Source organism: Vicia villosa, linkage group LG3 (assembly GCF_029867415.1).
Source record: "Vicia villosa cultivar HV-30 ecotype Madison, WI linkage group LG3, Vvil1.0, whole genome shotgun sequence".
NCBI classification, from domain to species: Eukaryota; Viridiplantae; Streptophyta; class Magnoliopsida; order Fabales; family Fabaceae; genus Vicia; species Vicia villosa.
The window spans coordinates 214,184,168-214,256,256 of record NC_081182.1 but is presented as its reverse complement, the minus strand read 5'-3'; the positions used below and the strand labels follow the sequence as shown (position 1 = coordinate 214,256,256).

The window sequence follows — 72,089 nt, the reverse complement described above, 5'->3', positions numbered from 1 at the left end:
AGTATTGATGTTGGACCTCTTGTCTTAGACATTTGTCCCCTACTTTCTGTCCAGGTACTTCAAGGAATTGTTGAAATTTTCCCCAAGAATAGCAATAACATCGGACATGCTCTCCTCTTTATCATCATGATTTCTCTCCTCTTGAGTGTTGGAAAAAAAGGCTATACACTTGTTCTTCTTTTCAACCCTGTCATTAGTGGATACTCGATGGTTTGTAAGGAACCAATGATTTTATCAACCTTGATGTTGCTCAACTCCTAAGCTTCCTCGATAGCAGTCACTTTCATATCAAACCTCTTAGGCAATGATCTAAGATTTTTTTGAAAAGCTTTTCTTCAGACATCTTTTCTCCTAAGGCAAAGGAACTGTTGGCAATATCATGCAATCTGATGTGAAATTCACTAATAGATCATCTTCATTTATCCTCAAGTTCTCAAACTTGGTGGTAAGTAGTTGAGCCTTGACATACGAACTCTAGATGTGCCTTCATGTATAGTTTTGAGAATCTTTCATGCTTCTTTATCTTTTGAACATGTGTTGATCTATCTGAACATGTTCTTGTCCACAGCATTGAAAGTAGAACTCAAAGCCTTAAAATTTCCAAAAGCTTCATTATTTTCAGCATCAGTCCAATCCTTCTAAATTATGTAGACTCATACAATCAACTTGCAAACATATTCACTAAACCACTTCCTAAGGAAAAAATTTTCTTTATAAGAACATAACTTGGAATTTTAAATGAATCATGCATAAACAATTACATGTGAATCTATGTGCTTTTTACCTTTTTTGATTATGACAAAGGTGGAGAAGTATACTTTCAAAGGGCATATCTTATATCTAACTCAGGAGGAGCTTAAACCACTCAAAAAATTAATCTCTTTATTATTTTATACCACACTCCCCGTGAGATGCGCTGTCATCATCAAAAAGGGGGAGAATGTGGAGCTATGTACTTGTAGGCTTGTAGGTAATAGTCATGCTTTGATATTTTGATGACAACAACACATCAACAAATATGAATTACGCAAAAATAACTAATGTGAAGAACTTAAAGTCAACTATCAAATGAAAGCTACCAGGTCTTGTCAGTTTGTCTAAGTGAACTGAGTATGGTAAAAAAATAATTTATTAGCTTAAAAGTACCAAGGCAACTCACACACACATACACACACACTAATTTTTTTTCCTAAAAAAAACATGTGAAAAATAACTTGGAAGTTGAGCCAAATTACTTAGGAGCTTTAGAAATGACTAAAATGAAACTTTTGTCTAAATCAATTGATTAGCCTAATAGATTAATATAAATCAGACTTACGCCCCAAGACATTTATAAAGCACCCAAACGATTGGCAACAGACAAAGATCACAAACTTCCATTTTGAGAATCATAACGTTCGTAGTCATTCAATTTAATTGATTAAATAGTTAATGAGGCCCATGGATTATTTCCATTTTTGGTGGCTCCAACTACTATATAAAGGGCGGCCTCCCTCAATTGAAATTACACCACTTTCCAACGATTTCAGTTTTGTTTGGAATTTATCTCTCTAAGCTTTCTCCTTCTTTCTCTAGAAATTTTCTGTCTTTACTTTTGGTTGCCTTTGTGCTTTGGAGTAAAATATTATTTGTGGGGAGAAATTTTGTAAGGGTTATGTTGATCTTGATTAGTCTTAAGGGTACAATAATTTTGAGAAATTGATTTTTATTTTGTTGAGATCAGTTGTAGATCTTGGTTGTTGGTTTGAGAAGCTAAGTCGGTGAAAACACTTTGATATAGAAAGAAACTCGTTAATAGGTTGAGAACAAGATTGTTGGAATTCAAAAGTTAGGTTGTATTAAATCTTGTGGGCATAACCGATAAAAGCTCACAAGACAATATTAAAAAATCTCAAGAAAACTCTTTGGGATAGGACTAAGCCAACATTTGGCAAAACCTGGATAAATATCTGGTGCAATCTTTCTAGCCTTATCCTAATATTCAGCAATATATTTTATCCATTTTATTTCTGCTACGCTTTATCACTAAAAAAACATTACTAACACGGTCTTAATTGAGAAAAGGAAAATATTCACACGTTTTTCAAAAACCACAATTCACTCCCCTCTTTTGCTTGAGATCACTTGTCAAACACTAAAATGATAACTGATGAATTCTCGGCAAGTGTACCGATAATGTCAAAATAATAAAAATATCAATATATAGGGGTTGCTATTTAACAAGACAAATATTGTGCAAAGTTACTTAAATACTAAATGGGGTTTTTGAGTTTTAATGTGAAAAATAATAAAGGTTGTTCTGACAATTATACGAAAGCGGTCAGGTTTTGTTATAGAATTCCTAATTATCTACTGTTGATGTTTGATGCATTGCATAATTGATATTAGTGTTTTTATTCCACAGCAGATTAACAAGACCCCTATACCCAATCCCTTCGTGTATAGCTCACTAATCTATATTCGAAGCTTACTATCCCTAGTCCACCAATGTAAGCAAGATTAGGTAATGTAATAGAACATTAATCCATAAGCCACTACTCGAGGTCTCCTTTTCCTATTAAATTGATATTAAATTGACATAAGCACAACAATTGCCCTAGGTTCAATGCATAGACTAATGACCAGTATTCACTATGCGCCCAAAATCTAATTAAAAGAGTATCTCACATAAAAAGCATTAAGAATAAGGTGCAATTGAATAAAATAATAACTTCAATAAATTATGCAATATAAAATTAAACATGTGTTCCAACATTATTGAAAAAGGTTCATTAAAACAAAATCTAATCTATAAGAAATTAGCTACCCATAATTTAAATTACAATACCAATAAATTATATAAGATTGCATAAAAGATCTTTTGAAGAACTAGTCTCTAATGTCTCCAAATATGCCTTCCAGTGTTGTTTACTTTTTATTTATGTAATTTTTCACTAATATTAATAAATAAAAGGATCTATACTTTCTTATTATGAGTTTTAACACCTTTTATATATATATATATATATATATATATATATATATATATATATATATATATATATATATATATATATATATAAAACCTTTGATATGTTTTACTTTAAAGAAATAATTTGAAAAAATAATTATTTATTTATTTTCATTTAAATTTAATTAATATACACAATTAATATAAATATTTGTTATACTGATAATTCATATTTGTAATTTATACTTGGTGACATGGAAATCACGTCGCAATTTCACACATATCAATAAGCTTTTCATTTACTCCTACGCAAATTTAGTGACGTGATTTTCATGTCACCAAGTAGTGACATGTAAATCACGTCACTAATGAAGATGTTTTTTCTGACCAAACGCTGTTACGTCTGCTCTGACTGGAAGTGTATGAATCTCTGGTCCAAATGTCGCGACGTGATTTTAACGTCACTAAATAGTGAAGTGAAAATCACGTCACTAAAAATTGTCATCTTGCCTCCTGCGACGTAATTCATCACGTCGCAAATATTTGTTTGTGAAGTGTTTTTTCTATTTGTGGCGTGATTTTCACGTCTTTACTGAGCATTTTTTGTAGTGAATTTAATACATAACAATTAAAATATTTTTATTATTGTAATTAACTTTTTTTCTTGTTTTAGAGATTATTTTATATTACTTTTCTCCTTAATTCAGTTATGTATAATTTTAATGATTTCTTATTTGACAAGGCTATATATAATGTGTAATAACTTGTTGCTTGCCAAATACATATATGGTTGCTTGCGTGGAACGTGGATTCTTGCATGGATAATGAAGAGAATTAATGATGCCTTTGGAACTAACAAAAATATAGAGTTGAATATATATGCAAGATCTTATCATATCTATTGTCAAGAGTCATGGATCTTGCATCTTGGCAAAAGGTTATGAACAGAAGAAGCATAAAGAAAGGCTTTCTGGGTTGCTTTCTTTGGTGTTCTACGTTATGTTTAATCTTCTCTTTATTGATCTTTAGTGTTAGCTTAGATTTCCACTATTCTGATTCTCTCTTTGTTTCTAAATAATTGTGTTTAGTTTATGGCGTGCAATTTTCTTTTAATAAAAATCATATAAGAATAATATTTATATACTGGCATTGCAAAATTTTTTTACACATTCAATCAATAGCGAATCAACAATCTTTTATATCGTTAAACTTTTTTAAAAATAGAAATGGAGTATAATTTAATATATGGTTGTGATTAGTTGACAATATAAAATTATTTTTCACTGTCAGTGCTTCACATGTTTTCACAAATTCAGAGTCGTCTCAAACTTTATTGAGACTCTGTGTAAGATGTTGAAATTAAATTTATTTTAGTCATGATTTTTTTTAAGAAGACCTATTTAACTCTAAAAGATGTGTATGGGGCCCTCTTTGTCTTAATTAATCATAGAAATTCGTGAAGTCATGTGCCGTAGATCGTCTTCTACACCCTCAAAAACGGCTCAATTGAAATTATATGTTATTGTGAGACACTATAATTTAATTTATAATTTATGTCATATTAAAACCCCTTTACTAAAATCTTATTTATATTTATAGACAGAAATGTAGTGGAGTTATAAATTAATAATATTTTATTAAAAATTAATTACATCTTGAATTTTTTTATATATTTAGAATTTACACTAATTCTTAATAAGTTTATTTGTGAACTCTATATACATAGAAACACGTTGTTTTGTATTAAGAGTCATTTTATATCATCTTTAAAAAATAATGCCAAAATACTCCTCCAGCATTAACAGTAAGATGGGAATAAGTCATACCGACCTACAGGAGCCTATGGTCTAACCTATATAAAGTCATATTAGACCAGACTTATTTAACAAAAAGGTCAGGCTTAGGTTTTTTTTAAAATCTATTTAATAAAAAAGGTCAGACTTAGTCTATTAAAAAAACTATTAAAAATATGCTAAATTGATCAGCCTATATTTACATGTTTATTAGAAAAAAGACTAAATAGACAAACCTATATATACACATATATTAGAACAAAGGCTAAATAGGTTGGCCTATATATGAATAAATATGATGACTTATAAGTTTTCTTTAAATAATATAGATTAAAGATTTTTAAATAGGCTTTCAGGTCATACTCTTAAAAAGGTCATGTCAGGCCAAAAAAGAGAGTCTATTATAGTCCACAGACCAGACTCGTCAAGCCTTTCAAATTTATCATAGACCAAATTCAGACTTTATAAAACCTAGTTTAACCTAGCTTATTTCCACAACTAATTAGCAGCTAGTGAACTTAATACCGTTTGTATTTAATTGTGATAATACACACATATGCATGTTTTTACTTTTGTTGGTAACTTAGATATACCATGTTACCTTGGATGTGCACAAACCTTGTTTGCATGGGAAGTTGAAAATATATTTGTGTTTATATGGCTTAGCTATTCATAGTCACTTGTATTGTTTGTAATGTTACAACCCAATGGACTTAAAGTACATTATGTTATTTTATAGATTTTAATCAAAATTAATTAATTCCTAAAATATTTAATTTAGAAGTATTAATTTAGTTAAAAACATTATTAAATATTAAATTAATTAATTAATTAAAAAATATCTTAATCATTATTTTCAACTAATTAAAAATAATTTTTAATCTTTGGGGACCACAAAAATCCAAAAACCATCAAATTTAAAATTGCAGGTTTTGTAACAGGGACTACCATGCAATTAAGTCATTATTTTATAACAAAACAAGAAGGATTTTTGTTGAATAAGAGGACAAAAAAAAGGTTTGCCAAAACAAGATGAAAATTAACCAAATAAACTTGAAAGAGAAGGAAGGCGACCGGAAGAAACTAGAACGACATTGTCGAGAGGAACAATAGTGACAACCAACGAGATCAACCTGTAACACCCCATTTCTATCTGGCAATTATAATGCGGAAAATATCAGAGTATTTAAAAATTTCTCGACAAACAAATGAGGCGTCACATATTCATTTAACAATAAATCACATCATTGCATTTAGCGGATACATAGCACTTTCTTTGATCAATAAAATAAATACTCAGCATATAATACTCTTCAAAACAAGGTAACTTCTTTTATTAGAATATAGAGGAATCATAGTACTCAATCTTTGAATCAAATAACATCTTATTCAGCTAAGATAAAACAATAAACAACAACAATCATAACATCATAAATCATCCCCCCGAGTGCTACGTATCAGAGCGACAACCGACTCGGTTATAGACAACTAAATCTTCATACTCGAACACCTGCATGTTACCAATATAAAGGCAACGGCGAACAAGAGAAAAGGGTGAGATATCAAATCATATAAGTGAGCGCATGATAAATTGTATATTAGGATTCAGGCGTATATAGTCATCACATCGTAAGTATTAATATTGCTATACACTTCATGCTTTCACTAATTCACAAATCTCACATACTTTACATCTCATAACAAGTCACCACAAATCATATTCACATCAATTACATATAAATGTCATTCCTTTAATTTGCAAGCTAATTCACGATACATAACATATATGTCACACAATTATAGTCCCCAAAACATCACCGTATATAAGTCATACATCTAGTCACAAAACATCACATATAAGTCACACCAGGCATATTCACTTAATCGCATTCACAAATATTGATATCATCATACTATTCATAAAATCATCAATTCATATATTCACATACTTCCATCATTTAACAAGTCACGAAATACAATCACGATATAGTCACGAAATATCACAAACTACAAATCACATAAGACACATGGGACATGACTCATGTATATGCATGTGGTACCAATCGGAGCTTCAGCCCCCGTCACCAATTGCCATTTGGCCCGTCATGTTTGCCATAGTTTTCAGGCCGTCACAGAGTATGCATATGGAATGTGACTCGACAAACAAGACAACACAACATACTCATCAAAATCACATATCGTCACGAGGCATAAACCTATATCACAATCACATTACCATTTATTCGAGGTAATTCACGTCACCATAATATTTCACCTTCATTTAGTCACAAAATCATCATCACAAATATATATAATATCACGTATTACAATTCATCACAAACATCGTCATGTTTCGACACATCGGTACAATTACTCCATTTCACGAATTAACGAAATCATCACAACAAATCGACACATTAAGCTAATTCAAGGATAGTCTTATAATCCTATATAAATTAGTCTTTGGTTTAATCACTAATCTATTACAACTAACCGGGATTATTCACATAGTATCAATTAGTTTATCAGATATATTTCGCGTCGCTACCGGTTATCTAATCTTCGATTAAATCATTAATATTCACGACTTTACCAAACCTCGAGTCATATTACCAAGTCCCTAAAACATAACTTAAACCGGTTAATTCGGGCACAATTCTATTCTTTACCGGTTATCCAATTTATTCGGTTAAATACTCAAGATATCGTAATTTACCGATAAACCGAATAGTTAATCTAAGTTCAAGTTTATTCCAATTAAATAGGCTTACTAAAAATTAATTGAACTATTAATTTAATCGACCGATTAATATCACAATTTCGACAAAAGAACATCACCACGTTAATGTACTAATTAAACTTAACTACCACGTAAATTTTCATCAAATTCCGGACAACTAATTATACCGCTTAATTCAACTATTTCGATCAAACGGGACTGTTTAATATTATATAATTTCTAGTGACTAAACTTATATACCTTATAATTTCTACTGACTAAACTTATATAATTCCAAAACGTCATTCTTTGATAAAATATTGATTAACTTAATAGTATTAATTAGTACTATTTCATGGATGCTGTCAAACAAAACAAGGTTTATTTCTCTAGATCCAGCATTAACCTCCCCTTTTGATTTGACTCTTTAATGAACATAAGTTGATCGAGAAAGGAACATGCAGCTAACAAGATGTGAATATAGCTGAAAGTAAGGAATCAAGTAATCACAATAATTGAAATTTTGGATTCTTTTTCCTAAATTAATAAATTAATCGCCCTTCACGTTTTCTTTTAAATGTTTTGTCCAAATTAAAAACAAAGAAACAACGCCGCTCGTCCGTCAATGCGCAAGCACGCCGCCGGTCCGTCACTGCCGTCCGCTAGGCATTAATAGACTCTCACCACATACAACACCAACAACACATTTTCTTGTACTAGTATATCTCAATACTTGCGTTTAACATAACATCAACAAACAACAACATCAGCAATTAAAGAAAGCACTAATTCAACTACATGTTATTTATGGTGGTTATCTATTTTCCAACAACAATTAACACAACAATTGCAATAAATCTACACACCTAATCTTCAACATGCAAGATTTCAAAAATAACCTCATTATAGGAAGAGAACCGCACCTTTACCTTATCAATGGAAACAACTCAATGGGTCTCCAATTGCATCTTCAATTTGGCACCATGGATGAAAACTCTAAGTTTGTTCTTCTCCTCCAAAAACTTGTCTCTTTCTCTTCTATTTTTCTTTCTTCATTATGACAACTCTTATCTTTCTAAATCTGGGTCTGTTTGGTTCAACTGAGGGGAGGGGAGGGGAGGAGGGGAGGGGGAGAGGGAATTTAATAGAGGGGAGGGGAATGGAGGGGAAGAGAGGGGAGGGAATTTAACTAAATATATGTTTGGTTCAAAGAAGGGGAGGGGAGAGAAGGGGAGGGTTTTTTACCAACATGTATGTTTGGTTCACAAGCGGAGGGGAGAGATGTTAAAATTAAATTACCTTTTTATACTTATAAATATTGTTATTTATTCTTCGTAAAAAATTATTCTAAAAACTTGTCCGTTCATAAATCATACTATAACAGTAAACAACATCACACATTAGTTGAACTATAGATCTTTAACGCAAATCAAACAATTATCTGATCTTGATGATTCATCTAACCCAATAAAACAATTTTTATAATTAAAAATAATATTAGAATGTTAAAAAAATTGGACAAATAATATTAAACTTAAAATCTTTATTTATAACATAAACATAATACATTTGCAAATTGTTATTATTATTAATAGTATAATAAAAAAAATCTTATTACTATCATATATTATAAATAAGAACTGATATAAGGATGTTATTATTATTAAAAAAACAACATAATATCAAAAAAGAAAATTCAACAAAAGAAAAAAGAAAAAAGAAAAAATTCAGAGCAACAAGGCACAAATAGCAACCGCAATGAAACGTGAAATAACATATAAAAATCTAGTTTTTAATAATTCAATAAGAACAATCTTTGAATTAAAAAAATAATTGAGAATAAAATAGGGAAAATAATAAAATTTTGATGAATGAATCTTCCCTCCCCTCCAAATCCCCCCAATTTGGAGGGGAGCAAAAAGTGAGTCTAAGAGGGAATTTGCTCCCCTCCCCTCCCCTCATAAAAAATGAACCAAACACATTTATTTATAAATATCCCCTCCCCTCCCCTCCATCTACTTCCAACCAAACAGACCCTAAAACCCTAATATAAAACTAATTGGGCTTGGAGTTTAAACTTTCTCTTTATTTAATATCCTCCAAAATCAATTTAGGCCCAATAAAATATATAACTCAAATAATCAATTATATCACCTTTAATTAATATTCCAACAATATAATAAATTCCGACTTGTAAATAATATTATTCTTAATATTATTCTTCGACCGTCCGACTAAAATCTGACTTTTAACTTAATAAATTCAAATACGCTTCTTAAAATAACACTGACAATCCAAATTCGATCAAAATATCATATTTTCGATTTAATCTTAATTGCTCAGAAAATTCCCAAAATTTCAAATATTATTCCAATAATATTTCTAATACCGAAAATATCAAAACTCTTGATTAAATATTGATCCGCTATTCCGAACTAATACCGACTAAATCGTCTCAAAATACAAAAACTTTTTGTGACTTTAAATTTCTATTTTCTATATTGGAGTTTGGTTGCTAGCTGCGCATTTTTCTTAAAGAAATAAAATTTTGTGACAAATGCGGAAACTGAGGAATGCTTTGCTAAAATGAAGCTGAAGCTTGTTGTTGGAGAACAAGAATTAGTTATATTCCAATTACCTGGGGAAATCCAAGAAGATTATTATGACAGAGAGGTTACCAAGACTCAAACAATTATACTTTTATTTATAGTATTTTAACTTTATTACTTAGTGAATAAGCTACCATGCCCTCGAATACAATGGAATTGAAAAAGCTAAAATATTTTATTAATTCAAAATTAAAAAGAAAATTGAGAGCTACGCGGATACAATAAAATTAATTGAAATAGATTGTCCAGGTAAAATTATTTTGCACTATCTTCTGATTAGCTAATTAGAATGAATTATTGACACCTAAATATGAAATTAAAAATTTTAATAATACTTCTTTTATGTGTCTTTCTTTTCATTAGTCAAAATAATTCATTTTATTTACATGATAATGTAAAATGATTTGTCTCTTTTTCATGAGTCAAAATAATTCATATTATTTATATGATAACGTACAATGTTTTTTATATTTTAATTAATCTCTTAAACAATATATTATATTTTTCATATAAAGAATTTTTTTAAATGAAAATCTTAAACTATCTTTATTTTCAAATTATTTCTCAACTTATAAGAAAAAAAGTTTGAAGTATGGTGCCGCCTAATGTAATTGCGGATTTAGTGATGTGATTATTTTTATTATTTTAAATTGCTTATATATTATAATTATTAATAATTTAATTACTTAATTAATAATTAAATATTAAAAGATAGAAAAATTAAGATTTCTTTGAAAATATTTAATTAATCATATTAACTTTTATATTTGTTGTTTTAATATAAACTATTAAATACAAATTAAATATCTTACAAAATAATTTTCTTAATATTTAATTAAAGTTACAATAATATACATAAATTAGAAGATAAAAATAACAATACTACAAATAAATATAAATGTGTACACATTATAAATACATATTTAGATAAAAATAGCAATACTATAAATTAGATAAAAATAACAATACTGTAAATAAATTGACCAGAATGTAAATAAATAAATATATGAAAATGACACATTAAAATTTAGAAAGTAAAATTTTTTTATTCTTAGCTTAAATACACTTTTTGTCCTCGTGTTTTGATTAAGTCACGAAAATGGTCCTGTCTTTTTCAAATCCACGAATTTGATCCTTACCTCCACTTACGCCCTCCTGAAATACATATTCTATGGTTGAATCTAAGACAAGAGATTCTTGGAAGTGGTTTATTGACCTACTGTTGGTAGATCTTAACCCAATTATGCCTAGAGAATATGCATTTCTGGAGGGCGTAAGTGGAGGTAAGGACCAAATTTGTGAATTTGGAAAAAGTATGACTATTTTCGTGACTTGATCAAAATACGAGGACTAAAAGTGTATTTAAGCCTTTATTCTTTTGTAATCTCTCATCCATAACAAAGATATTATAAACAAAGAAAAGAGAACGCAGGAGAATTAGAAAAAAAAAATATGAGTATGAAGAATGAGAGATGGATGTAGTGTGTAAAAATAAAAAGTGGAAGTTGGCATTTAGAGGGTCGAAAGAAGATAGGATGATAATGTGATAATTGAATGAAGAAGGTATGATATTAATGAGATTGTTGAATGAGAAAAATATGATAATAATGTAATAACAATGTGATATTAATAAAGTGAAGTGGTTGAATGAAGAAAATGCAATAACAATGTGTGATTTCTTGAAAAAGATGTGATAACGATGTCCGATTGAATAAAAGCCAGATCACATGCTACTTCGTTAACCAAATTAAAAGTGTAGATTGCATGTGTATTAATATAATGTGTATTATTTTTTCTATTGTCAGAGTGGATAACACTAATAATTGATTATAATTGATGGAACGGAATGTACGGTGACTAGGGCTCAAACCTTGACTGCCATATAAGTTGTCCCCACAATTGAACCATTAGAGTAGACTATAACATTGAGAACACTAATATACGGAATTTGTGTTTTATAGTTATTCATCACACTACATGTCTAATGTATTTAAAATCATTCCATGTGATAGAATTTTAGTTAGAAATATCAATGTCACCAAGAACATATTTTATCATTCTTGTACACTACATTGGAAGTACTCGTAAGCAAATATGTTGCTATTTATTTTCAAAATACTAAAAGCATATCATTCATCATCTATCTAATATTCAATTTTCTTCAGTAGAATCATAGTGTAGAAAAAAGTTGCAATTGGGAAACAATTAGGCAATATCACAAAATAAATATTTATAAAAATTCAGTATGCATGATCTGGAATACTCTTAAGAGTGAAAACTCTCTAACCTACATAACACTTAATCCTTTCCCAAAAGATCAAATAACATAAGTAATACTCTTAATAGTGAAAACTCTCTAAATGCATGTACATGACGTCTAACCCACTCAAAACTATATCTAAGTGCATGTATATAATACGATTTTTCTATTAAAATAATAATAAATATAGAAAAATGGTGACTTATCACAATCCACACTTAACTTGTTGCTTGTCCTCAAGCAACCTTTAAGAGACAACAACTTATTATGCCAACTTAAATAAAGCTAAAAGTTAAAAGTATGATACCTCCGTCTGTCTGGGATCCTTTGTGATTTTAGCTTACTATGATCTTAAGCTTTGCCTGTTATGTCGACTAATCTTCGACATTTTTACTTGATGATACTGCTTCAATTATCATCTAATCGTACATTCTCACCAAATATCTCAAGTGTTTATTCGCTCAAAATTTTCAGTATACAAATTTATACCATAAACTTGAAAATATGCTAAACAGATAACATTATGCATGATACACATACAGGGCCGGCCCAAACAGTTTGGAGGCCCTGTTCTAATAGTTAAAAATTAATTTTTTAATTTAAATAATTGATAAAGCATTTCTTTCATTTTTTTCTTTTCTTCCACTTTCGTTTCCTTCTGGGCATGTAAAAACAGAGAGGAAAAAGCTAATCATAAAAGCAATTATATATGAACCTTTAAATTGTTTGCTATCCATAAAAAAATTTACTGAATAAAAAAACTCAAAAAGTGAAACTCATTATATTATTTTATAATATCATCACCTAGTTGTACTCCAATGAAAGTGCAATACATCACAAAATATTAAAAGCATGAGTAACAAACATACATAAAATAAAAACAAGTGTAAAATTATAATTATTTTTGTTATTCACAATTCTTTTAAAGCAAATTGTAGGCCAATTTAATACAGATTCAAAGCAGAAGACCAACAACTCCTTCTATCTATCTACCTATGTTTTCTCAACATTTCACACTATTAATAAAAAATAAAGTAATAGAAAAGGAATTAAAAATATATAGGCAAGTGATGGAACATTATATTGTGAGTCTTTATTCTCTTCAGTCATACAATGATTCAAATTTATAACATTTGCCTTCACAGGATCATTAATGGCTTCATGTTTTAATACATCATCTTTAATCATTTGTGTAACTTTTCTTATGCTGTCAATTTATCACAATCACTAAATGAAACTACAATTTAGCAAGCTGAATTTAGTATAAATGATCACAAATACATCCATATAACTTCTTTGTAACCTTGTTGATGATAGTTTGTGTAACTTTATTATGTAGAATGCTTGAAATCAAACTATGAAAACTTTATTAGGTCTAAGAGGTGTCCCTTTAGATAAATTTACAAATACATGTCCAACTATGCTCAAAGTTGTTCCTCTCTATCATACCATAGTATGATGCAAGAATTCTTGCACTTCCTAAACACTAAGTTCCTGCCATAAGAAAAAGTAAAGAAGCAGGAGAGGCAAAAGTGTTGAAGTTAGAGAGATAGGGGCAATGAACATTCTTCTTAAAAGCTTTAAGTCCCACATTGAATACTTAGTATATATTAAAAGAAAAGTAAGTTATAAATAAGACATCTCACAGTCTAAGTGTTTCTAAAATAGATTTAACAATATGTGGGGCCTCTACTATTAATTATGCCCTGCAAATTAATTGAAGTATGTTTTATTGATATTGTATTCCTTAGGTAAAAAGTTTCATAAGGGGCCCTTTAGATTTTGAGGCCCTGTGCTAAGGCTCTTGCTGCACTTGCACAGGGTTGGCCCTGTACACATACTTTTTGAGGTCTTTTATGGTTATAATGGGGGTTAAGGCTCGGGTAAGATATGTTTGGAAAATGATCTAATATTCGGGTAAGATATGTTTGGAAAATGATCTAATATTCAGAGTCAATAAGATCATTCTCATCATTGTGTCTAAATTAAGGGACTACTGTTGAGGTATTTTTTTCATTGAGTTTTTTTAAGTGTCATGGAGTGTTCAACTTTTGAATTTTCATTTTAATTTCTAGTTGATTTCTGAGTCCTACCTGTGAGTACTCTAATGACTTCTTTTTCATTTTTCTTTTCTCTTTATATTTATTTCTAATTAGTTGAATTTTTAAATTTTCTTTTAAATTATCATATTCACTCGTATTCGTTCATATTCCTCAGTTTCTACAAAGATACCACAAACTTAAAAGTTGTTATTCCAGCAATAACGCTAAACTTAGAATAAACACATATCCATGAACTCAACTTACTAACTCTGAACAGGGTATAGAGTGCTTGGGCCGAGGGTTATGATGTTAAGATGATAACAATAAAATGGATATAACAAGCTCAAAATGGATTAACAAGGATAAATATGATTAAATGGGATGGCTAAAAGGCTCAGGGAAAAAATAAAAAAATGTGTCTTAGTGTATGTAAACAATGCAAATGAAATCAAATAATAATATAGCAAGTTATGAATAATAAATACATATTATAATGCTCTCTCATGATGAAATAATGTGTTTGGCTTTATCTGTCCTTGCTAGGTTTGTTAGAGATGACAACCTACACAATAAACCTTGTTTGATGTGGCATTTCAATAAATTACAATACACCTTCTCATCCTTCAGTATATCTCAATTAAACCACATTAGAACATTTAGATGACTAGATGTATATAAAAATTATTTTACGAATTGACATGCACGAGGACTAAAATAGTTATGGTGGTTGATTATTAGATAGCCAATATTTTCCTACTAATTATTAGATAACCAGATGAAAGGAAACAAAATATAAAATAAACCAATAAAAACAAAACTCAGAACTTAATTTTAAATTTAAAACTATGAAATAAATAATAAAATACGAGTAACTCCCTTGGATTTCCTTCCAATAAGCACTCGTTTAACGTTATTAGCTGGACACCTCATCATCCATGTTAGGGTGGATACTTCATCTTCCAAATCTTGATGTTTTTCTTTTTCGAGACAAATTAATCATCTTTTCCAAATATAGAGTCCACTTTGTGCAACAAGTTATTTTATATTTCCATAACCTAAATTCGATGTTGCTTTTTATTTTCTCTTTGCTTTCGGAATGAGTTTTTGAGTTTTTCTACTTGGAGGTGCTAGTGGAGATGACATTATTTGAGATTTTATTCTTGAGACTTTTTTGGTGGTAGTTTTTGAATTTGGCTTTCCATGCATGTTTTGATCATGCCTGCTTGATAGAAATTTTCTTTTTCTTTTTCTTCCTTCCTGTTTTAAAGCACATTCAAGGTTATTTCATCATCATAAACTTTTAAAGTGAGTCTGCCTTTTTCTAAATTGATATTGCATCGACCTATAAGCAAGAACGATTGACCAATAATAATATTATTTTCATCTTCAGGCATGTCCATGATCATAAAATCAACTATAAAGCTAAATTTCTCTATTATAACCATCACGTCTCCCGCTACACCATATGGATGCTTTAAGGAGGGATATACAAATTTTAAATCCATCCTTGAATCTTTGACTTTACAATATCAAGCTTTTGATAGATTGACAACGGCATCAGGATCACACTAGCTCCCGAATCAATCAAAGCCTTCTTAAGAGTTCTGTCTTTTATAGTGCATGGGATTGTGACAAATCCTGGATCTTTCCATTTGATGGAGATTCTCCTACCTTGTGATATTGCACTATAATTTTCAATAAAGGTTACTGGCTCATCTCTCATTGCTCTCCTTTTAGAGATTATATCTTTCATGAATTGTTGGTACATGGGATTTGCTCAAATGCTTCAAAGAAAGTCATATTGATCTCTAACTTTCTGAACATTTCAAGAAATTTCTCAAAAATTTCTTATTTAGATCCTTCTTCTTCGCCCTTTAAGGATAAGATATCATGATCACCAGGTGTGAAGAATGTGCCCTTCTTTTCAATTTCCAGATCACTAGCGATATTTCTCTGTTCTTCTATAATTTTAAGATTTTCTTCACACCTTTCACAGGTATCCTTGTAAGACACATTCAAAATTGATATTGCATTGACCTATAAGCAAAAATGGTTGACCAATAATAATAAGAGTCTTTTCATCTTCAGGCATGTCCATGATCATAAAATCAACTAAAAAGCTAAGTTTCTCTATTGTAACCACCACGTCTTCGGTTACACCATATGTATGCTTTATGGAGGGATATACAAATTTTAAATTCATCCTTGTATCTATGACTTTCCAATATCAACCTTTTGATAGATTGACAACGACATCAGGATCACACTAGCTCCTGGAGCAATCAAAACCTTTGATAAGTGTTAAAATGTACTTATTTTGTGTATGTAAATAGGGGCACTTATCGATACTTTTGTTAATACCGTTTGAATAATTCCCCGTTTTGTGTATAAATACGTATACTTTGTGAATAGTTGTATTTTCATATACTTTTATACCCTTTGATATTTTTTCCTTTGTTTTTATAGGTATTCATGCTTATTGGAGCCTTCAGGAATAAAGTGTCAAAGGCACGGCTTCGGTTTCAACGTTTTGGTGCAAGCCCGCTTAGCCACCGTCAAGCGGACTTCCATAGGCTCAAAATAAGGATGACCAAAATCATCATTTTGGTTTCCATTCATTCATTATTGGATAGAGAATTGAATAAGATTTCCAACGCTTCGAATCGGGCGCAATTCAGAGTTACGGTTCTCAATTTATGGCGAAAACAAGATTTCACTTTTGTTGTCATCCGCTAAGCGGATCAGAGCTCGCTGAGCGACCATGACATATAGAAGCTCGTTAAATAGGGGTAAAAATAACATTTTTAGGTTATGGTTTTGGGTTATTTGTTCCCAACTCCATCAACCTTCATTTTTTGGATAGATTAGCTTAGAAAACAACTTCGGAGGTTGCATTTGGATGATTGGGGTGGATTGAGCGTTGAACGGAGCTGACAAACCGGGAGATTTTCGGTTCATTTCTCTTCTTCTTTGTGTATTTCTCTTTGGTTGGGTTTTGTATATGATTTTACTTTGAACTCATGTATATTTGTTGATCACGGCGTTATATAAAACTTGCTTTACAAATCTATGTTGATTGTTGTCTTAGATTTTTGCTCTGTGCTCGGGATTTGGGTTGCTTTAGAGATAAACTTATTGAATCCTTATCTAGGATGATAATCTGTTTTTGTGAAATCTAGAGATAGATTTAGAGTTAGCATTCACTGTGGGTATCTGTACTTAATGCTTTTGTGTTTGAGCGACGCGCGAGAGTTTGAAGACGCGAGAATACATATGTTCTCGCGACTTCGCGTTAGAGATAACCTTAGTTGTGAGATGATCTCGTTTGTGCTCCAGAGATGGACGCTTATGTGAGAGATACGTGATGACATAGACGAGTATCGTAGGTTGAGTATAATTGGTCGACAAGTTTAAGTTTGTAAGAAGTAGATCATATGCAAAGCTTGAAAAGTCTTATCTTTCTGAAGAATGAATTCTTTTCTGTTCATATATTTTACTTTTTCGTTCTTATACTTTTGCTCATTCAAAACCGAGCTCGAAACGGTAGAAACTGTTGAATGGCATCTCTCCATCTCTGAGGACGATAAATCTTGGATCAATATTTCCAAATCTTTTGTTGCTTGCCGTTATGCCTGCTTCAACAAAATGGCGCCGTTGCCGGTGATGGTTGTGGATTGCATCACAATAGTTTCCGTGGTTTGGAGCTTTGTATATAACGTATATATTTTATAGTTTCACATGTATATATTTACTTGTACATGTTTACTTGTTTATGTTCACCATATAGTTACTTGTATATGTTTTCATACAACTATACTTTTGTTGGTGAATGTTTGTAAAACACGTTGAGATCGGACCAGTTCGTTATTCAAAATCTTTACTTTTCAACTTGTAAATCCAACATTCACCAATTTTCTCTTTTTGTATGATAATAATTGTATTTGTTCCATACTTGTGCATATGTGTTTGTTTATGTATATAGTTGTATACTTTCGTTTTTATGTTCGTTTAATTGTTGTATATATTTGTACTCGTAACGTTTGTTGAGTGTTTTGGTTAGGAAACTTTTTTTAGACTTGCGGGGTAAGACGTCGCCATGGCACAACTATTAGCACCCCAAATCTTTAGGTGAAGTGGAGGAAAATTGGAACAGTTGTTTATGTTCTGATTTTTCTGGTTTTTCTGTCATCCGCTAAGCGAGCCTAGCTCCGCTAAGCAATGACAGTAAAATTTTGTTTTCCTACTCTGCACCTGTGGGGTTCCTATTCCACTTGGTTCACTCATTTTTTCCACTTTCACCAAGGCTATTTAGTAGTAGATACTAGTTTTATTTTTCTAATTCTTTTATTGGTTGTTTGTACTCGAATTTTGTTCAGTAATTCGAAGATTTTTGAGGTGATTTTCCAAAGCTTGAGTGTTTCAACCTGCGGATGTATGGTACAATATTATTTTTGAAGTTGTATCATTCAAGGTACTCATTTATCGCTTTCTATAGCATAGCATGTTTAGGAAACTTTTCATTTGTACAATTACCATGCCATTCATTCTTTTGCATTACTTGCTTGTTGATTGAATCACTTTAGTTCCCAAACCATAAATGTGAGGAAGCTTTCCATTGTTCAAATATGCTGGAGGCCACAATCTTTGTTTTAACTGGATTTTATTATGCTTAATCTTTTGTTTATGTTGATTTTATGGAAGCATGAAAAGGATCAAGGCATTTTGTTTCATTTTGAGCACAATCACCATAACCAAATAGTCAATTCACCTTGTGAGTGTGTGATCATTTGTTAATCCTTTTGATCTTTTTGTCAATGTCCATGTTGTTTTTGCTAAATTCTTATCTTTGAATGTTTAGTTTTCATTTTTGCATGGATGATTGATTCTTTTTCTTGAACCCTCAACCATGTTTTTTTGTATGAATTTTTACCTTGCCTTAGAAATTAAGGAGTATTCACATGATGGTGTGGTTGAATTCAATTTGTTGAAGATAAATGGTTGCTACTTATTTGGTTGTTGCTATGAGGTTGAAAAGAAAAGAAAAAGAAAGAAAAAAATGTGAAAAAGTTTTGAAAAACAAAAAGAAAAGAGAAGCGAATAGTTGTGCTAATAAGTATTGTGATTGGTTTGAGAAACTTGTGTTAGAACAAGATTTGTTCTGATCAATATTCTTAGTTTTGATGATAACAATGTATATGAATTTTGTATGAGATAATGTGGTACTCTAATACTACGCAATTTCCATTTCAGGAATTACATAAAGAGTATGCACAAAATCAGCACAAGAAGCACTGACTTAGAAGGTTCAACATGCAACATCAGAACATGGTCTGGCAAGACATCAGAAGATGGTCAAGCAGAATCAGAACATGGTCTATGGAAGCATCAGAAGAACTTGAGATCAGAAGCAGAAGCACTGAAGTTCTCATGGTATCACGCTAAGAAGCACTTCAAGGTCAGAAGACAAGAAGATGCTCTGCACCAAGCTGTTTGACTCTGGTGATATTCAAACGTTGTTTACACAAACATCAGATCAGAAGCAAGTACAAGATGGCAGGCTACGCTGACTGACAAAAGGAACGTTGGAGGCTATTAAAGGCAACGTCAGTAGACACAGCAAAAGCAAAGCTCGAGGTAGTTGACAAAAGAGTGAAACATTAAATGCAATGATGTATTGATTACGCAAAGCATTAAATGCTCCCAACCGTCATCTTCTCAAACGCCTATATATTGAAGTTCTGATGAGAAGCTGAATACAACATGTCGCCCTCGGTTTTTGGCCATACCTCTCGCGGAGAGATACGCGAACTGACTCTTTTTTGTTTCTGCTTTTGTATTTGAAAATCAGATAGTCGTCACCGACCTTTTATTTTATCCAATTAAGGAAAGTTTTATAAAAGAAACAGAAAAAAGACCTTTAAGAGATTTTGGGTAAGGGGGTAGGTTATACAAAGGGAAGGTGTTAGCACCCTTTGTATCCATGGTTATCCATGGGCTCTTTAATTTGCTTAGCTCACTTGTTTTCAATTGCTTTGAAATGCTCGTATGTGGTTTCAAATACCTTTGTAAATTGACTTTGTAATGATCCTTGTGCGGATGTATACAAAGTGTTTTTATCTTTCAAAAGATGCTTTGGAAAAAAGAGCGTTAACTTCGTAATGATCCTTGTTTGGATATATACAAAGTATTGTCTTTTTTGAATGTTTTGTTTTGAAAAACAATGATGTTTGTTTTGATTTGAGCAAGCAAATTAGGAGGTCTACCCTAAGTTATAAAGTCTTTATCCTATTTCCTTTAAAAATCTATCCTTTCACCGGATATAAACAAAAGTTCGATTTTTGCGTTTGAAATAATAGAATTTGACTTTGATTTTGAAAAGAATGAGAAAGGGATTACCCTAAGAGGTGCAAATGTGATTGTGTTTGGATTCAGATATTTTATCTTTGAAGTTAGTGATCTAACGATTCAATTTTATCTTTGGCATACACGCAGTTTATATGTGTTGGAATTTAAAATGCGGAAATGTAAAATGCGGAAAGTAAATCTACGCTATTACATCGATTATGCAGGAAATGTAAACTACACTATTTACATGAATTTGACAACCTATACATTTATCTAGGAATTTAAATTGCAAAAATATAAAAGAAATGTTTTTGGATTTTTTATGATTGATTTTAATTATAATTAATGCATGATTAATTAAATTAAAATGAGAAAAAAGATGGAAATAAAATTTAAACCTAAAAATTAAGTTTAAAATAAGTTCAAAATGCTTGTTAATTAATTTTAAAACAAAACTAATTTTTTTGGAATTTTTGAAATTGATTTGAAATTGATTAAGTTAATTAATACATAATTATACAAATAATTACACAAATAATTAAAACTTAAAAGGAAAATTATTCTAAATATGTACAAAATTAGTTTATAATATATAAACAATATTTAATATAAAGAACGATTTGTTTTATGATTTTTGATTGGTTGAAAATAATTAAAAGATAAATATATGCATATTATCTACTTAATTATTCAAAATATTTAAATTATGAAAAAAAAATATATATATTTTTATATCAGAAGATAAAATATTATTTTAGAAGCCTAAAAATATTTTTCTTGTATATTTTGGATATTTAAAACTATTTTTAATTAATTTTGCATAGAAATTAAAATAGAAATCGAAAATATAAAAGATATGATCATGTGTGGTAATTAAATGAGGTTCATGACATGAGGCTCATTCTGATGCGTTGGATTCATTTTTAGTGGAGATCTATGGCCCAGATGCGTGGATACATGGTACACGTGATTAGAGGTGCCACATGTGAACATGCTGAATTCAAACATTCCAAGTGGGGTCCACGCTGGTTGACCAGCGAATGGGAAGATGAGAATATGCCACACGTGCGGTCAAAAATTCAACCTCACTATTCATCATCTTCTTCCTTTTACCTGCGGAATTTCTTACAGACTTACCTGCGGATTTTCCTGCGGATTTTGCTTTCAATTCTTTAACCTTTTGAATGACCTACAAAATGAAAATGGAAAAGAACAAGGGCCACCTAGATTACCTAAATGGACCCTTCTGAACATGATAGCGTCGTTAGTTTTTTCATTTGGAGCCTCTATCATGGAGAACGAAAGCTTCACATGTTTGAAGCTCAAAAACGGTGGAGCTTCAAAACCACGTTAAAGCTTGCATGTGATCACTCAAACCTACTCTATATCATGCCATGAGTCCATGCAAATGGTTAGATTTCATTTTAGTTAAGCATGCATATGAAAACGAAAGCTATGAGTGTATGTTCATGTAAAGCTTTATACGCATATTATGACTCTCATGGGACCAAACACAAAGCTTATTCTTACTCTATATTACTTTAGGAGATGATTGGAAGTGTTTATTTGTATTGATAATGATTGGAATATGGAAAACGAAAATTTACAAAGTTATGAATTTTTTTGAGAATTTTGTGAAGTTTCTTTGCTATCTCTCTTGCTATTTTACTGTCCCCTTGTGTTGTTGATGTATTCAGCTTCATTTATAGGCCATGGAGTGCTTAGAAACTAAGCCAAGAAGTATTGATTGTCTTTGTTGAATTCTTGATTTTTAAATAGTAAAAATCTTTGAATTGTTGACCAAGTCTTGCTCCTCTTCAATTCTCTTGCCTTGTACTTCAATTTTCTGCAGAAAATTAAAGATTATTTGATGACTCATGCTTAGAAACTAAGCTATGCATTTTCCTTCCATTTTTCATTTAATCTTAAAATAGGATAAAATTAAACCAAAAATGAATAAAAATGGTGTGGGCTTTATCTTGGTCGTGGGAGGCCCATAATATCATGGAAAACATGTTTGAACTATGAAAACTTGGCCCCATTTGGAAAAAAAATACATTTTTGAGCAATGTTGGTTTTATGCATTTTCCCAAAATTTAGCCAACTTCAACAAGGTGTAAATCCCTCAATTTTTGTCATGCGAAGGAGATCTTGCACTTTTTGGAAACCTCAAAGATTCCTCTAACCAATGTCTTCGGTCTCATGTCAAAATGATTTTTGATGCTCCTTGTGTGTCCTTTTGAAAAAAGTGTCTTTTTGTTGACTTTGAAAATGACCTGTAATGTCTTGGTTCATATTTTTCAAATGGTGAACCTAATGACCATGGGACCAATTGCATTTGAAATATAATTTAATTTCCTTCAAAATGAGATTTGGTTTGAATTTTTTGGATGAAGGATGAGAGAGTTATGACCAGTCAAACTTTAGTTGACTTTTTAGGAGAAAACCCTAATTTTGAATCTTAGGGTTCTGTTGATTTTTGATCTTTCCTTGATGAATTATGATCATTCAATGATCAAATGATGAACCCTTTGACAAAATATGGATGTTGACAAAAAATTTCATTTTTGACTGTCTGTTGACTTTTTTGGTCAAACGGGTCGTCTGTTGACTGTTTGAGCTGCTGACGGTGCGTCTGAGTGAATTGAAGTTTGAAAATTTGTATGATGGTACTTTGAGATGTATGGAGGTCCATGAAATCCATTTGAGGTCTCAAAAACTTGTTTCTCCTGAAAAAACAATAAACCCTAATTAGGGACAGTTTGCGTAGGAGACAGTTAAACGTACCTGATTTTTGTGCAGTGCTGAGTCTCTGCTAATCATGTGATATTCAGAAGACTTCTAGGACAAAAATCTTGGAATTTTGAAATGCAAAAGTTTGATTTGATTGATGGTACAAAACACGGAGAATTGTACTGTCAGCAGGTTGACTGTCAACTGACTGTTCAGGTATTAATGTAGCAGTTAGAGTGAAAAATCAACAGTCAAAGTTAATTTTCTTTTTGTTGTTTTTTGTTTTATGTGAAAGATGAAAGTTTATTTACATGACTTGTTAAAAAACACAGACATAATAAATAACTAATATTTACTGTACGCGAGCAAAATTACCGATAATAACCCTGAATATCATTTAATGCACAGAAAAATAAATATTTGACTGGCAGAAAACACAAAAAATATAATCTGAATAATTAAGCAACAGTACGACAAATAGTACAACATTTAATACTGACAGTACAAATATTACATACTATAATGAACAGTACGACGAGTAAACGGTACATTTAAGAAATAGGAGATACGACAAACTTTAAGAATGACGATTAATAACCCATGCTACAAATAATAACATGTAGATGATTGGGAATGCAAGCATCCCAGCTCCACAGTTTTCAAGGCTATGTAGACAGAAGAAAGACATGATTACCACCACAACGGTGATGACCATAAGAAAACACATTTCCATCCGCTTCGCCATTTTGTCGGGGAAGAAGAAAGAATGAATATGAAGTAGAAATTTGAGAGATGAGTTAGAATTTGATGTGAGATTTTATGGAAAAAATGAGAGGTATTTATAGAATGAAAAGAAGGATAGAGACGTTGGGGAATGAAGTGATTCCGTACAAAAGAAAAAAAAATTGAGTGGAAGTAAGATTTGAAAGAAAGTGTATGATAGTGTTGGGAAAAAGAGATGTATAGAATAAAGTTAGGATTTGATTTTTTGAAAAAGAGATTTGAAAAGAGATTTTGAAAATAATGGAATATAGTACATAAGTTAGTGGGAAACCAAAATTAGTAATAATTTACTTGTTTACCAGTACAGTTTTAATCCTCGACTCTGCGCCTGTAAAAGATTTAGTTCTGTACCAATTGCGTCAGTACTATTTATCTGTAAATAAATATCAAATAAATAGCGTGTGTGAAGTAATAAACAGTAACTGGCGTTTACGTAAGAATAAATTCAACAGCGAGCCAAAATACTCTATAAGAAAAATTCTAAAAACTAAGTATTTCATATGTCAGGATATTTATGAAATAAAAATCCATGATTATATGAAACTCCTAATTTTTAGATTGGAGTTTTCTTGAAAAAAGATGCGGGCAAATTTTGGGGTATAACACAACACTTGCGCAAATATACAGAAACGCTGTCAAATTCAAAAAGCTCTCAAACTTCATCATCTTCAACCTCACTACATTGCTGCTATAATATATTAGTGAGATTAAGCTTAAACTTAAGAGAAAATCAGAATTGTGATATATAGCTTATTAAGAAGCATTGTAATTCTTAAAAGAATTTGTTTACATTAAGTTGTAAGAACTAGAGTGATCAGGTTGTTGATCAGTATACTCTAGAAATTCTTAGAGGGTATCTAAGCAGTTTATTCCTAGAGTGATCAGGTTGTGATCAGTATACTCTAGAAGACTTAGAAGTTGTCTAAGTGGAAAACCATTGTAATCTTGTGTGATTAGTGGATTAAATCCTCAGGTGAGGTAAATCACTCCAAGGGGGTGGACTGGAGTAGTTTAGTTAACAACGAACCAGGATAAAAATCATTGTGCAAATAGTTTTTATCTTACAAGTTTTAAAGCTACACTTATTCAACCCCCCCTTTCTAAGTGTTTTTCTATCCTTCAATTGGCATCAGAGCGCCGGTTATAAGGTGCAAGCACTTAACCGTGTTTAGAAAAGATTCAGGAAGAGAAAAACGCTTCAGTACCAGATGGCTGGTGAAAATCCAACAACTACATCTACATCTGGCTCTACTGAGCAACATAATGGAAATGGTAACAATGGTTATACTAGACCACCGGTATTTGATGGTGAAAACTTTGAATACTGGAAAGATAAACTTAAAAGTTACTTCCTTGGTCTAGATGGTGACTTATGGGATCTTCTGGTGGATGGTTACAAACTTCCAGTGAAAGCTATTGGTGTAAGGCTTACAAGACAAGAAATGAATGATGATCAAAAGAAGCTATTCAAAAATCATCATAAATGTAGGACTATTTTGCTGAATGCTATCTCTAATGCTGAGTATGAGAAGATATCTAATAGGGAAACTACCCATGATATATATGAGTCATTGAAAATGACCCATGAAGGAAATGCTCAAGTCAAGGAGACCAAAGCCCTTGCATTAATCCAGAAATATGAAGCCTTCAAGATGGAGGATGATGAAGATATTGAGAAGATGTTCTCAAGATTTCAAACGCTAACTGCTGGATTAAGAGTTCTGGATAAAGGCTACACCAAGGCTGATCATGTAAAGAAGATCATCAGAAGCTTGCCCAGAAGATGTGATCCAATGGTGACTACATTTAAGATAGCAAAGAATCTGAATGAAGTCTCTTTGGAAGAGCTAATCAGTGTCTTATGAAGCCACGAGATAGAGCTGGATGCAAATGAACCTCAGAAGAAAGGTAAGTCTATTGCATTAAAATCTAATTATAAAAAATGCACTAACGCTTTTCAGGATGAAGAAGAAGATTCTGAAGAATCAGAATCAGAAGAAGATGATGAATGTCCATGATCTCCAGAAGGGTTAACCAACTCTAGAAGAGCAAGCAAAGGAAGTTCAAGAACTTCAGAAGTTCAAAGAAGCCTGAAAGAGGAGAATCTTCTGGAGGTAGAAGATCTGACAAGAAGAAGGTCATCTGCTATGAGTGCAATGAGCCTGAACACTTCAAGAATGAATGTCCAAAACTTCAGAAGGAGAATCCAAAGAAGAAGTTTCATAAGAAGAAGGGTCTTATAGCAACATGGGATGATTCTGAATCAGAATCAGAATCAGACTCTGAAGGCGAGCAAGCAAACCTTGCACTGATGGCCACAGTAGATGATGGATCAGAATCTACATCAGAATCATATTCTGAAGAGGTATTTTCTGAACTATCTAGATAAGAGTTAGTTTCCAGTTTAACTGAACTTCTGGAACTCAAGGCTCATCTTAGTATCAAATACAAAAAGCTGAAAAAGCTATTTGAATCTGAAACTAAGAAGCTGGAAGTGGAAAATTCTGAACTGAAGGAAAAAGTTTTAAAATTATCCAAAGACATTCGATCTCCTTCTGAATCAGAAAAATCCATTCCTAGCCTCGATCATATTCTGAAAGAATATGACTCGAGCTTCAGAAAGTTTCTATCTAGAAGTATTGGCAGAAGTCATCTTGCTTCTATGATATATGGAGTTTCTGGAAACAAAAGGATTGGCGTTGGCTATGAGGGTGATATCCCACGTAAATTTGAACCTGTAGATGATTTGAAAATCACATACAAGCCTTTGTATGATCAGTTCAAATATGGCCACTCACATGATATTAGGCTCACTTCACATGCACAGAGCTTTCACACTACACACACCAAGAAGCATGTGACACAACCTAAGAAATATCATGCTGCCAAACCTAAAGAATATCATGTTGTTCCTCCTGTTAATTATTATGCTAAGCCCAAGTTCAATCAGAACTTGAGGAAAACTAACAAGAAAGGACCCAAGAAAGTGTCGGTACCTGAAGAGAAGATAATTTCTGTTGCAAATATCCTTGGCAGTAAAGAAGACAAAGCACAATATGGCTAATTACTTCTGGGCAGAAGCAATAAACACTACATGTTATATTCAGAATAGAATCTCTATAAGACCTATTCTAAATAAGACTCCTTATGAATTGTGGAAGAACAGAAAGCCCAACATTTCATATTTTCATCCTTTTGGATGTGTTTTGTTTTATTATGAATAATAAAGATCATCTTGGTAAGTTTGATTCTAAGGCACAAAAATGTTTCCTTCTTGGATATTCTGAACGCTCTAAAGGCTACATAGTATTCAATACTGAAACATTGGTTGTAGAAGAATCAATCAATATCAGATTTGATGATAAGCTTGGTCTTGAAAAACCAAAGCAGTTTGAGAATTTTGCAGATATAGATATTGATATATCATAAGCTGAAGAACCAAGAAGCTAAGTTTCAGAAGCTGAAAGTCTCAGAAGCAAAGGATCAGAAGAACAAGTTGCTGCATCTTTAGAGAATCTCAGAATTTCTGAAGAGCCAACAGTCAGAAGATCTTCTAGACTCACCTCAGCTCACTCAGAAGATGTGATCCTTGGAAAGAAAGATGATCCTATCAGAACAAGAGCATTCCTTAAGAACAATGCAGAATGTCAATTAGGTCTTGTTTCTCTGATCGAGTCAACTTCTGTTGATCAAGCTCTAGAAGATCCAGACTGGATAATTACCATGCAAGAAGAACTAAATCAGTTTACAAGGAATGATGTATGGGATCTGGTTCCTAGACCAAGAGGATTCAACATCATTCGTACAAAGTGGGTTTTCAGAAACAAGCTAAGTGAGAAGGGAGAAGTGGTAAGAAACAAAGCCAGAATGGTGACTCAGGGTTATAGTCAGCAAGAAGGTATTGACTATACAGAAACCTTTGCACCACTGGCCAGGTTAGAATCTATTCGTCTACTAATTTCTTTTGCCACTCAGCACAACATCACTCTTTATCAGATGGATATCAAGAGTGCCTTCTTAAATGGCTATATAGATGAGGAAGTCTATGTCCACCAACCTCCTGGTTTTGAAGACTCTAAGTCTCCAGAACATGTTTTCAAACTAAAGAAATCATTGTATGGGTTGAAACAAGCTCCTAGAGCTTGGTATGAAAGATTAAGTTCTTTCCTTCTGAACAATGGTTTCATTAGAGGACAAGTGGATACTACTCTCTTCTGTAAAACATCTAAGAAGGACATTTTAATTTGTCAAATTTATGTTGATGATATTATTTTTGGAACATCTAATGCTTCACTTGGAAAGGAGTTTGCTAAGTCTATGCAGGCTGAATTTGAAATGAGTATGATGGGAGAACTCAAGTATTTTCTTGGGATTCAAATCAATCAAACTTCTGATGGAACTTATGTTCATCAAACGAAGTATGTGAAAGAACTTATGAAGAAGTTTAATCTTTCTAAAAGCAAAGAAGCCAAAACTCCTATGCATCCAACGTGTGTTCTAGGTAAGGATGGGGTAAGTAAGAAGGTTGATCAGAAGTTGTACAGAGGTATGATTGGATCTCTTCTATATTTAACTGCTTCTAGACCTGACATTTTATTCAGTGTTTGTTTGTGTGCTAGATTCCAATCAGATCCTAGAGAATCTCACTTAACTGTTTTTAAGAGAATTCTTAGGTATCTGAAAGGTACTACTAATGTTGGTTTAGTCTACAGAAGATCTAAAGAATACAACTTAGTAGGATTTTGTGATGCTGACTATGCTGGATATAGAATTGAAAGGAAGAGTACTTCTGGAAGTTGTCAATTTCTTGGAATTCACTTGATCTCCTGGTACAGCAAGAAGCAAGCTACCATTGCCCTCTCAACAACAGAAGCAAAATATGTTGTTGTTGCTGGTTGTAGCACACAAATGCTCTGGATGAAGAGTCAGCTACAAGATTATCAAATATATGAGAGTAACATTCCTATCTTCTGTGATAATACTTCTGCCATAGGTTTATCTAAGAATCCTATCTTGCATTCCAAAGCTAAACATATTGAGATTAAACATCAATTCATTAGGGACTATGTTCAGAAGGGTGTTCTCTCTTTAAACTTTATGGATACAGACCATCAATGGGCTGATATCTTTACAAAACCCCTTGCTGAAGATAGGTTTAAGTTCATTATGAAGAATATCAGTATGGATTTATGCCCAGAATGAGAAGATGAGAAGGTCTTACGTATGGCTAAGTTCTGAAATATGTTGGGATTATGTTTTTATAAGAAGTTCTATTAATGATCAATTAGAAGTTTTGATTCTGTTATTACTAACGTTTCATTATCTAAGTTGATTCAGAATCTCTTTTAAAGTAAAACAGCTGTCACCAGTTTTCCAGAAAATGAACACGTGTTCACTATATTTGGACAAGCATGCGTGCAGTTGAGGAGACGCCGCCCTAGGTAACTGTGCAAATCATTTCATTTTGTCACTTTATCTATCCTAACGTCATATCTCATTAAATGCAAATTGATGTCATGTTTTTCTGTAATCATTCCATTTAAACCATATTGCATTTATTATTTTCTTTTATCCAACCTTTTAAATACTCATCTTCAGTTTCATTTCATCTTCTTCACTTTCCCTCTTCATTCGTCGCTCTCTTTCTTTTTGCATTCAACGCATAAACCCTAGTTTGTGTCTGCATCCTTGCATTTCACCATGAATCCTTCATCAAGTTCATCAAGCCAAGAAGAAATGTCTTTTACTCATCTGGTTCTCAGTAAGCATGGGTATGCTCCTTTGAAGACCTGTTCCATTCCTACATCTGAAATGGAAGTTCTGTGTGAATCCTCAGTGGATTTTGAAAATCTGAAATTACATGGGTTCAAACCTAAAGCAAATACAATGCCACAAGGCTGGTCTAACTACCTTGATAGATTGGTTGGACCAATTTATCCGGCTCTTGTGAAAGATTTCTGGGCACATGCAACGGTTTCTCCAACTGCAATCATCTCCTTCGTGTTAGGGCATGCCGTTGTGATAACTGAGAAGTTGATAAGGAAGCTGTACAACCTGGATGATGAAGAAGGATGTACTGGTCCACTTCCTGCCAGAGTTAGTTGGCCACAGGTTGAAAGACAAATATCTTATGCTACTGGTCTTGAATCTCATCAAACTGGTACATTGAGGGCGTTCTATCAAGTCTGGGCTGAGATTATTCTGGGATCTCTTCATCATAGAAGAAGATCGTTATCCTCCATGTACATTAGTCCTGATCATAAATACACTCTTTTCTGCATTGGAAGAAGAATTGAACTCAACATCTCCGACATTCTTTTTCAGAATTTGAAGATGTCTATTGAAGAGTCAAGAGATGAAGAAGGTGAGAAGTACCCTCACCTTCCAAGAAATGCTATTCCTTTTGCCAGAATGATTTCAGATATTCTGATAGAAAGTGATTTGGTGGACTCTCTAAGGGCTATTGGAACGTCCAAGTTCTTTGGAGCCATTCAAGGGCATGTCATCAATGCTTTTGATCTGCAAAGATTGGAACTTATCAGGGAGGTAAATTCTGTTCCTGTGATCTTCCCAGATATTCTGACCAGAAGAATTCTGGTTGAAGGCTTTGCTACCTTGTTCCAAGCTGAACTTAACAAGGCTGTCAAGCATTATTGGGAAGCTTCTGTAAGAACTCAATCTTCTGTTGATCCTGCATGGATTCGTGGAAGAGTGCTTCCTTCTCTGGCTGACCTTCAGAAGAAGGATAAGAAGAATCAAGAAGCTAGGCTAAAAAGAAAGGCTCAAGAAGAAGAAGCCAAGCAAGCCAAGAAGCAGAGGGTCACCTTTGATCCTGTCAAAGTAAATTCCAAGGAATATCGAGAGAAGCGCATCAGGGAGTCCTTCCGTGCTGAAAAAACCAACGACTTTCCCAGGCAAGTATACCATCCACCTCCTTCTGAGCCTCAAACTCCTATTCCCACTCCTAACAATATCCAACCTCCTCCTTCTGAACCTCACAACACTTTCACAATTCCAAATCCTCCCCCACCATCTCTTTCTACACCTGTCTTGAACCCTACTCCACTAAATATCTATCCCCCAACTCCTTCTGATATACCATCCTCATCAACCATCTCCACAGATATTCCATCTTCTTCAACCTCAGCAATTCCACCTTCTCTATCCCATCCCTTACATACCAGAAAATCCAACCCATATTGCCTCCTCTATCTTGACTACAAATTTACCTTCAACCCTCCTGAACCTGAACCCCGTATCTACCTGGAGTTGTTCAGACATGAAGTTGTTAGTAGGCTGGATCTCTTGAGAGATGCCTTCTTCAATGACCTTGATGATGTTTCTACTAGAAACCGTTGGAGAAGCTTTCACCAAGATTTTCAGGTGGGAGCTATGGCTGTTCAGAAGAGACTAGTGGCTGCTGCACCTTGTTATACTGGATATCTTCTAGAAGTTGATGATGAAAAATATTTTCATCCCATCAGAAACAGGAGAGTTCTTGAGGAGAAGATGTTTGTTGATGAGTTTTTGGACAATCCTTGTAGGGATATTGTGGTTTGGAGACCTAAGTATCCAGTTCTGATTGGAGACTTCAAGTCCTTGTTTGACTTTCTGAGGGAGAATCCTTCTGAGGAAGACCCCAATATCGTCATTCCAGAAGTTGCTGATCCTCCAGTAGTTGAAGGTCCTCCTGCACCAAGGAATCTTGCCGCCATTCTTCAAGCTCTTGAGAATGGAGATTCTTATCTTCCTGCTGCAGAATATATGAAGAAGATGCTTCTATGGAAGAAGCTGATGTTGAAGATCATCCTGCTGAGACTATTCCTATTGAGGAAAATCAAGTTGATGATCTCACAATGGAAGCTGCGGTTGTGAATGCTGTCCCTCTGGACAGAAGTTGTGAAGCCTCTTCTTGCGAACCCTCTCTTCTGGCGAAGACTCTAGAGGTTATTAAGAAGAACCAGGCTGAGATGGCTTCTCGAATGGACACACAAGATAACATCAATGCTGAGTTCTGCTCATTCATGGAGAGGCAGACTGAGAGCAATGTTAGGATTCATGAGATGTTGGCCAATATTATGTCTAAGCTAGGGTCGTCTTAGTCCTTTGTGTCTTAGTTTTTCTTTGTTTCTTGCATCTGTCTTCCTTGCATCTCCTTGTACCTTCTGATAATTCTCTGATTGCAATCAATGAAAATTATCCTTCTTTCTCTCAAATTGTTTGTTTTTCATCTGAATCTTTTGTGTTTTTCATGTTATGACAAAAAGGGGGAGAAACTGTGATAAATGATCTGATTTATTTTATCAGTTGTTGGGAGAAAGTCTCCACATTTCTAACAAAACTTGCAAGTTCTATGTCTTTGAGTGTTTTACAGGAATTGAAGATATTCTTAAAAGCTCAACATGAGAAGCAAAGACATGGGGAAAAGCAATTCTGTATAGAAACAAGCTCATGGAAATTGAAGCAAGCTGAGTGCTGTGAAGCTTCAAGATCAGAAGCAAGAAGGAAGAATGTTATGATATTCTGATGATAGAATATGCACTAACACATTCTTATTCCTTATATGTTCTGATGCATGTTTAGTTCTAAATATGCTCTGAAAAATTATTGTTTTTGCTCTGATACATATTATATGTTTCGATACATATTTTATGTTCTGATTCATTCATGCTCTGACTTTTTTCGTTTAGTTTGTTCTATAACATTTTAGGATGTAAAGATGCTCTGATGATGCTCTGGTACATTCAACAATGTTTTGATACAATCTAGCATGCAATGATTCAAGAAGAAATTCAAGCTCTGAAGCTGTCCTATGGAAGCAAGAAGCAGAAGCTATGAATGTTCTGAAGATCTAAGCATATGTGATCGTCTCAACTGAAATGGAAAATACTCAGGGAAGTCCTTTATTTATAAATTTCTTCCAGTATTTATTTCAGGGGAGATTATTTATCTCAGGGGGAGATTGTTAATCTCAAGGGGAGACATATTCACACACTATGTTTATATGCTTATGCTATAGCAGTGTAATTGTCTTTAGCCGTCTGATATTCTGATTGCAAATTCATATCATTTAAATATGTTTTTGTCATCATCAAAAAGGAGGAGATTGTTAGAACAAGATTTATTCTGATCAATATTCTTAGTTTTGATGATAACAATGTATATGAATTTTGTATGAGATAATGTGGTACTCTAATACTACGCAATTTCCATTTCAGGAATTACATAAAGAGTATGCACAAAATCAGCACAAGAAGCACTGACTTAGAAGGTTCAACATGCAACATCAGAACATGGTCTGGCAAGACATCAGAAGATGGTCAAGCAGAATCAGAACATGGTCTATGGAAGCATCAGAAGAACTTGAGATCAGAAGCAGAAGCACTGAAGTTCTCATGGTATCACGCTAAGAAGCACTTCAAGGTCAGAAGCCAAGAAGATGCTCTGCACCAAGCTGTTTGACTCTGATGATATTCAAACGTTGTTTACACAAACATCAGATCAGAAGCAAGTACAAGATGGCAGGCTACGCTGACTGACAAAAGGAATGTTGGAAGCTATTAAAGGCAACGTCAGTAGACACAGCGAAAACAAGGCTCGAGGTAGTTGACAAAAGAGTGAAACATTAAATGCAATGTTGTACGGATTACGAAAAACATTAAATGCTCCCAACGGTCATCTTCTCAAACGCCTATATATTGAAGTTCTGATGAGAAGCTGAATACAACACTTGCGCAAATATACAGAAACACTGTCAAATTCAAAAAGCTCTCAAACTTCATCATCTTCAACCTCACTACATTGCTGCTATAATATATTAGTGAGATTAAGCTTAAACTTAAGAGAAAATCACAGTTGTGATATATAGCTTATTAAGAAGCATTGTAATTCTTAAAAGAATTTGTTTACATTAAGTTGTAAGAACTAGAGTGATCAGGTTGTTGATCAGTATACTCTAGAAAGTCCTAGAGGGTATCTAAGCAGTTTGTTCCTAGAGTGATCAGGTTGTGATCAGTATACTCTAGAAGACTTAGAAGTTGTCTAAGTGGAAAACCATTGTAATCTTGTGTGATTAGTTGATTAAATCCTCAGGTGAGGTAAATCACTCCAAGGGGGTGGACTGGAATAGTTTAGTTAACAACGAACCAGGATAAAAATCATTGTGCAAATAGTTTTTATCTTACAAGTTTTAAAGCTACACTTATTCAATTCCCCCCTTTCTGAGTGTTTTTCTATCCTTCAACTTGTGGTTAAGGAATACGTTTAATCGAGATTTTGTTGCTTAGAATTTTGTGGATTGATCACTCCCATAGGTTTATGCAAGTTTTTGTTTCGATTAGCCTTAGGACTTATCCCTTGTTTGTTAACCAAGCCGCATTACAACCTTGAAAAGTCCTTGTGATTCTTGCTTTTGTATCTTCAATGTGATTTTCGGATGAATGCATAATTTAATGTTTGCAAGATTGTTGGATGAGTGTTAAAAGTCCTTCACCTTTGTGTGTTCTTCATCCATTGATGAATTTTTGCTAGGTGTGATTCATGATGTGAGCATGTATTGTGTTAAAATCTTTTGTATGCTTTTGGTGCTTAGGATTCGTTTCATTTATATGTTGTCGTTGTAGGATAGTGGTAAGTATTTACTTTGTTTATACGTTTTTGTATTGAGCCATACATTTGTTTTTGGTTTTCAAAACTTGTTGATTCACAATTCTTTGGTTTATAACTTTCATTTCTTTGATTTATTTGACATTGTTTGAGGACAAAAAAAGTTTTAAGATGGGGAGAGTTTGATAAGTGCCAAAATGTACTTATTTTGTGTATATAAATAATGACACTTATCGATACTTTTGTTAATATCGTTTGAATAATTCCCCGTTTTGTGTATAAATACATATACTTTGTAAATAGTTGTATTTTCATATACTTTTATACCATTTGATATTTTTCCTTTGTTTTTATAGGTATTCATGCTTATTGGAGCCTTCAGGAATAAAGTGTCAAAGGCACGACTTCGATTTCGCAGTTTTGGTGCAAGCCCGCTTAGCCACCGTCAAGCGGACTTCCATAGGCTCAAAATAAGGATGACCAAAATCATCAATTTGGTTTCCATTCATTATTTATTGGATATATCATTGAATAAGCTTTCCAACCCTTCGAACTGGGAGCAATTTGGAGTTACGGTTCTCGAGTTATGGCGAAAACAAAATCTGATTGTTAGCAGAGTCCGCTAAGCGGATTCTGTGCCGCTAAGCGGAACTGCGAATTTTCAGACTTGTTAAAAAGGGGGAAAATCACATTTTTAGGTTATGGGTTGGGTATTTTTGAGTCCCAACACCATCAACTTCCTTCTTAGAGTAGGATTGGCTTAGAAAACAATACCGGGTCATGCACTTGGAAGATCGGAGGTGGATTTCTCATCAACCGGAGCTGACAACCCGCGAGATGTTTGGTTTATCTCTTCTATTCTCTGTATATTTCTTTGTGTTGGGTTTGTTTGTATAGTTACTCGAATCTTATGTATATTTACCGATTATAATGTTATGTTTAACTTGCTTTACAAATCTGTGTTGATGTTGTTCTGGATTTTTGCTCTATGCTGGGGATTTGGGTTGCTTTAGAGATAAACTTCTTGAATCCTTATCTAGGATGATAATCTGTTGGTTCTGAAATCTAGAGATATATTTAAAGCTAGCATTCACTGTGGGTATCTGTACTTAATGCTTTCGTGTTTGAGCGGCGCGCGAGAGATCGCCGACGCGAGAATACAGATGTTTTCGCGACTATGCGTTAGAGATAACCTTAGTTGTGAGATTATCTCGTTTGTGCTCCAGAGATGGACGCTTATGTGAGAGATACGTGATGACATAGATGAGTATCGTAGGTTGAGTATAACGGGTTGGTAAGTGTATATTTGTGAAGAGTGAATATATTTACATTCCTGATAAGTTGTTTCTCTTCTAAGTATGTGTTTATTCTTCTCCTGTCTATATATTTGTTTACTTTTTGCTCATTCAATCCAAAGTTTGAAATCGTAGAAACTGTTGAATGGCATCTCTCCATCTCTGAGGACGATAATTCCCGGATCAATATTTTCAAATCTTTTTTGTTGCTTGCCGCTATGCCTGCTTCAAGAGTTATCTCTCCTATAGTGCATGGGATTGTGACAAATCTTGGATCTTTCCATTTGATAGGGATTATCATACCTTGTGATATTGCATTATACTTTTCAATAAAGGTTACTAGCTCATCTCCCATTGTTCTCTTTTTAGAGATTATATCTTTCATGAATTGTTGGTACATGGGAATTTGCTCAAATGCTTTAAAGAAAGTAATATTGATCTCTAACTTTTTGAACATTTCAAGAAATTTCTCAAAAAAAATCTTATTTAGATCCTTCTTCTTCACCCTTTAAGGATAAGATATCATGATCACCAAGGGTGAAAAATGTGTCATTCTTTTCAATTTCCATATCACTAATGATCTTTCTCTGTTCTTCTACAATTTTAATATTTTCTTCACACCTTTCACAAGTATCCTTGTAGGACTCATTCAGGTTTTTATAAAGGTCATTCTCACCACAAGATTTTATTTCATCTTCCAATCTACCACAAAGATCCATCATAAGTTTGACAGTTCCAGTAGTAGATTCATCTTCTGACTCATCCTCATCAGACCAAGATATAGTCATCCCATTTTTTAGAGTCTTGAGATATGATGGACATTTTTGTCTAATGTGACCATGTCCATCACACTTATATCATCGAATACCTTTTCTTGATTGGACTTTTCTTCAGATATGGTATCAGTCTGAGAATCATTGTTGTTCCTTATGTCAGATGAGATGTTCTTGACATCGAGTTTCCTCTTCTATCCATTTTATTCATAATTCTATAGAATTTCTTCCCAAGTAACACAATAGATTTGGACAATCCTTCCTCAATATCTAGATCAGCTTGACCTATTTAATCTTCAGTACTAGATACAAAGGCCATGCCTTTGATTTTACTCTATCTATTCTCTTCAAAATTCTATTGAATTTCTTCCCAAGTAACACAACCGTTTTGGACAGTCCTTCCTTAGTATCTAGATCATTTTGACCTATTTCATCTTCAGTGCTAGATACAAAGGCTATGCCTTTGTTTTTCTTCTTATAATTCTCATTAATATCTAACTCAAAGGTTTGAAGTGAACCAACAAGTTCATCAACCCTCCTGGTGGTGATGTCACGAGCTTCTTCAATGGCTATCACTTTCATGTCAAATTTCTTAGGTATAGACCTAAGAATTTTCCTTACAAGTTTTTCTTCTGACACTTTTTTCCCAGTGCACTGGATCCATTAGCAGTTTCAAGAATCTTCATATAATATTGCTAAATAGTTTCATCATTACTCATCTTCATATTTTTCAAATTTGGAAGTGAGAAACTAGAGCCTATACATTTTTACCTTAGATGTGTCTTCATAAGTTATCCTGAGGATTTCCCCAGCATATTTTGCAATAGTACATGTGTTGATCATCCTGAAAACATTCATGTCTACTCCGTTGAATAGAGTATTCAGAGCCTTTGAGTTTGCAAGAGAAGATTTATCATCTTCATCAGATCAATCTTCTTCAGCTTTTAAGGACACATTCCCTTTTTTTTCTTTATTAAAAGGATGTTCACAACCTTTTAAAACAACCTTCTAAACTTTGGTGTCCATAGATTTTAGGAAAGCAATCATTTTTACTTTCCACCAGTCATAGTTAGATCCATCCAGCAGAGGTGGTCTGTTGTTATATCCTCCTTCTTTATCCATAGTACTAGAAAATATTTTCCCTGAAGCACACCTAATAAATAGAACAGGGTGCCTCCTCTGATGCCAATTGAAATTCAGGCACTTACAACAGATGTCAAGACAAATGTCCTAACAACACACATTGTTAAGACATATGTTATAACATCTGCTGACTTACAACACAATTATCGAACTGAAAAACTTAATGCAGAAGGATAAAAAACACAGTAATTATTAACCCCGTTCAGTTTAAACAACACCTAATCTGGGGGCTGCCAAGCCATGAAGGAAGTTCACTATCAACAGTATTAGTTTAAAGCTAAACACCCTAGTTTACAACTTATCGCCTAATCACTACCCAGCGTTACTTCTTCCTAGAAGTCGACATCTAGACTTGAGAAATTGCCATCCCACTTCCAGACACCGCAATGATAAAACAATCACATACCCCGTGAGCAAGGGAACCCAAGTAGAAAGATTACACCTTCAAATAAAAAAAATACTAAGTTAAGCACCCTAACTAAGAACAATATTTGATCTTGCTTAAAACCTTTTATCAAGAACACCACTCAACTCTCTTGCTTAAAAGCTTCAAGAGTGAGAATGTCCACCTCAATGTATCAGAACAACAACCCTTATGCACTCACGATTTTCCTCACAAGAAAGCTTGACAAACTAGGTTTTCCAAGTTCCTTTTTATAGATATTTGCATAATGAACTTGGACTTCAATCTGAGTCCAATCTTCTCTTTTCTGAAAAACTGCTGCAAGATGATTTTACAAATTAGGAACAAATAAAATAAAATAAAATCTTATTTTTCCAAAATAAAACTCAAATATTCTTTTTCTTAAAACATATATAAAAATGCATTTGCCCTAATCATCCCTTGATTGCCTGCGTCCGTAATGACTATCTGAATATTTTTGATTCTCATATTTTTCAATCAAATATTTCAATTTTAAAAACAGTTTGAACTTTCAGAATGTTCTAGTGTAGAGTGTCACAACATCTGATAGAACATCTGACTAAACACATAATAGAAAAACCTGTTATGACAGCAGAACAAGATGTTACAACATCTTGTTCAAGATCAGTTAAGAACCATGTAAATTATAATCCTATAACTTCTTTCCACCAAAATTTCCTGCCAAATATTTTTTACCAATTCATAAAATAAAAAATTATTAATAATTAATTAATTACTATGAATCTCCCCACTTATTCAATTAATAAAATAAATAAATAATGATACTTATAAATATAATAATTATAATTATAATAATAAATTTCTATATACCCACCTCTTCAAGTAATCCCATGTTAATTCCTATAATCAATGTCATTATTTCACTTAATTAGTTTGTAACTGCTATACTAATGTACATGCCATGTCATCCCATTAAATCAATTTAAGTAGTGGACATGACACCCACTAAATCAATTTAAGCAACTAATTAAATTTTTAAAAACGTGGAGACAGTTACTTAAATTTATAAATCATATTCTTCGAAGAAGTGAAGAGTTTTCTCAAGCTATGCAGCTGTTTAAAAGTGTTAATTTTGAGGGGGATGGAAACAAGTTGCTAGGGTGGAAACCTCCTACTAGAGGAATGATTAAACTTAACACGGATGAGGCTAGTAGGAAGTCAAATGTTGCAGGTTGTGGAGGGGTGTTTAGAGATGAGTTTGGAAGATGGCAAGGTGGTTTCTCTAAATATGTTGGGTGTAGTAGTGCAATCCTGGCAGAAATGTGGGGGGTGTACGAAGGTATAAAATTGTCGAATAGGTTGGGTTATAAGCATGTGGAGATTAATATTGATTCTTTGGAAGTTGTGACAGCTTTGGAACAAGGTGTCGTGTGTAATGTGGATTGTGTGGCTATTCTTCGCCAAATTCTTCAACAGCTAAAAATGTTCGACACTGTCATCATATCGCATACTTACAGGGATGCTAATGCGTGTGCTGATGCTTTGACTAATCATGGATGCAACAACAAACGATATATATTTTTTGATAGAGCTCCGGATTTCCTTGCTGAGTTATTAGAGTTAGATTTTGTTGGAATTGTTATTCCTGCTGGTACTCTTGTGTAGTTGTTTTTCTTTCGGGCGTTAGCCCTCCCAATAATAAAAAAAAACCTTAAATAATAGGAAGTGAGCATCTTTTTTTTATGACATTGAATAGAGAAATATTTACATTCTTAATGCGTGTTGATTTGATTTCTCATCGATGTTACATGCTTTTTCATTGATGTTACATGCTAAACATAATATTCTTTTCATTGATATTAGTTTGTAACATAATATTTGCATGAAAATATACGTAGTTTATATAATAATTTTGAGGTTCATAAATACATGTAAAATATTTTATTATTGGTTTATTTTTACAATTTTTATTTTTTATCATATAATGTTATATCATTTTACTTTCTTCTAATTAATTTTATTGATGTTATTTTATAGATATAAATTTTAGAGTTAAATATGTTTTTGGTCCCTCATCTCTTTGTCTACTAAAACGTAGAAGAAAAAATTCCAGATTATTAATAATGATGATAGTGAGATTTTTTTCAAATTTTTCTTCAGTAACTTTATTTAGTAATTAAATGTTCCAGATTTATATGTTTTATTTATATTTTTTTCTGGGTTTTGTTCATTCCTATTTTAGATTTTATTTGATTTTAATTTATTATTTAGAATGAATACATTTAATATTTCTTCATGCCTTTTAGGCTTTTACTTAATTTAGATTTAGAGCATAATAATATTCTAACACATTAATTATTTTTTGATAGAAATAATATATATAAAATACTTTTTAATGAAACGAAAAATAATACTTTTTAATTATATATTTTTTTAAATTTTTAATATTAATGAAATAAATTTAATATTAATATTATTAATCATATGTATTTTCCTCATGATTAATACTATTAAATTTTTATTTTTAAAATATAAAAATAATTATAAATTAATTAATATGACATGGATATACCAAGTCATTAGTATATTAATCATTAAATTTTTATTTTTAAAATATAAAAATAATTATAAATTAATTAATATGACATGGATATACCAAGTCATTAGTATATTAATCATTAAATTTTTATTTTTAAAATATAAAATAATTATAAATTAATTAATATGACATGGATATACTAAGTCATTAGTGTATGTGCCATGTCATTAAAAATTAGACTCAAATGGTAAACGGACTAAAATCCAAAAGAAAACTTTAAAAAGGGACTAAAATACTGATTTTTATAATGAAGAGACTAAAACTCAAAAAAGAAAAGAAAATAGAGAGACCAAAGTTGTAATTAAGTCTTATTTTTAAAAGTAGAATTGTAGAATAAAATACAAATTTCATAAAAAAAAAAAACAGAAAACTGAAGTTTAGAATTGTAAAATAAAAAACGTGAAAGTTTATTAAATTGTCCTTCAAAGTTCAAAATAAGAAATGGAAAGTGATGTTGCCATATAATTCTATAAAATTGTGAAGTAGAACAGTTAAAATTTAAATAAAAAAAAACGTGAAAGTGAACAAGATGACAAGGGTAATACAGTAAGTAACACTTTCTTCTTTCTTTTTTCTCAGAGAAGAAATGAAAAGTGTATGGGCCCACATTATATTCATCTCTCTCCTTATTTTCAAACAAAGCAAGGGAAATTTAGTATTTTTCAGCAAGTTCTCTCTCATCAACTTCTCTCTTCTCTATTTCACTCCAAACAAACATGCCCTGAAAGTGAAATAAATAAACTGAAATTTCATTATGATTTTTACATTTTACTATGATAGGATGAATAAATAAAGTTAAATTTCATTATGATTTTTTACATCGTTTCTTTATTTTTTTTATTTACAGGTCAAATGGGATTTGACAGGGACTGAGATGTATGTCAACTCCTGGGATCTTCTCCCATTACCACGGGAGGATTTGTGCTTCTGAATCGGTGACATGGAATAAGTACTATATGTAGAGAAGATTTTTTGTATAGATATTGTTACAGTGAATAAATATAAAAATATTCATTTGAAATTGAAATTGAAATTTAAAACATTCCAACAAGAACAAGAACAAACCATTAAAAAAAACATAGAAACATAACAACCTCGGATCCTGAGGTTTGGTCGAGAAAATGCGCAAATTTTGTGCAAACAAAGATTTGCTCCTCCTCACCAACAACCACACACTCTGTCTTGTTCGATTATAAGCAGCTCAACCACTTCTAAAGTCCGACCAACCGACAACTAATCTGCAGTTGTCGTCGAATTTAAAAGAGCATTGAACATACAAACCCAACTCGACCTTTAGCAACCGGCTGCTATAATCCGACTCCTTTACCAGAATCAAGTTGCTGCAACTAAACCGCTTCCACAAATTCCCGGACTACTTGTCCAACAAAAGTCCACTTCTTCTTCCAGAACAAACCAAGGAAAATACATAATTCAATGTGACAGAGCTAAAGCTATTCCTCCTTAGAAATAGCCATGATATAGTAATGTAAATCATGGTCCTTATTTTACTACGCTTCAGTTTCTGTATCGGCTAGAAAGCTATTAGAAGATGCAACACCATCTGAACCAGTAGCAGGTCTGTGTAAACACATCAAAGAATAAGATGATATCATATTAAGTGTGTATGTGTATGGACTCACGGTAAGTTAGACTGAATCATGATATGCCACCGTTTTTTACAAAAGCTTCAAACAAGAACATGGTGCCAACACTATTCTTAAAACTCCCCGCGATTCCAACTATGCACTGAATTAAAACTACTAGACTACATTTGTATATGTTGTATGGTTACAATGTCATGTATGTCTAATGAATATTAAGAACTCAGTGTTGAGAGGCATGCAATTACTAATTCAATCAAATATACTAACCTAACAAATTGTTTCGAGCTTGCATCTCCATGGTTATCAAACTTATCTCTGGTTATAGATTTCAAGGTACTCGATTCTAAGGGTGGCAAAATGGATGAATTAGATGGATATGGATGGACCAAACCAATCCATCCAAAAAAAATTTAATATATTTTTTTTAATTTCATAAAAAAATAATTTAAATATTCTAAAATACTTTTTTCGTTCTTCCGAAAAAAAATCGATTTTGTGTTTTTCCAAAAAAAAAATCGATTTTTCGTTTTTCAGAAGAAAAAAAACTTGATTTTTTGTTTTTCTGAAAAAAAAACTCGATTTTTCGTTTTTCATATATATATATATATATATAAATATATGGGTCCGTATTAGGTATTATATTTTAATTGTTAACCTAATATAAAAGAAAGAAGAATTTTATTTAAATGGGCCCGTTTAGGGCCTGGGTCCGGGTAGCCCGCGGCCCAAGTAGAGCTAGGCCTGGGTAGTAAAATAATAAGAGCCCATTTAAATATGAATATTTTGGGCCCGGCTCTAAAAAGCCCGAGGTCCACATGGGTCGGGTAGCCCATATTGACACTCTATGTGAAATAAATCTATAAAGAGTAGTATATTTTTACTTCTAGTTTTAATTATTAATAATTTATTATTTTTTATTAAAGAGATATTTACAACATAGAAATAAAATAGTTTTTGGGCTAATAAATAATTATATATTTCGGTTGAGTGTTTATATAAAAAGTGTAAAGTAGTTAAAGTAATATATGGATCTTTTACTTTAAATTAAAAAAACTTGCTTAACTTATAATAATAGATAATTTATTAGTTCACCATGATACATCAATAAATATAGTTCAATATCTTAACCTTCATCTATGTATAAACACGATATCCTCATACAATTTAAATCACAATTTAAATGTGTTGATATCACAACAAGTAAATATTGTCTTTGATATAAATAATCATTAATTAGTAATGGCTGAACTCTAGGAGCTTTGGATGACTCTATCATGGGAATCAGACATGGAAATAACAACATGCTCATCATTTTCAGACATTCTTGTAATTTCTAATATCTCCATTTTCTTTTTCATTTCTTTGCTTTGACCCCAAAGTACCGCATAGAGACCGCAAATAATCACCACTGCTCCAAGCATGCTATGAAATTAATTTCCATAATATTAATTGTAAATATACTGATGGTTGAAAAACAAACTAGAAAACATGAATTGATAGAAGTTTATTAGGTGAACTGAGATTTATAATATACCTTCCCAAATATAATTTCTCGTCCAATATCAAATAAGAAGCTATAACTACAAGTAAGAGTTGAAAAGGACTGAAAAGAGACGTAAATACAGGGCCCCTCTTCTTTATGCACCAGGCCATAGCGATAACAACTAATCTAGACGCCACAATTCCCTGCATAAATAGTCACTCACATTTAAAAACTTCCTTTTACTAAATATTTACTCCCTCTGGTCCTATTTATAAACAAAAATTTACTTTCCGTATTCATTGAATAACTAATGTATTATATATATAGGGGACGTATCATATGAGAATGTCATTTTTATTTGAGAACATGAGAATGAATATGAGCCATGGTTCAGATTCATTCTCATGTTCTCACATAAAAAAGACATTCTCATATGATACGTCCTCTAAATACGTCCAAATATATTAGTTATCCAATGTATATAAATTAAAATTTTCTTACAAATAGGACCAGAGAGGTAATACTACATTACTATTAGCATACCGAAAAAACAACAGTGAGAATCCTGAGGTTGTTCTCTAGCTTCCATTGGCTCCAATCTTTTTCAGCTATGAGAGCAATAATAGTTGCTTGAATGGCTCCCATTGTGGATATTAAAGCTGCACTTGAGCGAGGACTTGAGTATTCCTCATTCAACTTAGCTTGTGACATGTAAAAGAGAATGGTAACAACAATCACATAAAACCATTGATGCATAAAGACAACTGCTTGTGTGTACATTAACGAGTGAATGAATAAACTAACCTGAATAATATACCACAAAGAATAAGAGCAACTACTTGCTATTGCACATGAAATACCCAACACTTTTTTACGAAGGTTAGTATGGTGAGATGTCGTTTGCTCATTTTGGTTGTGATGTGGATGTAAAAGGTTGATATTGGAAGACAAAATATGAATTTCTACACCTTTAAAAAATATTATCAACATTGCACCAATAAATCCCATTATTGTTCCTATCACTTTCGCCTTTCCTTCCACAACCTTCAAATTGAATTTATCCATTCTATGAAAACCAAAAAGTTAAATATGTTAATGTATTTTATTTTAAAAAATTTATTTTGCAAGACATATTTGTGGTGTATGAAAACTATGTCATTGTTGCTTGAAAAATCTAGTAATAACCAAATAATAGTGAATTATAAAAATTAAAAGAATAAGATAAGGTGGTTACCCAAAACATACAGCCATGATGAAGGTAATGGATGGAATTAGGTTAACAACGACCAACATAAATGTTGCTGACGTCAAAGCCAGGCCCTCGAGATAAAGATTTAGATACAAACTTCCCCTAAAATATTTCATATCAGTGTAAAGTTAGGCATTGATAATATAAATAATTGAAGAGATCACTTGTATAATATGTCACATACCCAAACAATCCACATAGAAATGTCTTAAAAATCACACTCAAGTAATTTCTTCCCTATTCCTCCTGCAAAAAAGGCCAAATTATTCAAGCTTAGTTGTGTTCATTTCTCTTGTTCAATTTCTAGTGAAAGCAGTTGCAAAAATGAGGCGATGTGCTGCGGCTACTCTCATGCTCATTCCATCATTTATTGCTAGCTTGTATATTATAGCCATCGCTCCAAATGCGATCTGTACAAACACCATTAACTACTTATGTCTCTCATCTTCACTATTATTGTTGTTTGTGTTTTATTGAGAACACGGTGTTGTGCAAAATGTTACTCAGAAACAATATATTTATAAGCTAATTTAACTACTATATTTTTTCATTATATATATATATATATATATATATATATATATATATATATATATATCAACACAGAAAGAGAAATCAATCCAGTCCATTAAAATCAAATCTAATGGTCGTGATTCATTGTTCTCATTTCTCATAATAACCAAGTGTTCTCACTTGAGTCGTCCCCTATATATATATATATATATATATATATATATATATATATATATATATATATATATATATATATATATATATATAAAGATCGATATATGTGAATTATATATATTTATATATTTTAATTATATATTTTAATTATATATTTTATATATAAAGATCGATATATGTGAATTTTCATATATAAAGATCAATATATGACAATTATATATATCTTTATATATAAAAATCAATATATGTGAATTATAATTCATTATATATAATGAGAGGAGGGATATTATATATATATATATATATATATATATATATATATATATATATATATATATATATATATATATATATATATATATATATATATATATATATATATATATATATATATATATATATATATAGAGGGAGTGTATCAGGTGAGAACTGATATCTTATATGAGAAATGAGAACTATTAATATCAATCGTTAGATTTAATTGACGCTTGAGATTGTAATAAATAAAACAAGTTGGAATGTACATGATTATTTCTAAATAAGTATAACACTCATTTAATATTAGATATTGTTGATTATCTTAAACGAAAATAAAAAATATTTTATTTTTCCTTTTTTTATCCCTTATTTTAAGATGTTTTTCAAAAAAAAATTCTATAAGACCTACCCTATAATTGAAACCAATTTTTTTATACGTCCTTTGTTCTATTAGTGTCCCAAAAAATAAATTTATAATCGTGGCAATTATTTTTCTAATACATAATAACATCGACATTTTAATTAATATATTATTACTTTTTAGTATAATGATAATACATTTTTAAATATAAATTATAAATAGATTTTTTATAACTAATATAATTATTTTAAAATACCTATTAAAAAATATTCCAAAAAAAACCATGTTATTTTTAATCTTAAAACAATTTTTTTTCATGATTAATATAATTATATGTTGTTGTATCCAAACAAATAATTCATATTTTTTCCTTATTATTATAAAACCATATTTATAATATTTAATTTTTAATATAAAATCATAATTATATTATATTATATCATTATACAATTTACTAATAATTTTTTACTAATTTAAATAGTTATATATATTATATATTTTTTAAAGAATAGAAACTAATATAAATATTTATTTATAAATATCATTATATAATTTAATAAAAAGAAGAAAAAAATATATTAATTATTTTTTGGATACGACAAATAGAATTGCATTAATTATAAAAAAAATATTTTTGTTTTAATATTAATAATAATAGGTTTTTTTAAAGATATTTGTATATACTTTTTATATGTATTTTATAAATTATATTTTTTTATAAAAGTATTTATTTATAATTAATATTTAAACATATGTAATGTTTATATTAAAAAATAACAACTAATATATTAATCAAAACTATCTATATTAAATTACTACTATTATATAAGTTTCTATTATTTTGATTATTATATTTAATGAAAAATGCAATTTATAGATAGAAGAGGGCGGAGATGAGGTAAGGCTTACAGGGTTGGTTATATTAAATTTTATTATTTTGATTATATTTAAAAATTGATTGCGATTATAATTCTTGAAAAATTGATTGCAATTATAGGTAGGTTTTATAGAAATAATTCTTGAAATAAAATCTTAAAATAAGGGAACTAAAAAGGAAAAATAAAATGCTTTTTATTTTGATTTAAGATTTAAGATAATCAACAATATCAAGCCTATTAAAAAAATAATATCTAATATTAAATGAGTGTTATACTTATTTAGAAATAATCATGTGCATTCCAACTTATTTTATTTATTACAATCTCAAGCGTTAATTAAATCTAACGATTGATATTAATAGTTCTCATTTCTCATATAAGATATCAGTTCTCACCGGATACGCTCCCATATATATATATATATATATATATATATATATATATATATATATATATATATATATATATATATATATATAACATATATTGATGTTTATATACTCATTAAGTACTATATATTAAATATAGTAATAATACCTTAAAAGACACATGTGTCTGTATCTTTATATTGTTTGCTTATATTAGTTATATCATTCGGATGTCCTATCAGTGTACTTGGCACTTTGAGTAAAACTAAATCTGACATCCCACAATTTTTGCATAATATAAAAGTTTCTTGTTAAGTGAAAAATTCGATAGTATAAAGAAAAAATTCTGTTTGATTTGAAAAATTCACAGGTATACTCAAAAATTTTGGTTGCATTTATATCTTAAAATTCATATGAGAATGCCTTTTTTATATGAGAATGTGAGAATGAATCTGAACCATTAGATTTTAAAATAAATGGTGGAGATTATGTGTGAATAATTTTCTCTCTCTCCTCCATCATTAAAATAAAAGATTGAAAAGAGATTAAAAAATATTCACACATAATCTCCACCATTTATTTTAAAATCTAATGGTTTAGATTCATTCTCGCATTCTCATATAAAAAAGTCATTCTCATATGATATACACTCGCTCTATAACTTCATTTCGATTTTTTTAAAAATCAACCGTTTGATTAAAACATAATATCATACCTATAAAGTTTGAGATTTATCTATAACAATTTACTATACCATCAAGATATCCAAAGATAAACGTCAAAATGAACTTTCATATAATGTAATTTTTGATGTAATCTAATGACACAGTGAATCATTATAAATTAATTTCAAACTTTATAGGTATATTTTTTGAAAATCATCATTGTGTCCTTAGTTTTTTGCAAAATGTTTAAAAAATCCGATAGTGTAAAAGCACCGAATTTATTAAAACGATTAAGTATTTATTGAATCATTAGATGACATCAAAAATTTTGATATTTCAAAAAATCCGATTGACCGTCTTAGTTTTTTCTTCTACTAGATATTTCTAAAAATTTGATATGACAGTATGAATTTTTATTGAACTTTTCGAAATATTCAATAGAAATCAGGGGCGGATCCAAATATTCTTATTGTTCTAGCGATGAACTAAATAGACTGAAAATAAGAAATGATATAATTTAATGCAATACATTTATAATAAAATCCGTCTATTATCCATTTTTTGAAAATGAGTTAAAATATCATCATTGTTAATTGAAGAGTTGTCTCAAGTTTTGGGAGGTCCTGTGTATATATCATCCATTTTTATCATTAATAGTAGTTTAACCATAAACAAAACAAATAGCGGTCTTATTTAAGCACAATTTTACCGTTACAAATATTTTATGAGACCTTATTTAGTTATAGTTTAATTGTAATAAATTTTGGAACATGTACATTAGTCCGTTGTTAGAATCCTATTTGTACATATTTTGTTCATAGATCTTGTGGTATTTCTTAACTCTTTCACCAAGTTTTGATTCCTTTTAGTGTAATCTTATGTAAATAAATAACATTTTGTTTAGATTGTACATAAGTTAAGTTTTATGAATTTTATTTACCTTTTATATAGGTATTGACTATTTTGGCAAGCTTGGAATGAAAGTCTTTGATGGAATGAGCTTGGAAGGAGGTTTGAAGACTAAAAGAAGAAGATTTGTATTAGAAGGTCCGCTAAGCGGACCACAAGAGCGCTTATGCTCCAATGTTTCATCACCTCGCTTGAAGCGAGGCTTGGCAGAGGCGAAATCCAAATTTGAGTTCGCTTAGCGGGAGGGATCCGCTAAGCGGATGCTGAAGATAAAACATATATTTTGAGTTATCCGCTTAGCGGACCTACTTTTTTGTCACTTGTGTTTAGGCACTTTAACATGATATTTTGGAGGGTCTTACCAACTTTTTATCACAAGATACTTTGTAAGAAAGTTAGGGCAAAGGAGAAGAGAAGAGAAAAACTATTTTCAAGTGTATTTTCAAGATTTCCAAGCATCTTTCTTCATCTTTCTTTGAGTTTGATGCTACCAAATCTTGTTATGTTACTTGTTGGTGAAGCTTCCATGGCTATGGAGAGCTAAGTTTCATCTTGTGTCAAGATTAGAGGTAGTTAGTTTGTAAATATGTATTTCTTTTGATCTTTTGTGTATGAACTTGGTTAATGATTAATATATGGTGAATATCTTGTTATTCATGTTCTATTTGTTGTTTTGGATCACTATTAAGAGATATGTTTCAAACCTAGATCTAAAAGATATTCATCTATCAATAAACAAACTCTAGAGATAGATTTGTGAGTTGATAATCACTTGTATGGAGTTTTTAAAGATTATCATGTCGATTGTCGGCATGAGAGATCATCTGACGGTTGATATGATAATATTCATGATAAATCTTTAGAGATAAACGGTATCAAGAGGATATGTGGTTATATTAATCATTAAGAGGTTCATATACATGATCATTGGAGTATATATGAAGCAAACTAATGAACACTGTAACACCCCATATTTTCTAATTTTAATTTAATAGGAAATTAAATTATTATTTAGAATTATTTGGTATTTTGTTGAATTATTGAAGAATTATGGATTAAGGGCCATTGGGCCGGATGGTGAGATTAGTAGTATGGGGGTGCTGAGTGAGTAAGCTCATTACTAATTATTTTATGTTTTCATAAAATAGAGGAAATTGGGAAAAAAGGATAGAACGTGAAAGAACTGAGAAGTTGGAACACGAAGAACGTGAAAGAGTAACAAAGAGGAAGAGACCAAAGATCAAGAATTTGGCTAAGGTAGGGGGGACTCTTCCAATTACCATCTCTTATCGTGTTATGAATAATGGGGCATGATTAGGGATATTGTTTGGGTCAATTTGATCATATGTCAGAGTTAGGTTTTGGGATAATTTTAATAGAAGTTGAATAATTGATGAATACCTCTGAATTCTATATAGAATCGTATGTTAATTGATGTTTGTGTTGTATGTATTGTATCAATTGTTGTGTTGTTGCGTTCTTCCATGAACACTGAATCTGAGTTATGGGTTTCCAATAATTGGATAAAAAGTAAGGTTTAATGTGTAAAAATGACATAAGATAATTGATTGATGAAATTGGATGAATACCATATGTTAATGTGTGAAAAGATGGTGTTTTAGACTTAAAATCATAGCCTGTTATGAGTGAAAACGAGTGGAAAACGAACTAGTGCGAAATTGCAGATTTTTGGAGAAATACTGGTGTTTTGCATATGGAATTGAGTCATACGCGTATGGGATGAGGCCATATGCGTATGGGTGTGTTGATACCCGTATGGGAAATTTCAGTGTAAAATTAGTTCTGTTGATACGCGTATGGGATGGCTGATATGCGTATGAGTTTGGGTGATACTCGTATGGGAGGTGCCATACTCGTATGGCTGCTGTGTGTTAAAATTATGTTTTGTGTAAATTTTGATCTGTAGCTCCGTCTTTAGTGCCGTTTCGAGTATGATGAACCTCATGAGATAACCTATGAGTTTAAATGATAAAATGAGGTGTAGCTTTCAATTAATTTTGAATTATGAATTTATTGCTTGATGAATGATGTATTGTACATATATATGATGAGATATGACAATACATGCTATGTTTTTAAACATGATTCGTATGATGATTGGTTTGATTGTGTAATGGAGCTCATGAGATATTTCATGTGATGATATGAGTATGATATGAATATTTTGTTCGTTTGATGGATGATATATTGTTGACATATATGATGAGATGTGACAATATAAGATGTGTTTGAAAACATGATTATGTGATGATTGTTGAGAATTATACAATGATGATTGACTTGTTTTGGAAGATGTGAATACATGTATATTCTTACTTTTGATGATGATGATTAGTGTAATACATGTATGTTCTGTAATGATGGTGATGATGATTGATTTGTGATGAATGATGCTGATACATATGAACATACTTAATGATGATGATGATGATGATATAAGTATTTTGTGTATGTTGCATTCATTCATAGTCATTTGATGAGGGATGAATCCTAATGATGAAAGGATTCAGTGAAGGGCATGATTCCCATTGTGTGGAATTTGTGCTGGCAGGGCCGTATCTGAACGATGTTAGATCAGTCAGTGGGTTATTCCCATTGATGATGTTTGGTACCACATGCATAGAGGAAGTTGCATTCATATGCATGAATTTGATAACATGACTGAATGTACTTCATTGTTAGGATTGGTGTTGTGTGTTTTGTGTGATGATGGATTATTTGAATATAGATGGATTGGGTGAATAATATAACTATTGATGTGTTGTTATTTATAATGCAATAATATTTGTTAATTGAGAATGAGACTCACCCTTACACTATATTTTTCAGATTGAGGATAACGGCTTCGACTCAGTGAGGATTAGCTCATGAGTCAATGTGTCAGTTAGCATTGGGTGTCATGCTATGATAGATGTAACACTGGGGAACGCAGTGTCTTAAGTTTATGATAATAACTTTGTTTTGTTTAATTTATTTTGAGGATTAAAGCATTGATGATGTGATACTGGTTTGATGATTTATTCCGCTGTGTAAGCATGAGATGTTTGTGTATGAGTTATAATGAAATGTTCCTTAGTGAATGCATGACATTGACAGATGATAATTGATTTATTTTAATTGTGGCACCCTTGTTTGCATGTTACTCTGATTTAATTATTAATTACCGCGGGGTTTAAAAGGGTGTTACAAACACTAATCTTGGCACAGTTTTCTCAAATCGTTTTCAAACCCTATTTTATTGTCCTTATTTACTTTTCATGCTTTTTACATCTTATGTTACCAAACTTGAAGATGTTTCCAGAGATTCAACATCTTGAGTTAATTTTAAAACTTTTTCTCTTAGCTCAGATTTTTCTATTTCAAATCTCTTAGTTTCAGATACAAAACTCTCTTTGAGCTTTTTGTATTTGAGACTAAGTTTACTCTTGACTTCCAGAAGTTCTGATAAGCTGGAAACTAAATCTTCTCTAGTAAATTCAAAAAATACCTCTTCAGATTCTGAATCAGAGGTGGAATCTTCTTCAGCATCAACTGTTTCCATAAGTTCTATGTTGACTTGCTCATCTTCAGAGTCTGACTCTTGATCAGATGAATCAGATTCATCCTATGTAGCCATCATGCCTTTTTTCTTTTCAAACTTCTTTCTGGGATTTTCCCTCTGAAGCTTAGGACATTCACTCTTGAAATGTCCAGGATCTTTACATTCATAGCATACAAATTTCTTCTTGCCAGATCTTCTGGGATCAGAAGATTCTCCCTTTTCAGGTCTCTTGAAGTTCTTGAATCTTCTCTGCTTTCGCTTCCAGAGTTGATTCACCCTTCTGGACAGGAGAGATAGTTCATCTTCTTCTTCTGACTCTGACTCGTCAGATCCTTCCTCTTCAGCCTAAAAAGCGTTAGCACGGTTTTTATTTTTAGATTTTAAAGTGATTGACTTACCTTTCTTTTGAGGCTCATTTGCATCAAGCTCAATCTCATGGCTCCTCAGAGCACTTATAAGCTCCTCAAGAGATACTTCATTTAAGTTCTTTGCAATCTTAAATGTTGTAACCATTGGTCCCATCTTCTGGGTATACTTCTGATTATCTTTTTAACATGATCAGCTTTTGTGTATCCTTTATCAAGCACTCTCAATCCAGCAGTCAGAGTCTGGAATCTGGAGAACATTGCTTCAATGTTTTCTTCATCTTCCATCTTGAATGCTTCATACTTCTGGATGAGAGCCAGAGCTTTTGTCTCTTTGACTTGAGCATTTCCTTCATGAGTCATCTTCAGAGATTCAAAGATGTCATGAGCATTTTCTCTGTTTGTGATCTTCTCATAATCAACGTGTGAGATGGCATTTAACAGTATAGTTCTTGATTTGTGGTGATTCTTGAACTCTTTCTTTTGATCATCACTCATAGTCTGTTTGGTGAGCTTAACTCCTTGAGCAGATACTGGATGTGTGTAACCATCCATTATTAGATCCCATAAGTCACCATCTTGGCAAAGAAAGTAACTTTCAAGTCTATCTTTCCAATATTCAAAGTTCTCACCATCAAAGACTGGTGGTCTATTGAATCCATTAAAACTCGAGTTACCATTGTTGCTTTGTTCATTAGCAGTTAGAATTGGAGTAGAAGAATTTTTCATATCATGTTTTTCTTCCTGAATCTTTTCACTAACACGGTTAAGTGTTTGCGCCTAGAACCGACGCTATGATGCCAATTGAAGGAGTGAAAAACACTTAGAAAGGGGGGATTGAATAAGGGTTGTTTCTTAAAATGACAGATAAAATATAATCACACAGATATTTTTATCCTAGTTCGTTGTTAACCAAACTACTCCATTCCATCCCTTACAGAGTGATTTACCTCAACTGAGGATTTAATCCACTAATCAGCCTTGATTACAATGGTACTCCACTTAGACAACTTCTAAGTCTTCTAGAGTCTACTAATCACAACTTGATCACTCTAGGAATTTCCTTTTACAAAAGAAAACAATATTACAATAGATTGAAGTGCTTCTTAATAAGCTATAATCACCAAGTATTTTTCTTTTAAGATTAAGTTCTAATACTCACTAAAATATTACAAGTTTGTGAGGTTGAAGATGAAGTTCTTTTCTTCTTTTGTGTGATAGCGTTTTGGCAGCGTAATGTTACTTAGCGTGAGAGTTGGTTTCTGCTGCAACATCAGAACTTCTCTTATATAGGCAATGAGAAATATGACTGTTGGGTAGCATTAAATGCTTTACGTGAATAGTACACTGTTGTATTTAATGTTTCACTCTTTTGTCAACTACCTCGAGCCATGCTTCAACTGATTTTACTGACTTTGCCTTTTGTAGCTTCTAATGTTCCTTTTATCAGTCAGACAGATTTGACATTATAACCTTTTCATCTTGTACTAGCTTCTGGACTCAGACTATTAGAATGACGTTTGAATATCAGAGTCTTCAGCATTGGTGCAGATGTAACTTCAGTCATCAGACTATGGAAGTTCTTTGAAGCGTGCTACCATCAGATCTTCAGAGCATTGCTTCTGATTGCCATCTTCTGATGCCTCAAGACCATGTTCAAATTTCCTTATTAAGACCATCTTCTGATATCTTCCAGACCATGTTCTGACGAGGCCATCCAGATCTTATGGGTCAGAGCTTATGAATGATAATTTTGTGCATACTCCTTTTGACTTTTCCTGAAAAGGAAAACGTGAATAATTAGTTCTGATATCATCAAAACTAGAAATATTGATCAGAACATTTCATGTTCTAACATATTCCTCAATAACATTACAGGTACTCCAACCTTGAGTTTTAACTCGTGTTTTTGAAGGCCAGATGCACTAATCGTGTTTAAAAATTCAGGTGTGTGTACATCATTAGGCACATCTATATCTGGATTCGCCGAGTATGGATTGTCAAAACTTATATATGTTTTTAATTCAGTCGGAATCAATGATAACATGTAGTCACTAATGTTATCAACAATATCATTTTTTGGGGCAAGTATAGCTTTATCTTGAAAAAAACTTGGATCATTCATGTTATCCAAAAATGACAGATAAATGCTCTGAACAATAGATGAAATAGAATCAGTCGAACTTTTAACAAGTGTGATATACTCATCACCTTGTTCTCCAAGTGTTCCATCACCAATCCCTAACACCCATTCTGAAAACAATTTTCTTTGCCTAACATCAACATCAGGGATCTTAGTAAGTAGCCTCATATTTGTATGCAACTTCAGGACTTCACAATAATCCCAAAGATATGAGGAGTTAATGGTAGCATGAACCATATCTTGTCTTATTGCTTTAGGAATAACTGGTAGAATTTGTCTGAAGTCTCCTCCAAAAATAATAACCTTTCCCCCAAAAGGAATATTTAAATTCTCATTATTACAAAAGCGAAGAACATCTCTGAAAGTTCCATCAACAGCTTCAAAGTAATGCTTATGGAGCATTGGTGCTTCATCCCATTTAATGAGTTTTATTTTTTCTATAAATTGTGCTAAGTGGGTATTTTGATCAATACCGCAAGTGGAATACTCATCAATGTCTAGCGGTATAGAGAACCTTGAATGGGTTGTTCTTCCTCCAAGAATAAGCAAAGCAACAATTCCACTCGATGCCACCGTTAACACAATATCTCCTATAGATCTTAATGCTGCTGACATAGCCCTCCAAATGTAAGTTTTTCAAGTGCCACCATACCCATATAGGAAAAAAATGCCTGGTTTATTTTCTGCAACTCGTGCCATAATTTTGTCATATACTATCCTATGTTCAACAATCATAGTTGACATTAATTGAGCATGTTCTAAAGCCAAAAATTGTCTATCGTAATTCAACTCATTATAAATGAGTCTATTTTGGCTTTCAGATGTAAGAGATGTATCTACTTGAGGCATTGTGGGAAAATCACTTAAACTTCTATTATTGCTATGCAAAAATGATTCGAGATCTTGTAATACTAAACTTTTTATGTCATCATCTGATAATTCCAAATCTACCATAATAATTAATTAAATTTAGCAGCATACACAATATATAAATTAAGGTGATTAGATAAAAAGTGTATTTGAACTAACTTAGTGTTTTGTGGAAAAAATTATAGTAGTTATTCTATATAGAAATACCTGGAAATTGAAGAATGAGTCTTTGCCTATGCAAGATGTCATCACGTAAATACTGCCATGTTTTCTGCCAAACATCTTCTGGTCTGGATAGTTGTTTTGAAATTAAAAGCGTTGCAAAAAATTTCGCAAAAAAGTACCTGTACCCCAATTGCTGGACTCTATAATGGCATCTATGTATTCTTTATCATCATGTACTAAACCCATAGAAAAACATGCGTCTTTAAATGTATCATATAACACGTTGTTTACTGTCTTGATTTCCTAGTAACTTCGAGGACCTTTGACATAATTAAGCAAAATTCTCAAATAATATCTCTCACCTGATCCAGGTGGTGCAAAATGAACTCTACCAATTGTGAAACCTTTTTTACGGGGAGACCATTGTTTTTCTGAATCTTTCCAAATAAAAGTAAATTGATTGTATGTAATATTTCTTCCTTCCTCGTATTTTTTATTTGCTTCCATCCATGCCAAAAATTTGGTATTTTCTATATTTGGCTTATTGATAACCCGGTTAATTGGAGCAACATCATCGTAAACAATATATTGTTGATTTTCTAAATGAAAAGGTAGTCGCTCAATAGAAGGTTCTCTATAGTTAATGTCAAAACTAAATATTCTCCAAGATGCTTCATACGATGACAAATATCTACAGTCATAATACATTTAAATTTCATCAGAAATTTCCGAATCCTTGGTTCCATTGTCACTATTATAGAAGCTTGCGGTAACACGATCATGCCCTTTATTGACATACTTAAAAAGATACTTAATAGATCGATACTGATTGCACCATTCAACATTTATATGAGCATTGTATTTTAGTAGGAGATGTCTATTATATGGTACGACAAACCTGTTATCTGCAAAAGACTCACCCTTTTTAATGAAATTACCATTATCTCTCCTTCTATATATCAGATATCCACTTGCATCAATAGTGGTGTTATCGAGAAATAAACGTTTAGCAAACAACGTTGGTGCCATGTCATTTTCTCTTTGTTGGATTCTATATGAAAACCACTCTTTGATAGTTACCATTCCTCTTTTTATTGTTGGTGCATCTGATACATCATTGTATTGGATTCCTTCCCAATATTCATCTTCTCCTCGAGGAAATAGTAATGGATATTGCAATGGCAAGTAAGTTGAACTCAAAATTGAAATACGTTTTAACTAACCAGATTGAGTCTCAACAATGATATCTCTCTCAAATTCAGCACTATCAAAATCACCTACAATTAATGTAGCTACCTTTGAAGTCGTGGGTAGATTGTACCTCCGGTCGTCATAACCTTTCTTACCTAAGATTCGCAACCGCAATATTGGTACATTACATTCACTTATTTTTTTGACGAGTCATTCTATAATGTTTGCAATATTGATTATATTTGTCAAGAACATCCTTTATTTCATTAACTATTCCGGCTTTCAATGATGCAGCATTGTCTTCCATTCTAAAAAAAAGATGGAAAGAAATTTAATTGTGCACATTTATTTATATATTAAAAGTACATTGTAATGTAAAACTTGATAGTGAAATAAATACCCAACCACTTCCATTATGCTCTTTATCTCATTTTTAGTGTCGTAAGTGTATAATTGAGCAAATTTAGGTTGAGTTCCAGGAAGGGGGAGGAGACTTCCGATTTGATGATAGTTCTCACCATTCATGACAAACATTGGAAGTGCATGGCCATTGTTTATTTCACCGTGAATTTTACCACCCATAGATGTGAAAGCAGACATGCTATTGAATGATCTAATGTTATCCATAAATAACTTGCTTCTTGTGTCATGTTTGTGAAATAAATCGTGCAATGGTTGAGGTGCTTTCTTGTAATGAGGAAGCACAATTCTTCCTTGAGAACAACACATAGAAAATTTAGGATTTGTTGCATTATATTGCTTTTGTACTCTTTCTTCAAATCACATGATTGCACCATAATAATTACAAACTGAATTTGGTTCTCCAATTTCCCAGTATTGAGACATTTGTTCTATGAAAAACATTTAGGACCATGTCATACAAAGTGACATGAAAGTAATGCAAAATTAAAGGTACAAATACTTATAATTTAGACAATGATACAATACCATATGTATTAATCACTATATGATCAGAATAATCATTGTGTAAGTTATTGACATGATTAATAGAATCATCATCTAAATTAGTTGATGAACCTGCATATCATTTGTTATGAAACTGATAGTTTTTCATATTTTACTAATTATTATATTATATTAAAAATTAAACCATGAACAACAATAAGTAATAGGACATTAGATATTTAGTTAAATTACCTATTTGATTGAGTTCAAAATGACTATGTTGAGAGACGCCAATTGTCTGTGGCACTATAGACTGATCATTAAAGTCATCTGCATACAAAAAAATATTTAGGTCACATAATAATTTAGTTAATAAAACATTGAAGAAATTATTTATCAATTAAATTATAGGCAATTAATTAATTAAGTGCATTAATTGTAATGTCTACCTTGCATTGATATAATGGGTGAATCATTTAAAAAAAATACTATGGTGATTAACCGATGCTTTTGAGAGATTATTTTTCTTGATGATAAATTTTCCAGAACCTAATTTGGATGGAGCCCGTTTTGAGTTATTGGTGGAAGCGACATTTGAATTTTAATTATGTTATATAAAAAGGTTTAAATTAGTTAAAATAAAAAGATATCAATAATTAAATCATGAAGAATATAAAATGAATAAATGACCTGGCTTTTTTGTTTAAACCGCAAGTTGTATTCGTAACGTGTGTATGTAGCCGATATGGAAATGATATGAAGCATAGATATTTTTTTTTTTGCTTTATAGCACCGGTTTAGTCCGGTTCGGGGGCGAGTTCTGGCATCAAGTGGTTCCATCCCCCTCCCGATCGTAGTTGCGGGGGATCGAACCGTGATTCTCCCTACCAAGTCCAGCGCCAATCACCACTGGACCAACTAACGATTGGTGAAGCATAGATATTTTGTTTACAGAGATGAAAGTATTTTCTGTGTCTATTTATTTTACCATAAATTTAGTGGTTTTAATAGTATGAAGGAGACATGGAGAAAACTTTATTATATATTATAATTTTTAGGTCAAAATTTAATATTAATTAAGATTAAGGGTTTAATAAGAATGCATGGTACTTGGACATGTTAATGAAACATGAATTTGAATTAATACATAAAACATGGATTTGAATTAACACGTGAAAGAAATAGTTTTTTTAGGGTTTATTTTATTTAATATATTTAATCTATTTAATAATAATTAGTGTGTTTAATCGGTTTAAATCAATTAAAAAGTAGGAGACAATTTTTAGGGTTTATTTTATTTAATCTATTTAATCTATTTAATTTATGTAATAATAATTAGTGTGTTTAATTGGTTTGAATCAACTAAAAAATAGGAGAAAATGAAAAGTTTTTTAGGGTTTATTTCCGCCAAATATTTTTACCAATTCATAAAATAAAAAATTATTAATAATTAATTAATTACTATGAATCTCTCCACTTATTCAATTAATTAAATAAATAAATAATGATACTGATAAATATAATAATTATAATTATAATAATAAATTTCTATATACCCACATCTTCAAGTAATCCCATGTTAATTCCTCACTAAATCAATTTAAGTAGTGGACATGACACCCACTAAATCAATTTAAGTAACTAATTAAGTTTTTAAAAACGTGATACCTAAATTATAAATAATAGGAACTGAGCATCTTTTTTTCATGACATTGAGTAGAGAAATACTTACATTCTTAATGCATGTTGATTTGATTTCTCATCTATGTTACATGCTTTTTCATTGATGTTACATGCTAAACATAATATTCATTTCTTCGTGTATTTGCAGGAGATGCCTGTTGAAGAATGTGTGAGAGTGGGTGTTATGTAGCAAATTCTAATTTTCATTAAAAAGATGAATACATGTATCTTATTTTCTAAATCTACAAGAATTTTCTCTTTTTCTCTCATGAAAATATACGTAGTTTATATAATAATTTTGAGGTTCATAAATACATGTAAAATATTTTATTATTAGTTGTTTTTACAATTTTTATTTTTTATCATATAATGTTATATCATTTTACTTTCTTCTAATTAATTTTATTGATGTTATTTTATAGATATAAATTTTAGAGTTAAATATGTTTTTTCTCTCTAATCTCAAATTTTAATTTTAGTCCATATTAAAAAAATGACATATTTTACTCCCTACAAATTTTTTATGCATTCAGTTTTAGTATGTTATTTTTTAAAATCTATACGCGATGGGAAAGATGAATTTAAATATTTTATTCTCTAAATCTACATGGAATTTCTCTTTTTCTCTATGTAGTTTATATAATAATTTAAAGGTTCATATAATACATGTAAAAAATTCTATTATTGACCGTTTATACAATTCTTACTTTCTTATAGTTATCATTTTACTCTGTTTTTATTTTATTTATGCTTAGTTTTCAAGAATTAAAGATAATAGTCATCCGATTTTAAATATAAATCATAATTGATAAAAAAAAATTGATCAATATCTACACAATAATTCTTATAAAAGGGTGATGTCACGATTTTATAAATAAAATACAATTCACAATTTTACCTTTATTTTTTTCCAATCCAATTAAGTCCTCCACCCTCCTAATTTTTGTTAAAATTATATTTCTACTATTAATAACTAATTAACTAATATAAGCATAATATTACTTAATAATATGAATATCCAAAATTATATTTTTAATAATAATAATAATAATAATAATAATAATAATAATAATAATAAATTAAATAAAAAATGAGAAAGAGAAAAATAAAAACTTTTGGAGTAATTCACTAAGCACTTTATCATATATCATACTAAACTAACATATTTGAATAAACTACTACATATGAAAAATGATCTCCACCCTTCTCTATTTACAATTTGCAATATAGTTGAGAAGAAAACTATCATTTGTAAAAATTGATTTTCTTTACTATCATTTCAATATTATAATTATAATTAATAATTTATTAATATTTAAAATAGGTTAACATATCATACATATTTTTTTTGTTCTTATTACTGAGTCATCCTTTATAATAATTTCACTAATTCTTTTAAATCTCACCTATTTATAAAGCTTTCATCGATAAATATAACAACTATTTTATTTTATCATATAACTTAATTTAAAAGTATCAAATATTGCTATGAAACATCAAAGCAATTAATTTATATTTTAAATTAGAAATACAATCAATATAAAAATATTATGAAAATGTATTTTAATTTTTTTCTATAATAATAATCATTAACAATATTTTAATAAAATATAACCGTGCATCGCACAGGTGTACGTCTAGTAATAAGTAATAAGTAATAAGTAATGTTTTAAATTTTTCACTAAAAAATAGGAGACTAATAAATATTTTAGGAGATTAATAGCGAGTATGGTGCTTTGGAATTTAATAATTAATAATAAATAGTAAAATAGATTTTATTTTAAAAAGAATGTGGCTAGATTTTATTTTAAAAAGAACGTGGGTGGTGGCTGGTTTGTGGTTTTATTATGGTTTTATGATTTGGAATTTTAGGCCTTTAAATATTTATTTATTATTTTATTTATTATTAATAATAAATATGATATTTGTTAATAATGTATTTAACCAGTTTCCAATCAACTAGGAAACATTAAAATTAATATAATAACAAAATGTGTTTCCAATCAACTAAAAAATAAGAAATAAGTTTAATTTATTTCTTAAGATAATTTTTATTAATTAGATTTGTTATTAATTAGATTTGTAGCATTTGTCCTATGTGATTTATGTTATACAATTAGAATGTATTGTTATTTAAAATCCCAGATGATAAATCGGTAAAGCTACACAAATATAGTAAATTACTGTCCGCGTGAAACACTTTTATCCAATGAAATCGCAGAAGTGCTATCCGCGTGAAACGCTTTTATTCAATGAAATGGCGACACCTGATTTCTTTCTATATTTTATACTCTGAAACAACATACACTTAGACACGGTTCGATCCATTGAATCCTGTACGTTCATATTCGCTATTCGCGCGAAACTGTATTATCCAATGAAATCGCAGAACTGTTATCCGATGGTGTCTTCTCTCTCCTTCTCCCTTCCTTTTTCGTTCTTTTTCACCATTTTCAATGGTGTCTTCTTCTAACTAAAGCCTCTTGAACTGTTATTTTCCCAATTGGGTTGATTATTTAGTTGATCCATAGAAAAGATTCTTTGTATAGATATTGTTACTTGATTATGTGATATACACATGCCAATCACAATTGTAAATACGAGCTATTTGACTCTTAATAAAAATATAGTTCATTTGATTTCAAATTCTCTGCTATACATAGTTTTAAATACGAGCATTTTTTTCATGATAATAATAATAATAAAAAAACTTGAGTTTCATGATACGAACATAGAAAAGTACCAATTTTTTTTCTAAGTTTTGGAAGATTACAAAGCTAAAAGAATTGATACAAGGTTGTTAGATTAAAAGTGCATCAATTGTTTAAAGGCCATAAAGATTTAATTTTGAGGTTCAACATCTCTATGCCATCTCAATATGTAATCAAACTTCCACTAGATGGCGGCGGTAAACAACCACAATGTGGTCGATTAGAGAAAGAAGATGCATTAGGTTTTCTCAAGGAAGTAGGAGATGTGTTTCAAGGTAAGAATAAGGGAAAGTATGATGAGTTTTTAGAAATTATGAAGGGTTTCAAGGCTCAGAGAATTGAAAGAAGTGTTGTTGTGGAGAGAGTGAAGGAGCTGTTTAAAGGGCATATAGCTTTGATTTTGGGGTTTTATAAGTTCTTGCCGGAGGAATACCGTCGATTAGAGGAAGAACATGCATTAGCTTTTGTCAAGAAAGTAGAAGATGTGTTTCAAGGTAAGAATAGGGAAAAGTATGATGAGTTTTTAGAAATTTTTAAGGATTTCAAGGCTCGGAGAATTGATGCAAGTGTTGTTGTGAAGAGATTGAAGGAGCTGTGTAAAGGGCATGCAAATTTAATTTTGGAATTCAACGCCCTCTTGCCAAAGAATTACTTTTTATGCTGTTTTTTTTGCTATAATATGCCATAAACTTAGTTATCTAGTTGGTCCAACTTTGCTATAATATGTTGACAATGTTTAACTTATTTATGAAGTTTTTTGCTATAATATGATCTGCAGTAAACTTAGCTATTTAGTTATATTAAGTGTCTTAATTTTATATCGGTACGTCTTTGTCGTATTGAGAGAAACGAGTGTAATGAACTGTTAACTTAGGGACTAAATTGATGGTGTTTTGCATGATTAAGAGATTAAGTTGCTGACATTTCGCATTTGTAGGGTATGCCTTATAGTTAACGTCTAGGTTAAGAGATTAAGTTGCGATATTTGATCATGACAAGCAACAATAATTCATTTATACTAATGAATCCATTTACAAGAAAAATGATGGAAATCAACACAAAAGCCTTTAAAGTCGAGTTTTCTGTTTTTGCTTACCATGTCTTACTTGCTTTCGGCAAAGGCTCGTAGGAATTTTGTTTAGTGGCTTTATGTACAAGTTCCAACAGTTTACATGTCTATCAATCTCGAAACTCTGATTGGATTACTTACTCGACGAAGGGAAAACCATGGAAGGTTGTTGACTTTGTTGTTTTGCATAATACTATATATCTAGTAACCGACAAGGCGAGGATAGGCGAGGATATGTGTTGCTCAGCTTGAATTCTGCAAATATAAATTTTTTAAAATTGAAGAGTACTCCTAAGATTGGTCGAACTATCTGACTTCTAATAATAATAATAATGTGAAAATATAATTTTGTTTTATTTGATAACATGTTTTTTTTTCTTCCAAAACTCTTGTTAATTATAGTATTATTATCTTACTTTATTAATTTTCAAGTTTTTAAAATTTATTATATTATTTAAATGTATGATTAATAATAAATAAGTTTGATGAGATTTGCATCAGAGAGAACTTTTGTAATTATAGAATATACGACTGTCTTCTCTTTGATCAAATTAAACATCAAAGAGATTTATGGTACAATTGATAAAACTACAATAATTTTGAAAGGTTACATGTTCAATTCTTAAAATTTGACAAAATTTCCCTTTTGTAATTTTAACATTATTTACTTACTTTAAATAATTAACATAATTATAATATTAATAAAATTGAATTTTAAAATAGGATATCAAAACTTAAAGAAAAATAAAAAAGGGGATCAAAATTATAATTAAGTTAAAAAATAAACATAAAAAGATCAATATACCGATTTAAGAAACTCACCGGTTCATTAGTTTGACCAATGAACCGGACGGGTCATACTGGTTTTTAACGGATCAATTGCAACAATGGTCCGATGATCTTATTGAAAGGCTCTTACCCTCCTATTCACGATCTAACCAATCCGATCGACTTGAATGATCAGGGTTTTAAATGACTGCAACAGACACATATTTTATTAGAGATGTGAATTAATTGAAGGTGACCGTGTCATTTACGCCTTTTATTAGAAATGAAAATTAGTTGAAGGTGATTGTATGACACTATTAGTCAAATGGAAATTAATTGAAGGTGACTGCATGACACTAGAGCTGTCAATATGGGTTGCCCGGCCCTATACGGGTCAGCCCTAGCGGGCTCTGGGCTTTTCATGGATGAGCTAAAAAGATCCTGTATAATATGGGCTCAAGATTTACTACCCGAGCCTGATCCTAGATGGGCTTCGGCCCTAAATGGGCTTTTTTATTTAAAAAAATTAAAATTAAAATTTATAATATTTATTATAAATAAAATTAAAAATTATGTTATTTTAAACATAATACATTTTTAAGTATTATATTATCTCTTATAAATACTATAATGTATTTCTAAATACAATATATGTCTAAATTGTATAAAATAATACTTGAATATTTATTATAAGAGAAAAACCATTATAATATGTGAGATATTGGATCGAACTCTAGTATGGCCGAAGGGTAGCTTCTTGGTTCGACAGGGTTAAGCATGAAGTCGAAGGTTGTTCACATGCTTGTGTCGAAGATGCTAGGGTTGTTAGCATGTTAAATTAGATTTTAGTGTTTAAACCCTAATTTGTTAAGTTAGCTTGTTTATTAAGTTGGCTTGTGTAATGGGCCTTGTGGAAAAAGCCCATTAGTTAGTATGTTAGGTTTTATTATAAATAGCATACTAGTCTCTCATCATTGCTAAGCTGCAAATCCTAATTTGGGGTGAGAGAGGTTATTTGTTATTCTTGTAAACTTGTAATCTTGTTCTAAGAGAAAGTAAAAGAATAGCAGTTATAACCAATTATTGTGTTCCTCTTCTTCCTTGTCCTTTATTCTTCCTTGGTTTATACTTTGTTCTTGGCATTGAATTCACAACAAATTGGTGCGGTGAGCGTGGAGAAGATGCCTTCAACAAAATATGAGATTGAAAAGTTCACCGGAGTGAATGATTTTGGTCTGTGGCGCTTGAAGATGAAAGCCCTACTGGTTCAGCAGGGTTGTTTGGAAGCGTTGAAGGGAGAGGCAGCCATGAATGCAGAATTGACGGCAGCGGAAAAGACAAATATGATCGAGAAAGCACACAGCGCAATTTTGTTGAGCCTTGGTGATAAGGTTCTCCGACAGGTATCAAAGGAGACGACGGCATCAGGGTTATGGGTGAAACTTGAAAGTTTGTATATGACCAAATCGCTGGTAAATCGACTCTATCTGAAGCAAGCTTTGTATTCATTCAAGATGATTGAAGACAAAGTATTGGCTGAGCAGTTGGATATGTTCAACAAGCTGATTCTTGATCTTGAAAATATTGATGTGAAGATCGATGATGAAGATCAAGCGCTGTTACTATTGTGTTCTTTGCCTCGATCACATGCTCACTTCAAAGAAACTCTCTTGTATGGAAGGGAGTCCCTGACGTTTGAAGAAGTTCAATCAGCCTTGTACTCTAAGGACTTGAATGAACGAAAGGAGCATAAACCTTCGACTGTTGGCGAAGGTTTGGCCGTTAAAGGAAAACTCTTACGAAAGGATGGTAAGTTCGACAAGAAGAAAGGCAAAAGCCAGTCGAAGTCTTACAGTGGCGAAGCATCTGGCATTCGATGCTACCATTGTAAGAAGGAGGGTCACACAAGAAAGGTGTGCCCTGAACGCCTGAAATATCATGGAGGTAGGGATAATGGCAACGCTGCCATTGTTCAAGATGATTTCGAATCATCTGATGTTCTTGTGGTTTCAAGCAGTGACTCTAAGAAGGAGTGGATTATGGATTCAGGTTGCACTTGGCACATGACTCCAAACAAAGACTTGTTCGAGGAATTATGTGATCAAGATGGTGGATCAGTATTGCTGGGAAACAACAAGGCTTGCAAGATTGCAGGTGTTGGATCTGTGAGATTCAAGCTCCATGATGAGTCAATAAGGTTGTTGACTGAAGTCAGGTATGTTCCTGATTTGAAGAGAAATCTGCTTTCTCTTGGTGAATTCGACAAGAAAGGATATGTTTTTCAAGGAGAGAAAAGTATCCTAAGAGTCATGAAGGGTTCGAAGGAAGTCTTGAGAGGCGGGAAGAAACAAGGCTTGTATACCCTTGAGGCTGAAGTTTTAAGTGGTTCGACAAATGTTGCATCCACGAAACCTTTGTCGAAAACAGAAATCTGGCACATGAGATTGGGCCATGTCAGTGAAAGGGGTCTGGTCGAATTAGGGAAACAAAATCTGCTTGGTGGAGACAAAGTCGAAAAGTTGAAGTTTTGTGAACCCTGTGTACTTGGAAAATCTTGCAGAGTGAAGTTCAACAAAGGCAAACAAAGAACACATGGATCCCTTGATTACATCCATGCTGATCTTTGGGGGCCTGCAAGGTGTCCATCACATTCAGGAGCAAGGTATTTTCTATCCATAGTAGATTATTATTCCAGAAAATTATGGGTATTCATCCAGAAGACTAAGGATGAAACTTTTGAGAATTTCAAAAGTTGGAAGACTCTGGTTGAAAATCAGACTGGCAGAAAGGTCAAGAGGTTGAGAACCGACAATGGCCTTGAATTTTGCAATGAGGCATTCGACAGTTTTTGTGCTGCCTCTGGTATTGCAAGGCATAGAACTACTGCAGGTACTCCACAGCAAAATGGTTTGGCTGAAAGGTTTAATCGAACTATTTTGGAGAGAGTCAGATGCATGTTGACTAGTGCGGGTTTAACGAAGGTGTTCTGGGCTGAGGCTGTTTCGACAACAACATATCTGATAAACAGATGTCCTTCGACAGCGTTAGATATGAAGACACCTGAAGAAGTTTGGTCGGGACATCCACCAGATCTCGACAAACTGAGAGTATTTGGTTGCGTAGCCTATGCTCACATTAGGCAAGACAAGGTCGAACCTAGAGCTCTGAAATGCATGTTCATGGGATACCCTGAAGGAGTCAAAGCTTATAGGCTATGGTGCCTAGAGCCAGGTCACAGGAGGTGTATCACCAGTCGAGATGTAGTTTTCAATGAAGCTGAAATGGCTTTTAAGAAAACTAATGATGTTGATCGAAGTACAGAAACATCTGACGAAGAGCTGGAACAGGTAGAGATTCCTGTTGAGGTGGAGCATGTTGATGCTGAATTGCATATCCCAGATGAAGTCGAAGAAGAAACAGAAGATGCTGAAGTTGAGGAAACTAACGATGACTACTTATTGTCGAGAGATAGGTCGAGAAGAGTCATCAAGCCACCTCAGAGACTTGGATATGCAGATCTTATAGCTTATGCCTTAATCTCTGCAAGTGAGGTTCTAGACGAAGAACCTAGAGACTATAAGGAAGTTATCAGGAGTCGAAATAAGACTGAATGGCTGAAGGCCATGGATGATGAGATGAAATCTCTTCATGATAATCATACTTGGGAACTGATCAAGAAACCTGTTGGGGCAAGGTTAGTCAGCTGTAAATGGATTTTCAAAGTTAAGGAAGGAATTGAAGGAGTGACGTCGAAAAGATACTGTCATACCCCAAAATTTGCCCTCCCATATTCCATTCACAATGATGCAAAGCTCAGGGTTCAGTCCAAAAGACCACTCACTCCAGAGTCCAGAAGATCCATAGTCAACTGGTTTGACCTAAAAAGTCAACCACCACCAGAGCATAGTCAAAGCTTCCCAATTTTGGTCAACATCTAGTATGTGAAGTACAACCATCATTTGATCAAATATTGATCATGATTCCATTAATAGAAACTCAGAGATGAACAAATACACAAAGGTTCAAATTAGGGTTTCTTGGGAGAAAGTCAACCCAACTTTGACTGGGCATAACTTTCACATGGAACATCAAAAATTCCCCACTCAAAGCCTATGTTGAAGGAAATTGGATTATCTACAAATTTGTCTCTCACAAGCCAGGGCTAGAAATGATTCATTTGAGAGATACAGTGCAAAAGATTACAGGTCCTTTTCAGGCATCCTCCAAAAGCAGTTTTTTGTGAGAGAGGATATGGTCAAGATAAAATCCCCAAATGAAAAATATGTTCCAAAGTGGCTTGTAGAGGACCTCTTGAGGTTTCCAAAAAGTATTAGAACTCCTTCATAGCTCAAAAATTGAGTGAGATATGATTGATCCAAGTTGGGTGATTTTTGGAGGCCAAATGTGAAATAAAGGAGGTCTAAATTGGATTTCTCACAAATGGGCCTATTCATTTACGATCCAAACTTGCTTATGAGGCCACCATGAATTCCTAAAACTAATCTCACAATTATTTGGCATTCATAATATTTTTAGTGAATTTTTATTCATTTAAAATATTATTTAAACAAAGATAATTGAAGAAAATATGTGAGATTTGATTTAATTTTATTTTCCAAGAAATTTCAATCATATAAATGTCAAATATTGCCCTAATTTTCGTGCACTAGATGATTGGAAAGAGAAGATTGAAATAAGGCCAAAATAGAAAGTTTCCATTTAAAAATAAAATCAATCTTCTCAAGTTTGGCAAGTTTTGATTCAAAGGACTTTGGGATGGTTTTGTTGACCTAATTTGATCCCCTATAAGTACATGACACAAGGCATATGAATAAGGGGAAGGAAATTCGGGTCAGAGGCAGAGCATCAAGAACAAAAATTCTTCAAGAAAACTTGGATTCGGATTGAGGGATTGAGGAGTTTTCACAAGGATTTGAGCATTGCTACACGTTCGTGGGATCATTCTGAAGCTGTTTGGACACTTGCATAGCATCAATAACCCCAGAACGACCTCCATCTGGCCAAGGTATGCGCTTCTGAAACATGGCTCGATTGGACTGTTTGGTGTATTCTCATAGGCTTTTAATTATGTATTGTGATTACTATTGATGCTGTGAATGTCTGTGGATCATTAATTCAATTTCAGGGCGCGTTTGATACGGATCACCATGGATGAATAAGTTAGGGTTCTTGATTTCAAATTGGGGGTTTTAGTTAGGGATAAAATTAGACTAAATTAATTACATGGTTGGGTTCGCGTGATTCATACGAATAGGGTGGACAGGTCGCGAAAAGTTTATATACACATAGGCTCGATTCGCTATTTTTTCCGGGTTTGTGTTTGCTACGAACAAAGCGTAGCTATTTCGTAGCTACTTGTCTGAAATTTTCAGGTTTCAGGAAGAAGATGACGGCGTGGCATAAGGGTTTTGGGTATTTTAAAATTTCGCGCGCGTTACCATGTGTCAGTTTGTTTTTATTTATTTCATTCAGGATGTTTTGTTAACACATCAACGATGCAGCTGAGTTAGTAAGCGCGTTTGGGGGTTATGCCAAGGGTCCAGGGTTCGATCCCTGGCCCTTGCTATTATTTTTCTTAGATTTCCAATTCTTGATCCTGCGCAGCCACCCCTCTATAGCTCACCATGTACTCTCTGATCTAGACCCTTAGATCTCCCCCCAGCTTAGATCTAACGCCCAGCAATTGGTCCTCATACCATGTACCATATTAACAATCATACTGAATCAAAACCCTAATAAACACTTAATTTTAATTAATATAATTGTTTTAATTAAATTATTTTGATATATTTGTTAATAATAATTATTATTTTTATAAATAAATTATTATATGTTATTTATATTAAAATACAATTTATTGTTCGTGCCGATTAAATCGATTAATCGCTATGGGCAATAATGATTTTAATTAAAATGTTTATTTAATTAAAATAAAATACAAATAATTTCTATTTAGTTAAATGGTTGCAACTATTTTATTAGTCGTGATGATTAACTTTCCTACTTTCTAAATTCCAATTTGTTATTATTTATAATCGTGTTAACCGGTTATGAGGGGTAACAAATACAAAATAAAATTCACAAAAATAATAAAACACATTAAGTCATTATTAGTGATAATCGAATCAATCGATTTGAATTGGTAATGGTGCAAAAACCCTAATCTTTTGACTATGGTGATCAAACCCATTGATCATTGCGGTTAATTGTGCCAAATCAGGGTTGTACGCCTAAACCCTAGAATAATTCTAAAATCCATTCAAACTTCAAATTCAAAAATACAAATGTTTATCTACGATAGGCTATTCAAAGCCTTCAAACCTTCAAATCAAATTTCAAACCTTAAGGGCGTACAACCCGTCGCCCGAACTACGTTGACTCTGATTCTCCCTAAGGAGATACGTAGGCACTTGGCAACAAGGCGAGTCCCCTTCCTTCAAACCCTAATCATGTCAATGATTAAAATTATTAACCCTATTCTGTTTGTCACTTTTCTTTATATTTTGCCACAAACCTCCCTCTTTGAAATGTTAGCCTTTAGGAAAGGGTTGAGGGTGCCTAACACCTTCCCTCGACCTGAATATAGTATCTTACCCAGATCTCTCAACTACGTAAGGTTTCCTATTCGCCTTGGTAGAATAGGTGGCGACTCTAAAGCTAAATATTTAGGCAGGTTGCTACAGATACAAGGCAAGGTTAGTTGCAAGGGGTTTCACTCAGAAAGAAGGTGTCGACTTTAATGATGTGTTTTCTCCTGTTGTGAAGCATAGGTCCATTCGAATGTTACTTGCCATGGTAGCACAATTCGATCTTGAATTGGAACAGATGGATGTGAAGACTGCGTTCTTGTATGGTGACCTAGATGAAACGATCCTGATGAGGCAACCTGAAGGGTATGTCGAAAAGGGGAAGGAAGATTATGTGTGCAAGTTAAAGAGATCTTTGTATGGGCTGAAACAATCTCCTCGACAGTGGAATAAGAGATTCGACAAGTTCATGGCACGCATAAGTTTCATTAGAAGTCAGTTCGACCACTGCGTTTACTTCAGATTTCGACCTGGTAATTCATTTGTTATTTTGTTGCTTTATGTGGATGATATTCTCATAGCAAGCAACAATGTTGAAGATGTGACGAGGGT

The 72,089-nt window shown here is 31.9% G+C and overlaps 1 protein-coding gene and 2 pseudogenes across 1 annotated transcript; 1 reads left to right on the top strand and 2 right to left on the bottom strand.

The window, feature by feature from the left end:
* Window positions 1–43,888: 43,888 nt before the first annotated feature.
* LOC131659907 (WAT1-related protein At1g68170-like) lies at window positions 43,889–45,795 on the bottom strand (annotated as a pseudogene).
* A 9,462-nt stretch (window positions 45,796–55,257) lies between these two features.
* Window positions 55,258–59,154, bottom strand: LOC131659905 (uncharacterized; annotated as a pseudogene).
* Window positions 59,155–63,191: 4,037 nt separating this feature from the next.
* LOC131659904 (paired amphipathic helix protein Sin3-like 3) lies at window positions 63,192–63,780 on the top strand. Its single transcript, XM_058929022.1, has one exon. It carries the CDS (start codon window positions 63,247–63,249, stop codon window positions 63,778–63,780), a length of 534 nt encoding a protein of 177 aa, XP_058785005.1. The 5' UTR covers window positions 63,192–63,246.
* The last annotated feature ends 8,309 nt before the right edge of the window (window positions 63,781–72,089 follow it).

Coding starts and splice junctions, on each gene's coding strand:
- LOC131659904 (XM_058929022.1), top strand. CDS start 63,247: ATGCCATCTCAATATGTAATCAAACTTCCACTAGATGGCGGCGGTAAA.